The 72,089-nt window shown below is 40.9% G+C and overlaps 1 protein-coding gene across 1 annotated transcript; it reads left to right on the top strand.

The window, feature by feature from the left end:
• The first annotated feature begins 42,656 nt into the window (after window positions 1–42,656).
• Window positions 42,657–54,436, top strand: LOC149957280 (uncharacterized). The gene is made up of 4 exons (XM_090166947.1): window positions 42,657–42,782; window positions 43,069–43,379; window positions 44,170–44,346; window positions 54,181–54,436. Exons 1-4 carry the CDS (start codon window positions 42,657–42,659, stop codon window positions 54,434–54,436), a joined length of 870 nt encoding a protein of 289 aa, XP_090023073.1.
• The last annotated feature ends 17,653 nt before the right edge of the window (window positions 54,437–72,089 follow it).

The following is a 72,089-nucleotide window of genomic DNA, read 5'->3' as shown; positions in this document are numbered from 1 at the left end:
CTTACTGACTAACCAAAAGCTCGAAATAGATAGTCCAACCCCCTCAGTAACGAAGCGGAAGGCAGTCTCGGTTTCTCTCTGTTCCGCGGGTCGTTTTTTTTCGCAGGCCTGCCTTCGCCTTCCTTACTGACTAACCAAAAGCTCTTAATAGATAGTTCAACACCCTCAGTAACGAAGCGGAAGGCAGTCTCGGTTTCTCTCTGTTCCGCGGGTCGTTTTTTTTCGCCAGCCTGCCTTCGCCTTCCTTACTGACTAACCAAAAGCTCGAAATAGATAGTCTAACCCCGTCAGTAAAGAAGCGGAAGGCAGACTCGGTTTCTCTCTTTTCCCCGTGTCGTTTTTTTCGCCGGCCTGCCTTCGCCTTCCTTACTGACTAACCAAAAGCTCGAAATAAATAGTCTAACCCCCTCAGTAACGAAGCGGAAGACAGTCTCGGTTTCTCTCTGTTCCGCGGGTCGTTTTTTTTCGCCGGCCTGCCTTCGCCTTCCTTACTGACTAACCAAAAGCTCGAAATTGATAGTCTAACCGCCTCAGTAACGAAGCGGAAGGCAGTCTCGGTTTCTCTCTGTTCCACGGGTCGGTTTTTTTCGCCGGCCTGCCTTCGCCTTCCTTACTGACTAACCAAAAGCTCGAAATAGATAGTCCAACCCCCTCAGTAACGAAGCGGAAGGCAGTCTCGGTTTCTCTCAGTTCCGCGGGTCGTTTTTTTTCGCCGGCCTGCCTTCGCCTTCCTTACTGACTAACCAAAAGCTCGAAATAGATAGTCTTACCCCCTCAGTAACGAAGCGGAAGGCAGTCTCGGTTTCTCTCTGTTCCGCGGGTCGTTTTTTTTCGCCGGCCCACCTTCGCCTTCCTTACTGACTAACCAAAAGCTCGAAATAGATAGTCCAACCCCCTCAGTAACGAAGCGGAAGGCAGTCTCGGTTTCTCTCTGTTCCGCGGGTCGTTTTTTTGCGCCGGCCTGCCTTCGCCTTCCTTACTGACTAACCAAAAGCTCGAAATAGATAGTCCAACCCCCTCAGTAACGAAGCGGAAGGCTGTCTCGGTTTCTCTCTGTTCCGCGGGTCGTTTTTTTTCGCTGGCCTGCCTTCGCCTTCCTTACTGACTAACCAAAAGCTCGAAATAGATAGTCCAACCCCCTCAGTAACGAAGCGGAAGGCAGTCTCGGTTTCTCTCTGTTCCGCGGGTCGTTTTTTTTCGCCGGCCTGCCTTCGCCTTCCTTACTGACTAACCAAAAGCTCTTAATAGATAGTCCAACACCCTCAGTAACGAAGCGGAAGGCAGTCTCGGTTTCTCTCTGTTCCGCGGGTCGTTTTTTTTCGCCAGCCTGCCTTCGCCTTCCTTACTGACTAACCAAAAGCTCGAAATAGATAGTGTAACCCCGTCAGTAAAGAAGCGGAAGGCAGTCTCGGCTTCTCTCTGTTCCGCGGGTCTTTTTTTTCGCCGGCCTGCCTTCGCCTTCCTTACTGACTAACCAAAAGCTCGAAATAGATAGTCTAACCCCCTCAGTAACGAAGCGGAAGGCAGTCTCGGTTTCTCTCTGTTCCGCGGGTCGTTTTTTTTCGCCGGCTTGCCTTCGCCTTCCTTACTGACTAATTAAAAGCTCGAAATTGATAGTCTAACCCCCTCAGTAACGAAGCGGAAGGCAGTCTCGGTTTCTCTCTGTTCCGCGAGTCGGTTTTTTTCGCCGGCCTGCCTTCGCCTTCCTAACTGACTAACCAAAAGCTCGAAATAGATAGTCTAACCCCCTCAGTAACGAAGCGGAAGGCAGTCTCGGTTTCTCTCTGTTCCGCGGGTCGTTTTTTTTCGCCGGCTTGCCTTCGCCTTCCTTACTGACTAATTAAAAGCTCGAAATTGATAGTCTAACCCCCTCAGTAACGAAGCGGAAGGCAGTCTCGGCTTCTCTCTGTTCCGCGGGTCGTTTTTTTTCGCCGGCCTGCCTTCGCTTTCCTTACTGACTAACCAAAAGCTCGAAATAGATAGTCTAACCCCCTCAGTATCGAAGCGGAAGGCAGTCTCGGTTTCTCTCGGTTCCGCGAGTCGTTTTTTTTCGCCGGCCTGCCTTCGCCTTCCTTACTGACTAACCAAAAGCTCAAAATAGATAGTCCAACCCCCTCAGTAACGAAGCGGAAGGCAGTCTCGGTTTCTCTCTGTTCCGCGGGTCGTTTTTTTTCGCCGGCCTGCCTTCGCCTTCCTTACTGACTAACCAAAAGCTCGAAATAGATAGTCTAACCCCCTCAGTAACGAAGCGGAAGGCAGTCTCGGTTTCTCTCTGTTCCGCGGGTCGTTTTTTTTTCGCCGGCCTGCCTTCGCCTTCTTACTGACTAACCAAAAGCTCGAAATTGATAGTCTAACCGCCTCAGTAACGAAGCGGAAGGCAGTCTCGGTTTCTCTCTGTTCCACGGGTCGGTTTTTTTCGCCGGCCTGCCTTCGCCTTCCTTACTGACTAACCAAAAGCTCGAAATAGATAGTCCAACCCCCTCAGTAACGAAGCGGAAGGCAGTCTCGGTTTCTCTCTGTTCCGCGGGTCGTTTTTTTTCGCCGGCTTGCCTTCGCCTTCCTTACTGACTAATTAAAAGCTCGAAATTGATAGTCTAACCCCCTCAGTAACGAAGCGGAAGGCAGTCTCGGTTTCTCTCTGTTCCGCGAGTCGGTTTTTTTCGCCGGCCTGCCTTCGCCTTCCTTACTGACTAACCAAAAGCTCGAAATAGATAGTCTAACCCCCTCAGTAACGAAGCGGAAGGCAGTCTCGGTTTCTCTCTGTTCCGCGGGTCGTTTTTTTTCGCCGGCTTGCCTTCGCCTTCCTTACTGACTAATTAAAAGCTCGAAATTGATAGTCTAACCCCCTCAGTAACGAAGCGGAAGGCAGTCTCGGCTTCTCTCTGTTCCGCGGGTCGTTTTTTTTCGCCGGCCTGCCTTCGCTTTCCTTACTGACTAACCAAAAGCTCGAAATAGATAGTCTAACCCCCTCAGTATCGAAGCGGAAGGCAGTCTCGGTTTCTCTCGGTTCCGCGAGTCGTTTTTTTTCGCCGGCCTGCCTTCGCCTTCCTTACTGACTAACCAAAAGCTCAAAATAGATAGTCCAACCCCCTCAGTAACGAAGCGGAAGGCAGTCTCGGTTTCTCTCTGTTCCGCGGGTCGTTTTTTTTCGCCGGCCTGCCTTCGCCTTCCTTACTGACTAACCAAAAGCTCGAAATAGATAGTCTAACCCCCTCAGTAACGAAGCGGAAGGCAGTCTCGGTTTCTCTCTGTTCCGCGGGTCGTTTTTTTTTCGCCGGCCTGCCTTCGCCTTCTTACTGACTAACCAAAAGCTCGAAATTGATAGTCTAACCGCCTCAGTAACGAAGCGGAAGGCAGTCTCGGTTTCTCTCTGTTCCACGGGTCGGTTTTTTTCGCCGGCCTGCCTTCGCCTTCCTTACTGACTAACCAAAAGCTCGAAATAGATAGTCCAACCCCCTCAGTAACGAAGCGGAAGGCAGTCTCGGTTTCTCTCTGTTCCACGGGTCGTTTTTTTTCGCCGGCCCACCTTCGCCTTCCTTACTGACTATTCAAAAGCTCGAAATAGATAGTCCAACCCCCTCAGTAACGAAGCGGAAGGCAGTCTCGGTTTCTCTCTGTTCCGCGGGTCGTTTTTTTGCGCCGGCCTGCCTTCGCCTTCCTTACTGACTAACCAAAAGCTCGAAATAGATAGTCCAACACCCTCAGTAACGAAGCGGAAGGCAGTCTCGGTTTCTCTCTGTTCCGCGGGTCGTTTTTTTTCGCCGGCCTGCCTTCGCCTTCCTTACTGACTAACCAAAAGCTCGAAATAGATAGTCTAACCCCTTCAGTAAAGAAGCGGAAGGCAGTCTCGGTTTCTCTCTGTTCCGCGGGTCGTTTTTTTTCGCCGGCCTGCCTTCGCCTTCCTTACTGGCTAATCAAAAGCTCGAAATAGATAGTCCAACCCCCTCAGTAACGAAGCGGAAGGCAGTCTCGGTTTCTCTCTGTTCCGCGGGTCGTTTTTTTTCGCCAGCCTGCCTTCGCCTTCCTTACTGACTAACCAAAAGCTCGAAATAGATAGTCTAACCCCCTCAGTAACGAAGCGGAAGGCAGTCTCGGTTTCTCTCTGTTCCGCGGGACGTTTTTTTTCGCCGGCCTGCCTTCGCCTTCCTTACTGACTAACCAAAAGCTCGAAATAGATAGTCTAACCCCTTCAGTAAAGAAGCGGAAGGCAGTCTCGGTTTCTCTCTGTTCCGCGGGTCGTTTTTTTTCGCCGGCCTGCCTTCGCCTTCCTTACTGGCTAATCAAAAGCTCGAAATAGATAGTCCAACCCCCTCAGTAACGAAGCGGAAGGCAGTCTCGGTTTCTCTCTGTTCCGCGGGTCGTTTTTTTTCGCCAGCCTGCCTTCGCCTTCCTTACTGACTAACCAAAAGCTCGAAATAGATAGTCTAACCCCCTCAGTAACGAAGCGGAAGGCAGTCTCGGTTTCTCTCTGTTCCGCGGGTCGTTTTTTTTCGCCGGCCTGCCTTCGCCTTCCTTACTGACTAACCAAAAGCTCGAAATAGATAGTCCAACACCCTCAGTAACGAAGCGGAAGGAAGTCTCGGTTTCTCTCTGTTCCGCGGGTCGTTTTTTTTCGCCGGCCTGCCTTCGCCTTCCTTACTGACTAACCAAAAGCTCGAAATAGATAGTCCAACACCCTCAGTAACGAAGCGGAAGGCAGTCTCGGTTTCTCTCTGTTCCGCGGGTCGTTTTTTTTCGCCGGCCTGCCTTCGCCTTCCTTACTGACTAACCAAAAGCTCGAAATAGATAGTCCAACCCCCTCAGTAACGAAGCGGAAGGCAGTCTCGGTTTCTCTCTGTTCCGCGGGTCGTTTTTTTTCGCCGGCCTGCCTTCGCTTTCCTTACTGACTAACCAAAAGCTCGAAATAGATAGTCCAACCCCCTCAGTAACGAAGCGGAAGGCAGTCTCGGTTTCTCTCTGTTCCGCGGGTCGTTTTTTTTCGCCGGCCTGCCTTCGCCTTCCTTACTGACTAACCAAAAGCTCGAAATACATAGTCTAACCCCCTCAGTAACGAAGCGGAAGGCAGTCTCGGTTTCTCTCTGTTCCGCGGGTCGTTTTTTTCGCCGGCCCACCTTCGCCTTCCTTACTGACTAACCAAAAGCTCGAAATACATAGTCTAACCCCCTCAGTAACGAAGCGGAAGGCAGTCTCGGTTTCTCTCTGTTCCGCGGGTCGTTTTTTTCGCCGGCCTGCCTTCGCCTTCCTTACTGACTAACCAAAAGCTCGAAATAGATAGTCTAACCCCCTCAGTAACGTAGCGGAAGGCAGTCTCGGTTTCTCTCTGTTCCGCGGGTCGTTTTTTTCGCCGGCCCGCCTTCGCCTTCTTTACTGACTAACCAAAAGCTCGAAATAGATAGTCTAACCACCTCAGTAACGAAGCGGAAAGCAGTCTCGATTTCTCTCTGTTTCGCCGGTAGTTTTTTTCGCCGGCCTGCCTTCGCCTTCCTTACTGACTAACCAAAAGTTCGAAATAGATAGTCCAACCCCCTCAGTAACTAAGCGGAAGGCAGTCTCGGTTTCTCTCTGTTCCGCGGGTCGTTTTTTTTCGCCGGCCTGCCTTCGCCTTCCTTACTGACTAACCAAAAGCTCGAAATAGATAGTCTAACCACCTCAGTAACGAAGCGGAAGGCAGTCTCGGTTTCTCTCTGTTTCGCGGGTCGTTTTTTTTCGCCGGCCTGCCTACGCCTTCCTTACTGACTAACCAAAAGCTCGAAATAGATAGTCTAACCCCCTCAGTAACGAAGCGAAAGGCAGTCTCGGTTTCTCTCGGTTCCGCGGGTCGTTTTTTTTTCGCCGGCCTGCCTTCGCCTTCCTTACTGACTAACCAAAAGCTCAAAATAGATAGTCCAACCCCCTCAGTAACCAAGCGGGATGCAGCCTCGGTTTCTCTCTGTTCCGCGGATCATTTTTTTTCGCCAGCCTGCCTTCGCCTTCCTTACTGACTAACCAAAAGCTCGAAATAGATAGTCTAACCCCCTCAGTAACGAAGCGGAAGGCAGTCTCAGTTTCTCTCTGTTCCGTGGGTCGTTTTTTTTTTGCCGGCCCACCTTCGCCTTCCTAACTGACTAACCAAAAGCTTGAAATAGATAGTCTAACCCCCTCAGTAACGAAGCGGAAGGCAGTCTCGGTTTCTCTCTGTTCCGCGGGTCGTTTTTTTCGCCGACCTGCCTTCGCCTTCCTTACTGACTAACCAAAAGCTCGAAATAGATAGTCTTACCCCCTCAGTAACGAAGCGGAAGGCAGTCTCGGCTTCTCTCTGTTCCGCGGGTCGTTTTTTTTCGCCGGCCTGCCTTCGCCTTCCTTACTGACTAACCAAAAGCTCGAAATAGATAGTCTAACCCCCTCAGTAACGAAGCGGAAGGCAGTCTCGGTTTCTCTCTGTTCCGCGGGTCGTTTTTTTTCGCCGGCCCACCTTCGCCTTCCTTACTGACTAACCAAAAGCTCGAAATAGATAGTCTAACCCCCTCAGTAACGAAGCGGAAGGCAGTCTCGGTTTCTCTCGGTTCCGCGAGTCGTTTTTTTTCGCCGGCCTGCCTTCGCCTTCCTTACTGACTAACCAAAAGCTCAAAATAGATAGTCCAACCCCCTCAGTAACGAAGCGGAAGGCAGTCTCGGTTTCTCTCTGTTCCGCGGGTCGTTTTTTTTCGCCGGCCTGCCTTCGCCTTCCTTACTGACTAACCAAAAGCTCGAAATAGATAGTCTAACCCCCTCAGTAACGAAGCGGAAGGCAGTCTCGGTTTCTCTCTGTTCCGCGGGTCGTTTTTTTTCGCCGGCCCACCTTCGCCTTCCTTACTGACTAACCAAAAACTCGAAATAGATAGTCCAACCCCCTCAGTAACGAAGCGGAAGGCATACTCGGTTTCTCTCTGTTCCGCGGGTCGTTTTTTTCACCGGCCTGCCTTCGCCTTCCTTACTGACTAACCAAAAGCTCGAAATAGATAGTCCAACCCCCTCAGTAACGAAGCGGAAGGCAGTCTCGGTTTCTCTCTGTTCCACGGGTCGTTTTTTTTTCGCCGGCCCACCTTCGCCTTCCTTACTGACTATTCAAAAGCTCGAAATAGATAGTCCAACCCCCTCAGTAACGAAGCGGAAGGCAGTCTCGGTTTCTCTCTGTTCCGCGGGTCGTTTTTTTGCGCCGGCCTGCCTTCGCCTTCCTTACTGACTAACCAAAAGCTCGAAATGATAGTCCAACACCTTCAGTAACGAAGCGGAAGGCAGTCTCGGTTTCTCTCTGTTCCGCGGGTCGTTTTTTTTCGCCGGCCTGCCTTCGCCTTCCTTACTGACTAACCAAAAGCTCGAAATAGATAGTCTAACCCCTTTAGTAAAGAAGCGGAAGGCAGTTTCGGTTTCTCTCTGTTCCGCGGGTCGTTTTTTTTCGCCGGCCTGCCTTCGCCTTCCTTACTGGCTAATCAAAAGCTCGAAATAGATAGTCCAACCCCCTCAGTAACGAAGCGGAAGGCAGTCTCGGTTTCTCTCTGTTCCGCGGGTCGTTTTTTTTCGCCGGCCTGCCTTCGCCTTCCTTACTGGCTAATCAAAAGCTCGAAATAGATAGTCTAACCCCCTCAGTAACGAAGCGGAAGGCATTCTCGGTTTCTTTCGGTTCCGCGGGTCGTTTTTTTTCACCGGCCTGCCTTCGCCTTCCTTACTGACTAACCAAAAGCTCGAAATAGATAGTCCAACCCCCTCAGTAACGAAGCGGAAGGCAGTCTCGGTTTCTCTCTGTTCCGCGGGTCGTTTTTTTTCGCCGGCCTGCCTTCGCCTTCCTTACTGTTTAACCAAAAGCTCGAAATAGATAGTCTTACCCCCTCAGTAACGAAGCGGAAGGCAGTCTCGGTTTCTCTCTGTTCCGCGGGTCGTTTTTTTTCGCCGGCCCACCTTCGCCTTCCTTACTGACTAACCAAAAGCTCGAAATAGATAGTCCAACCCCCTCAGTAACGAAGCGGAAGGAAGTCTCGGTTTCTCTCTGTTCCGCGGGTCGTTTTTTTTCGCCGGCCTGCCTTCGCCTTCCTTACTGACTAACCAAAAGCTCGAAATAGATAGTCCAACACCCTCAGTAACGAAGCGGAAGGAAGTCTCGGTTTCTCTCTGTTCCGCGGGTCATTTTTTTTCGCCGGCCTGCCTTCGCCTTCCTTACTGACTAACCAAAAGCTCGAAATAGATAGTCCAACACCCTCAGTAACGAAGCGGAAGGCAGTCTCGGTTTCTCTCTGTTCCGCGGGTCGTTTTTTTTTCGCCGGCCTGCCTTCGCCTTCCTTACTGACTAACCAAAAGCTCGAAATAGATAGTCTAACCCCCTCAGTAAAGAAGCGGAAGGCAGTCTCGGTTTCTCTCTGTTCCGCGGGTCGTTTTTTTTCGCCGGCCTGCCTTCGCCTTCCTTACTGACTAACCAAAAGCTCGAAATAGATAGTCCAACCCCCTCAGTAACGAAGCGGAAGGCAGTCTCGGTTTCTCTCTGTTCCGCGGGTCGTTTTTTTTCGCCGGCCTGCCTTCGCTTTCCTTACTGACTAACCAAAAGCTCGAAATAGATAGTCTAACCCCCTCAGTAACGAAGCGGAAGGCAGTCTCGGTTTCTCTCGTTTCCGCGGGTCGTTTTTTTTCGCCGGCCTGCCTTCGCCTTTCTTACTGACTAACCAAAAGCTCAAAATAGATAGTCCAACCCCCTCAGTAACGAAGCGGAAGGCAGTCTCGGTTTCCCTCTGTTCCGCGGGTCGTTTTTTTTCGCCGGCCTGCCTTCGCCTTCCTTACTGACTAACCAAAAGCTCGAAATACATAGTCTAACCCCCTCAGTAACGAAGCGGAAGGCAGTCTCGGTTTCACTCTGTTCCGCGGGTCGTTTTTTTTCGCCGGCCCACCTTCGCCTTCCTTACTGACTAACCAAAAGCTCGAAATACATAGTCTAACCCCCTCAGTAACGTAGCGGAAGGCAGTCTCGGTTTCTCTCTGTTCCGCGGGTCGTTTTTTTCGCCGGCCCGCCTTCGCCTTCTTTACTGACTAACCAAAAGCTCGAAATAGATAGTCTAACCACCTCAGTAACGAAGCGGAAAGCAGTCTCGGTTTCTCTCTGTTTCGCCGGTCGTTTTTTTCGCCGGCCTGCCTTCGCCTTCCTTACTGACTAACCAAAAGTTCGAAATAGATAGTCCAACCCCCTCAGTAACGAAGCGGAAGGCAGTCTCGGTTTCTCTCTGTTTCGCGGGTCGTTTTTTTTCGCCGGCCTGCCTACGCCTTCCTTACTGACTAACCAAAAGCTCGAAATAGATAGTCTAACCCCCTCAGTAACGAAGCGGAAGGCAGTCTCGGTTTCTCTCGGTTCCGCGGGTCGTTTTTTTTCGCCGGCCTGCCTTCGCCTTCCTTACTGACTAACCAAAAGCTCAAAATAGATAGTCCAACCCCCTCAGTAACGAAGCGGAATGCAGCCTCGGTTTCTCTCTGTTCCGCGGATCGTTTTTTTTCGCCGGCCTGCCTTCGCCTTCCTTACTGACTAACCAAAAGCTCGAAATAGATAGTCTAACCCCCTCAGTAACGAAGCGGAAGGCAGTCTCGGTTTCTCTCTGTTCCGTGGGTCGTTTTTTTTTGCCGGCCCACCTTCGCCTTCCTAACTGACTAACCAAAAGCTTGAAATAGATAGTCCAACCCCCTCAGTAACGAAGCGGAAGGCAGTCTCGGTTTCTCTCTGTTTCGCGGGTCGTTTTTTTCGCCGGCCTGCCTTCGCCTTCCTTACTGACTAACCAAAAGCTCGAAATAGATAGTCTAACCCCCTCAGTAACGAAGCGGAAGGCAGTCTCGGTTTCTCTCTGTTCCGCGGGTCGTTTTTTTCGCCAACCTGCCTTCGCCTTCCTTACTGACTAACCAAAAGCTCGAAATAGATAGTCTTACCCCCTCAGTAACGAAGCGGAAGGCAGTCTCGGCTTCTCTCTGTTCCGCGGGTCGTTTTTTTTCGCCGGCCTGCCTTCGCTTTCCTTACTGACTAACCAAAAGCTCGAAATAGATAGTCTAACCCCCTCAGTATCGAAGCGGAAGGCAGTCTCGGTTTCTCTCGGTTCCGCGGGTCGTTTTTTTTCGCCGGCCTGCCTTCGCCTTCCTTACTGACTAACCAAAAGCTCAAAATAGATAGTCCAACCCCCTCAATAACGAAGCGGAAGGCAGTCTCGGTTTCTCTCTGTTCCGCGGGTCGTTTTTTTTCGCCGGCCTGCCTTCGCCTTCCTTACTGACTAACCAAAAGCTCGAAATAGATAGTCTAACCCCCTCAGTAACGAAGCGGAAGGCAGTCTCGGTTTCTCTCTGTTCCGTGGGTCGTTTTTTTTGCTGGACCACCTTCGCCTTCCTAACTGACTAACCAAAAGCTTGAAATAGATAGTCCAACCCCCTCAGTAACGAAGCGGAAGGCAGTCTCGGTTTCTCTCTGTTTCGCGGGTCGTTTTTTTCGCCGGCCTGCCTTCGCCTTCCTTACTGACTAACCAAAAGCTCGAAATAGATAGTCTAACCCCCTCAGTAACGAAGCGGAAGGCAGTCTCGGTTTCTCTCTGTTCCGCGGGTCGTTTTTTTCGCCGACCTGCCTTCGCCTTCCTTACTGACTAACCAAAAGCTCGAAATAGATAGTCTTACCCCCTCAGTAACGAAGCGGAAGGCAGTCTCGGCTTCTCTCTGTTCCGCGGGTCGTTTTTTTTCGCCGGCCTGCCTTCGCTTTCCTTACTGACTAACCAAAAGCTCGAAATAGATAGTCTAACCCCCTCAGTATCGAAGCGGAAGGCAGTCTCGGTTTCTCTCGGTTCCGCGGGTCGTTTTTTTTTCGCCGGCCTGCCTTCGCCTTCCTTACTGACTAACCAAAAGCTCAAAATAGATAGTCCAACCCCCTCAGTAACGAAGCGGAAGGCAGTCTCGGTTTCTCTCTGTTCCGCGGGTCGTTTTTTTTCGCCGGCCTGCCTTCGCCTTCCTTACTGACTAACCAAAAGCTCGAAATAGATAGTCTAACCCCCTCAGTAACGAAGCGGAAGGCAGTCTCGGTTTCTCTCTGTTCCGCGGGTCGTTTTTTTTCGCCGGCCCACCTTCGCCTTCCTTACTGACTAACCAAAAGCTCGAAATAGATAGTCCAACCCCCTCAGTAACGAAGCGGAAGGCATACTCGGTTTCTCTCTGTCCCGCGGGTCGTTTTTTTCGCCGGCCTGCCTTCACCTTCCTTACTGACTAACCAAAAGCTCGAAATAGATAGTCTAACTCCCTCAGTAACGTAGCGGAAGGCAGTCTCGGTTTCTCTCTGTTCCGCGGGTCGTTTTTTTTTTCACCGGCCTGCCTTCGCCTTCCTTACTGACTAACCAAAAGCTCGAAATAGATAGTCTAACCACCTCAGTAACGAAGCGGAAGTCAGTCTCGGTTTCTCTCTGTTTCGCGGGTCGTTTTTTTTTTCGCCGGCCTGCCTTCGCTTTCCTTACTGACTAACCAAAAGCTCGAAATAGATAGTCTAACCCCCTCAGTAACGAAGCGGAAGGCAGTCTCGGTTTCTCTCTGTTCCGCGGGTCGTTTTTTTTCGCCGGCCTGCCTTCGCCTTCCTTACTGACTAACCAAAAGCTCGAAATAGATAGTCTAACCCCCTCAGTAACGAAGCGGAAGGCAGTCTCGGTTTCTCTCTGTTCCGCGGGTCGTTTTTTTCGCCGGCCTGCCTTCGCCTTCCTTACTGACTAACCAAAAGCTCGAAATAGATAGTCTAACCCCCTCAGTAACGAATCGGAAGGCAGTCTCGGTTTCTCTCTGTTCCGTGGGTCGTTTTTTTTTGCCGGCCCACCTTCGCCTTCCTTACTGACTAACCAAAAGCTCGAAATAGATAGTCCAACACCCTCAGTAACGAAGCGGAAGGCAGTCTCGGTTTTTCTCTGTTCCGCGGTTCGTTTTTTTTCGCCGGCCTGCCTTCGCCTTCCTTACTGACTAACCAAAAGCTCGAAATAGATAGTCTAACAACCTCAGTAACGAAGCGGAAGGCAGTCTCGGTTTCTCTCTGTTCCGCGGGTCGTTTTTTTTCGCCGGCCTGCCTTCGCCTTCCTTACTGACTAACCAAAAGCTCGAAATAGATAGTCTAACCCCCTCAGTAACGAAGCGGAAGGCAGTCTCGGTTTCTCTCTGTTCCGTGGGTCGTTTTTTTTTGCCGGCCCACCTTCGCCTTCCTTACTGACTAACCAAAAGCTCGAAATAGATAGTCCAACACCCTCAGTAACGAAGCGGAAGGCAGTCTCGGTTTTTCTCTGTTCCGCGGGTTGTTTTTTTTCGCCGGCCTGCCTTCGCCTACCTTACTGACTAACCAAAAGCTCGAAATAGATAGTCTAACAACCTCAGTAACGAAGCGGAAGGCAGTTTCGGTTTCTCTCTGTTTCGCCGGTCGTTTTTTTTCGCCGGCCTGCCTTCGCCTTCCTTACTGACTAACCAAAAGCTCGAAATAGATAGTCTAACCACCTCAGTAACGAAGCGGAAGGCAGTCTCGGTTTCTCTCTGTTCCGTGGGTCGTTTTTTTTTGCCGGCCATCCTTCGCCTTCCTTACTGACTAACCAAAAGCTCGAAATAGATAGTCCAACACCCTCAGTAACGAAGCGGAAGGCAGTCTCGGTTTTTCTCTGTTTCGCGGGTCGTTTTTTTCGCCGGCCTGCCTTCGCCTTCCTTTCTGACTAACCAAAAGCTCGAAATAGATAGTCTAACCCCCTCAGTAACGAAGCGGAAGGCAGTCTCGGTTTCTCTCTGTTCCGCGGGTCGTTTTTTCGCCGGCCTGCCTTCGCCTTCCTTACTGACTAACCAAAAGCTCGAAATAGATAGTCTTACACCCTCAGTAACGAAGCGGATGGCAGTCTCGGCTTCTCTCTGTTCCGCGGGTCGTTTTTTTTCGCCGGCCTGCCTTCGCCTTCCTTACTGACTAACCAAAAGCTCGAAATAGATAGTCTCACCACCTCAGTAACGAAGCGGAAGGCAGTCTCGGTTTCTCTCTGTTCCGCGGGTCGTTTTTTTTCGCCGGCCTGCCTTCGCCTTCCTTACTGACTAACCAAAAGCTCGAAATAGATAGTCTTACAACCTCAGTAACGAAGCGGAAGGCAGTCTCGGTTTCTCTCTGTTTCGCCGGTCGTTTTTTTTCGCCGGCCTGCCTTCGCCTTCCTTACTGACTAACCAAAAGCTCGAAATAGATAGTCCAACCCCCTCAGTAACTAAGCGGAAGGCAGTCTCGGTTTCTCTCTGTTCCGCGGGTCGTTTTTTTTCGCCGGCCTGCCTTCGCCTTCCTTAATGCCTAACCAAAAGCTCGAAATAGATAGTCTAACCACCTCAGTAACGAAGCGGAAGGCAGTCTCGGTTTCTCTCTGTTTCGCGGTTCGTTTTTTTTCGCCGGCCTGCCTTCGCCTTCCTTACTGACTAACCAAAAGCTCGAAATAGATAGTCTAACCCCCTCGGTAACGAAGCGGAAGGCAGTCTCGGTTTCTCTCTGTTCCGCGGGTCGTTTTTTTCGCCGGCCTGCCTTCGCCTTCCTTACTGACTAACCAAAAGCTCGAAATAGATAGTCCAACCCCCTCAGTAACGAAGCGGAAGGCAGTCTCGGTTTCTCTCTGTTCCGCGGGTCGTTTTTTTTCGCCAGCCTGCCTTCGCCTTCCTTACTGACTAACCAAAAGCTCGTAATAGATAGTCCAACACCCTCAGTAACGAAGCGGAAGGCAGTCTCGGTTTCTCTCTGTTCCGCGGGTCGTTTTTTTTCGCCAGCCTGCCTTCGCCTTCCTTACTGACTAACCAAAAGCTCGAAATTGATAGTCTAACCCCCTCAGTAACGAAGCGGAAGGCAGTCTCGGTTTCTCTCTGTTCCACGGGTCGGTTTTTTTCGCCGGCCTGCCTTCGCCTTCCTTACTGACTAACCAAAAGCTCGAAATAGATAGTCCAACCCCCTCAGTAACGAAGCGGAAGGCAGTCTCGGTTTCTCTCTGTTCCGCGGGTCGTTTTTTTTCGCCGGCCTGCCTTCGCTTTCCTTACTGACTAACCAAAAGCTCGAAATAGATAGTCTTACCCCCTCAGTAACGAAGCGTAAGGCAGTCTCGGTTTCTCTCTGTTCCGCGGGTCGTTTTTTTTCGCCAGCCTGCCTTCGCCTTCCTTACTGACTAACCAAAAGCTCGTAATAGATAGTCCAACACCCTCAGTAACGAAGCGGAAGGCAGTCTCGGTTTCTCTCTGTTCCGCGGGTCGTTTTTTTTCGCCGGCCTGCCTTCGCCTTCCTTACTGACTAACCAAAAGCTCGAAATTGATAGTCTAACCCCCTCAGTAACGAAGCGGAAGGCAGTCTCGGTTTCTCTCTGTTCCGCGGGTCGTTTTTTTCGCCGGCCTGCCTTCGCCTTCCTTACTGACTAACCAAAAGCTCGAAATTGATAGTCTAACCCCCTCAGTAACGAAGCGGAAGGCAGTCTCGGTTTCTCTTTGTTCCGCGGGTCGTTTTTTTCGCCGGCCTGCCTTCGCCTTCCTTTCTGACTAACCAAAAGCTCGAAATAGATAGTCTTACCCCCTCAGTAACGAAGCGGAAGGCAGTCTCAGTTTCTCTCTGTTCCGCGGGTCGTTTTTTTTCGCCGGCCCACCTTCGCCTTCCTTACTGACTAACCAAAAGCTCGAAATAGATAGTCCAACCCCCTTAGTAACAAAGCGGAAGGCAGTCTCGGTTTCTCTCTGTTCCGCGGGTCGTTTTTTTTCGTCGGCCTGCCTTCGCCTTCCTTACTGACTAACCAAAAGCTCGAAATAGATAGTCCAACACCCTCAGTAACGAAGCGGAAGGCAGTCTCGGTTTCTCTCTGTTCCGCGGGTTGTTTTTTTTTCGCCGGCCTGCCTTCGCCTTCCTTACTGGCTAACCAAAAGCTTGAAATAAATAGTCCAACCCCCTCAGTAACGAAGCGGAAGGCAGTCTCGGTTTCTCTCTGTTCCGCGGTACGTTTTTTTTCGCCAGCCTGCCTTCGCCTTCCTTACTGACTAACCAAAAGCTCGAAATAGATAGTCTAACCCCCTCAGTAACGAAGCGGAAGGCAGTCTCGGTTTCTCTCTGTTCCACGGGTCGTTTTTTTTCGCCGGCCTGCCTTCGCCTTCCTTACTGACTAACCAAAAGCTCGAAATAGATAGTCCAACCCCCTCAGTAACGAAGCGGAAGGCAGTCTCGGTTTCTCTCTGTTCCGCGGGTCGTTTTTTTTCGCCAGCCTGCCTTCGCCTTCCTTACTGACTAACCAAAAGCTCGTAATAGATAGTCCAACACCCTCAGTAACGAAGCGGAAGGCAGTCTCGGTTTCTCTCTGTTCCGCGGGTCGTTTTTTTTCGCCAGCCTGCCTTCGCCTTCCTTACTGACTAACCAAAAGCTCGAAATTGATAGTCTAACCCCCTCAGTAACGAAGCGGAAGGCAGTCTCGGTTTCTCTCTGTTCCACGGGTCGGTTTTTTTCGCCGGCCTGCCTTCGCCTTCCTTACTGACTAACCAAAAGCTCGAAATAGATAGTCCAACCCCCTCAGTAACGAAGCGGAAGGCAGTCTCGGTTTCTCTCTGTTCCGCGGGTCGTTTTTTTTCGCCGGCCTGCCTTCGCTTTCCTTACTGACTAACCAAAAGCTCGAAATAGATAGTCTTACCCCCTCAGTAACGAAGTGTAAGGCAGTCTCGGTTTCTCTCTGTTCCGCGGGTCGTTTTTTTTCGCCAGCCTGCCTTCGCCTTCCTTACTGACTAACCAAAAGCTCGTAATAGATAGTCCAACACCCTCAGTAACGAAGCGGAAGGCAGTCTCGGTTTCTCTCTGTTCCGCGGGTCGTTTTTTTTCGCCGGCCTGCCTTCGCCTTCCTTACTGACTAACCAAAAGCTCGAAATTGATAGTCTAACCCCCTCAGTAACGAAGCGGAAGGCAGTCTCGGTTTCTCTCTGTTCCGCGGGTCGTTTTTTTCGCCGGCCTGCCTTCGCCTTCCTTACTGACTAACCAAAAGCTCGAAATAGATAGTCTAACCCCCTCAGTAACGAAGCGGAAGGCAGTCTCGGTTTCTCTCTGTTCCGCGGGTCGTTTTTTTTCGCCGGCCTGCCTTCGCCTTCCTTACTGACTAACCAAAAGCTCGAAATTGATAGTCTAACCCCCTCAGTAACGAAGCGGAAGGCAGTCTCGGTTTCTCTCTGTTCCACGGGTCGGTTTTTTTCGCCGGCCTGCCTTCGCCTTCCTTACTGACTAACCAAAAGCTTGAAATAGATAGTCCAACCCCCTCAGTAACGAAGCAAAAGGCAGTCTCGGTTTCTCTCTGTTCCGCGGGTCGTTTTTTTTCGCCGGCCTGCCTTCGCCTTCCTTACTGACTAACCAAAAGCTCGAAATAGATAGTCTTACCCCCTCAGTAACGAAGCGGAAGGCAGTCTCGGTTTCTCTCTGTTCCGCGGGTCGTTTTTTTTCGCCGGCCCACCTTCGCCTTCCTTACTGACTAACCAAAAGCTCGAAATAGATAGTCCAACCCCCTCAGTAACGAAGCGGAAGGCAGTCTCGGTTTCTCTCGGTTCCGCGGGTCGTTTTTTTTCGCCGGCCTGCCTTCGCCTTCCTTACTGACTAACCAAAACTCGAAATAGATAGTCCAACCCCCTCAGTAACGAAGCGGAAGGCAGTCTCGGTTTCTCTCTGTTCCGCGGGTCGTTTTTTTTCGCCGGCCTGCCTTCGCCTTCCTTACTGACTAACCAAAAGCTCGAAATAGATAGTCCAACCCCCTCAGTAACGAAGCGGAAGGCAGTCTCGGTTTCTCTCTGTTCCGCGGGTCGATTTTTTTCGCCGGCCTGCCTTCGCCTTCCTTACTGACTAACCAAAAGCTCGAAATAGATAGTCCAACCCCCTCAGTAACGAAGCGGAAGGCAGTCTCGGTTTCTCTCTGTTCCGCGGAACAATTTTTTTCGCCGGCCTGCCTTCGCCTTCCTTACTGACTAACCAAAAGCTCGAAATAGATAGTCCAACCCCCTCAGTAACGAAGCGGAAAGCAGTCTCGGTTTCTCTCTGTTCCGCGGTACGTTTTTTTTCGCCAGCCTGCCTTCGCCTTCCTTACTGACTAACCAAAAGCTCGAAATAGATAGTCCAACCCCCTCAGTAACGAAGCGGAAGGCAGTCTCGGTTTCTCTCTGTTCCGTGGGTCGTTTTTTTTTCGCCGGCCTGCCTTCGCCTTCCTTACTGACTAACCAAAAGCTCGAAATAGATAGTCTAACCACCTCAGTAACGAAGCGGAAGGCAGTCTCGGTTTCTCTCTGTTTCGCGGTTCGTTTTTTTTCGCCGGCCTGCCTTCGCCTTCCTTACTGACTAACCAAAAGCTCGAAATAGATAGTCTAACCACCTCAGTAACGAAGCGGAAGGCAGTCTCGGTTTCTCTCTGTTTCGCGGGTCGTTTTTTTTCGCCGGCCTGCCTTCGCCTTCCTTACTGACTAACCAAAAGCTCGAAATAGATAGTCCAACCCCCTCAGTAACGAAGCGGAAGGCAGTCTCGGTTTCTCTCTGTTCCGCGGGTCGTTTTTTTTCGCCGGCCTGCCTTCGCCTTCCTTACTGACTAACCAAAAGCTCGAAATAGATAGTCTAACCCCCTCAGTAACGAAGCGGAAGGCAGTCTCGGTTTCTCTTTGTTCCGCGGGTCGTTTTTTTTCGCCGGCCTGCCTTCGCCTTCCTTACTGACTAACCAAAAGCTCGAAATAGATAGTCCAACCCCCTCAGTAACGAAGCGGAAGGCAGTCTCGGTTTCTCTCTGTTCCGCGGGTCGTTTTTTTTCGCCGGCCTGCCTTCGCCTTCCTTACTGACTAACCAAAAGCTCGAAATAGATAGTCTAACCCCCTCAGTAACGAAGCGGAAGGCAGTCTCGGTTTCTCTTTGTTCCGCGGGTCGTTTTTTTTCGCCGGCCTGCCTTCGCCTTCCTTACTGACTAACCAAAAGCTCGAAATAGATAGTCCAACCCCCTCAGTAACGAAGCGGAAGGCAGTCTCGGTTTCTCTCTGTTCCACGGGTCGATTTTTTTCGCCGGCCTGCCTTCGCCTTCCTTACTGACTAACCAAAAGCTCGAAATAGATAGTCCAACCCCCTCAGTAACGAAGCGGAAGGCAGTCTCGGTTTCTCTCTGTTCCGCGGAACAATTTTTTTCGCCGGCCTGCCTTCGCCTTCCTTACTGACTAACCAAAAGCTCGAAATAGATAGTCCAACCCCCTCAGTAACGAAGCGGAAAGCAGTCTCGGTTTCTCTCTGTTCCGCGGTACGTTTTTTTTCGCCAGCCTGCCTTCGCCTTCCTTACTGACTAACCAAAAGCTCGAAATAGATAGTCCAACCCCCTCAGTAACGAAGCGGAAGGCAGTCTCGGTTTCTCTCTGTTCCGTGGGTCGTTTTTTTTTCGCCGGCCTGCCTTCGCCTTCCTTACTGACTAACCAAAAGCTCGAAATAGATAGTCTAACCACCTCAGTAACGAAGCGGAAGGCAGTCTCGGTTTCTCTCTGTTTCGCGGTTCGTTTTTTTTCGCCGGCCTGCCTTCGCCTTCCTTACTGACTAACCAAAAGCTCGAAATAGATAGTCTAACCACCTCAGTAACGAAGCGGAAGGCAGTCTCGGTTTCTCTCTGTTTCGCGGGTCGTTTTTTTTCGCCGGCCTGCCTTCGCCTTCCTTACTGACTAACCAAAAGCTCGAAATAGATAGTCCAACCCCCTCAGTAACGAAGCGGAAGGCAGTCTCGGTTTCTCTCTGTTCCGCGGGTCGTTTTTTTTCGCCGGCCTGCCTTCGCCTTCCTTACTGACTAACCAAAAGCTCGAAATAGATAGTCTAACCCCCTCAGTAACGAAGCGGAAGGCAGTCTCGGTTTCTCTTTGTTCCGCGGGTCGTTTTTTTTCGCCGGCCTGCCTTCGCCTTCCTTACTGACTAACCAAAAGCTCGAAATAGATAGTCCAACCCCCTCAGTAACGAAGCGGAAGGCAGTCTCGGTTTCTCTCTGTTCCGCGGGTCGTTTTTTTTCGCCGGCCTGCCTTCGCCTTCCTTACTGACTAACCAAAAGCTCGAAATAGATAGTCTAACCCCCTCAGTAACGAAGCGGAAGGCAGTCTCGGTTTCTCTTTGTTCCGCGGGTCGTTTTTTTTCGCCGGCCTGCCTTCGCCTTCCTTACTGACTAACCAAAAGCTCGAAATAGATAGTCCAACCCCCTCAGTAACGAAGCGGAAGGCAGTCTCGGTTTCTCTCTGTTCCGCGGGTCATTTTTTTTCGCCGGCCTGCCTTCGCCTTCCTTACTGACTAACCAAAAGCTCGAAATAGATAGTCCAACCTTCTCAGTAACGAAGCGGAAGGCAGTCTCGGTTTCTCTCTGTTCCGCGGTTCGTTTTTTTTCGCCGGCCTGCCTTCGCCTTCCTTATTGACTAACCAAAAGCTCGAAATAGATAGTCTAACCACCTCAGTAACGAAACGGAAGGCAGTCTCGGTTTCTCTCTGTTTCGCGGTTCGTTTTTTTTCGCCGGCCTGCCTTCGCCTTCCTTACTGACTAACCAAAAGCTCGAAATAGATAGTCTAACCACCTCAGTAACGAAGCGGAAGGCAGTCTCGGTTTCTCTCTGTTTCGCGGGTCGTTTTTTTTCGCCGGCCTGCCTTCGCCTTCCTTACTGACTAACCAAAAGCTCGAAATAGATAGTCCAACCCCCTCAGTAACGAAGCGGAAGGCAGTCTCGGTTTCTCTCGGTTCCGCGGGTCGTTTTTTTTCGCCGGCCTGCCTTCGCCTTCCTTACTGACTAACCAAAAGCTCGAAATAGATAGTCCAACCTCCTCAGTAACGAAGCGGAAGGCAGTCTCGGTTTCTCTCTGTTCCGCGGTTCGTTTTTTTTCGCCGGCCTGCCTTCGCCTTCCTTACTGACTAACCAAAAGCTCGAAATAGATAGTCTAACCACCTCAGTAACGAAGCGGAAGGCAGTCTCGGTTTCTCTCTGTTTCGCGGTTCGTTTTTTTTCGCCGGCCTGCCTTCGCCTTCCTTACTGACTAACCAAAAGCTCGAAATAGATAGTCTAACCACCTCAGTAACGAAGCGGAAGGCAGTCTCGGTTTCTCTCTGTTTCGCGGGTCGTTTTTTTTCGCCGGCCTGCCTTCGCCTTCCTTACTGACTAACCAAAAGCTCGAAATAGATAGTCCAACCCCCTCAGTAACGAAGCGGAAGGCAGTCTCGGTTTCTCTCTGTTTCGCGGGTCGTTTTTTTTCGCCGGCTACCTTCGCCTTCCTTACTGACTAACCAAAAGCTCGAAATAGATAGTCTAACCCCCTCAGTAACGAAGCGGAAGGCAGTCTCGGTTTCTCTCTGTTCCGCGGGTCGTTTTTTTTCGCCGGCCTGCCTTCGCCTTCCTTACTGACTAACCAAAAGCTCGAAATAGATAGTCTAACCACCTCAGTAACGAAGCGGAAGGCAGTCTCGGTTTCTCTCTTTTCCGCGGTACGTTTTTTTTCGCCGGCCTGCCTTCGTCTTCCTTACTGACTAACCAAAAGCTCGAAATAGATAGTCCAACCCCCTCAGTAACGCAGCGGTAGGTTGTCTCGGTTTCTCTCTGTTCCGCGGTACGTTTTTTTTCGCCGGCCTGCCTTCGCCTTCCTTACTGACTAACCAAAAGCTCGAAATAGATAGTCCAACCCCCTCAGTAACGAAGCGGAAGGCAGTCTCGGTTTCTCTCTGTTCCGCGGGTCGTTTTTTTTCTGCGGCCTGCCTTCGCCTTCCTTACTGACTAACCAAAAGCTCGAAATAGATAGTCCAACCCCCTCAGTAACGAAGCGGAAGGCAGTCTCGGTTTCTCTCTGTTCCGCGGTACGTTTTTTTTCGCCGGCCTGCCTTAGCCTTCCTTACTGACTAACCAAAAGCTCGAAATAGATAGTCCAACCCCCTCAGTAACGAAGCGGAAGGCAGTCTCGGTTTCTCTCCGTTCCGCGGTACGTTTTTTTTCGCCGGCCTGCCTTCGCCTTCCTTACTGACTAACCAAAAGCTCGAAATAGATAGTCCAACCCCCTCAGTAACGAAGCGGAAGGCAGTCTCGGTTTCTCTCTGTTCCGCGGGTCGTTTTTTTTCGCCGGCCTGCCTTCGCCTTCCTTACTGACTAACCAAAAGCTTGAAATAGATAGTCCATCCCCCTCAGTAACGAAGCGGAAGGCAGTCTCGGTTTCTCTCTGTTCCGCGGTACGTTTTTTTTCGCCGGCCTGCCTTCGCCTTCCTTACTGACTAACCAAAAGCTTTAAATAGATAGTCTAACCACCTCAGTAACGAAGCGGAAGGCAGTCTCGGTTTCTCTCTGTTTCGCGGTTCGTTTTTTTTCGCCGGCCTGCCTTCGCCTTCCTTACTGACTAACCAAAAGCTCGAAATAGATAGTCTAACCACCTCAGTAACGAAGCGGAAGGCAGTCTCGGTTTCTCTCTGTTTCGCGGGTCGTTTTTTTTCGCCGGCCTGCCTTCGCCTTCCTTACTGACTAACCAAAAGCTCGAAATAGATAGTCCAACCCCCTCAGTAACGAAGCGGAAGGCAGTCTCGGTTTCTCTCTGTTCCGCGGGTCGTTTTTTTTCGCCGGCCTGCCTTCGCCTTCCTTACTGACTAACCAAAAGCTCGAAATAGATAGTCTAACCCCCTCAGTAACGAAGCGGAAGGCAGTCTCGCTTTCTCTTTGTTCCGCGGGTCGTTTTTTTTCGCCGGCCTGCCTTCGCCTTCCTTACTGACTAACCAAAAGCTCGAAATAGATAGTCCAACCCCCTCAGTAACGAAGCGGAAGGCAGTCTCGGTTTCTCTCTGTTCCGCGGGTCGTTTTTTTTCGCCGGCCTGCCTTCGCCTTCCTTACTGACTAACCAAAAGCTCGAAATAGATAATCCAACCCCCTCAGTAACGAAGCGGAAGGCAGTCTCGGTTTCTCTCTGTTCCGCGGTTCGTTTTTTTTCGCCGGCCTGCCTTCGCCTTCCTTACTGACTAACCAAAAGCTCGAAATAGATAGTCTAACCACCTCAGTAACGAAGCGGAAGGCAGTCTCGGTTTCTCTCTGTTTCGCGGTTCGATTTTTTTCGCCGGCCTGCCTTCGCCTTCCTTACTGACTAACCAAAAGCTCGAAATAGATAGTCTAACCACCTCAGTAACGAAGCGGAAGGCAGTCTCGGTTTCTCTCTGTTTCGCGGGTCGTTTTTTTTCGCCGGCCTGCCTTCGCCTTCCTTACTGACTAACCAAAAGCTCGAAATAGATAGTCCAACCCCCTCAGTAAAGAAGCGGAAGGCAGTCTCGGTTTCTCTCTGTTCCGCGGGTCGTTTTTTTTCGCCGGCCTGCCTTCGCCTTCCTTACTGACTAACCAAAAGCTCGAAATAGATAGTCTAACCACCTCAGTAACGAAGCGGAAGGCAGTCTCGGTTTCTCTCTGTTTCGCGGGTCGTTTTTTTTCGCCGGCCTGCCTTCGCCTTCCTTACTGACTAACCAAAAGCTCGTAATAGATAGTCTAACCCCCTCAGTAACGAAGCGGAAGGCAGTCTCGGTTTCTCTCTGTTTCGCGGGTCGTTTTTTTTCGCCGGCCTGCCTTCGCCTTCCTTACTGACTAACCAAAAGCTCGAAATAGATAGTCTAACCCCCTCAGTAACGAAGCGGAAGGCAGTCTCGGTTTCTCTCTGTTCCGCGGGTCGTTTTTTTTCGCCGGCCTGCCTTCGCCTTCCTTACTGACTAACCAAAAGCTCGAAATAGATAGTCTAACCACCTCAGTAACGAAGCGGAAGGCAGTCTCGGTTTCTCTCTTTTCCGCGGTACGTTTTTTTCGCCGGCCTGCCTTCGCCTTCCTTACTGACTAACCAAAAGCTCGAAATAGATAGTCCAACCCCCTCAGTAACGCAGCGGTAGGCAGTCTCGGTTTCTCTCTGTTCCGCGGTACGTTTTTTTTCGCCGGCCTGCCTTCGCCTTCCTTACTGACTAACCAAAAGCTCGAAATAGATAGTCCAACCCCCTCAGTAACGAAGCGGAAGGCAGTCTCGGTTTCTCTCTGTTTCGCGGGTCGTTTTTTTTCGCCGGCCTGCCTTCGCCTTCCTTACTGACTAACCAAAAGCTCGAAATAGATAGTCCAACCCCCTCAGTAAAGAAGCGGAAGGCAGTCTCGGTTTCTCTCTGTTCCGCGGGTCGTTTTTTTTCGCCGGCCTGCCTTCGCCTTCCTTACTGACTAACCAAAAGCTCGAAATAGATAGTCTAACCACCTCAGTAACGAAGCGGAAGGCAGTCTCGGTTTCTCTCTGTTTCGCGGGTCGTTTTTTTTCGCCGGCCTGCCTTCGCCTTCCTTACTGACTAACCAAAAGCTCGTAATAGATAGTCTAACCCCCTCAGTAACGAAGCGGAAGGCAGTCTCGGTTTCTCTCTGTTTCGCGGGTCGTTTTTTTTCGCCGGCCTGCCTTCGCCTTCCTTACTGACTAACCAAAAGCTCGAAATAGATAGTCTAACCCCCTCAGTAACGAAGCGGAAGGCAGTCTCGGTTTCTCTCTGTTCCGCGGGTCGTTTTTTTTCGCCGGCCTGCCTTCGCCTTCCTTACTGACTAACCAAAAGCTCGAAATAGATAGTCTAACCACCTCAGTAACGAAGCGGAAGGCAGTCTCGGTTTCTCTCTTTTCCGCGGTACGTTTTTTTCGCCGGCCTGCCTTCGCCTTCCTTACTGACTAACCAAAAGCTCGAAATAGATAGTCCAACCCCCTCAGTAACGCAGCGGTAGGCAGTCTCGGTTTCTCTCTGTTCCGCGGTACGTTTTTTTTCGCCGGCCTGCCTTCGCCTTCCTTACTGACTAACCAAAAGCTCGAAATAGATAGTCCAACCCCCTCAGTAACGAAGCGGAAGGCAGTCTCGGTTTCTCTCTGTTCCGCGGGTCGTTTTTTTTCTGCGGCCTGCCTTCGCCTTCCTTACTGACTAACCAAAAGCTCGAAATAGATAGTCCAACCCCCTCAGTAACGAAGCGGAAGGCAGTCTCGGTTTCTCTCTGTTCCGCGGTACGTTTTTTTTCGCCGGCCTGCCTTCGCCTTCCTTACTGACTAACCAAAAGCTCGAAATAGATAGTCCAACCCCCTCAGTAACGAAGCGGAAGGCAATCTCGGTTTCTCTCTGTTCCGCGGTACGTTTTTTTTTCGCCGGCCTGCCTTCGCCTTCCTTACTGACTAACCAAAAGCTCGAAATAGATAGTCCAACCCCCTCAGTAACGAAGCGGAAGGCAGTCTCGGTTTCTCTCTGTTCCGCGGGTCGTTTTTTTTTCGCCGGCCTGCCTTCGCCTTCCTTACTGACTAACCAAAAGCTCGAAATAGATAGTCCAACCCCCTCAGTAACAAAGCGGAAGGCAGTCTCGGTTTCTCTCTGTTCCGCGGAACGTTTTTTTTCGCCGGCCTGCCTTCGCCTTCCTTACTGACTAACCAAAAGCTCGAAATAGATAGTCCAACCCCTCAGTAACGAAGCGGAAGGCAGTCTCGGTTTCTCTCTGTTCCGCGGGTCGTTTTTTTTCGCCGGCCTGCCTTCGCCTTCCTTACTGACTAACCAAAAGCTCGAAATAGATAGTCCAACCCCCTCAGTAACGAAGCGGAAGGCAGTCTCAGTTTCTCTCTGTTCCGTGTTTCGTTTTTTTTCGCCGGCCTGCCTTCGCCTTCCTTACTGACTAACCAAAAGCTCGAAATAGATAGTCTAACCCCATCAGTAACGAAGCGGAAGGCAGTCTCGGTTTCTCTCTGTTCCGCGGAACGTTTTTTTTCGCCGGCCTGCCTTCGCCTTCCTTACTGACTAACCAAAAGCTCGAAATAGATAGTCCAACCCCTCAGTAACGAAGCGGAAGGCAGTCTCGGTTTCTCTCTGTTCCGCGGTACGTTTTTTTTCGCCGGCCTGCCTTCGCCTTCCTTACTGACTAACCAAAAGCTCGAAATAGATAGTCTAACCCCCTCAGTAACGAAGCGGAAGGCAGTCTCGGTTTCTCTCTGTTCCGCGGAACGTTTTTTTTCGCCGGCCTGCCTTCGCCTTCCTTACTGACTAACCAAAAGCTCGAAATAGATAGTCCAACCCCTCAGTAACGAAGCGGAAGGCAGTCTCGGTTTCTCTCTGTTCCGCGGTACGTTTTTTTTCGCCGGCCTGCCTTCGCCTTCCTTACTGACTAACCAAAAGCTCGAAATAGATAGTCCAACCCCCTCAGTAACGAAGCGGAAGGCAGTCTCAGTTTCTCTCTGTTCCGTGGGTCGTTTTTTTTCGCCGGCCTGCCTTCGCCTTCCTTACTGACTAACCAAAAGCTCGAAATAGATAGTCTAACCCCATCAGTAACGAAGCGGAAGGCAGTCTCGGTTTCTCTCTGTTCCGCGGGTCGTTTTTTTTCGCCGGCCTGCCTTCGCCTTCCTTACTGACTAACCAAAAGCTCGAAATAGATATTCTAACCCCCTCAGTAACGAAGCGGAAGGCAGTCTCGGTTTCTCTCTGTTCCGCGGGTCGTTTTTTTTTTCGCCGGCCTGCCTTCGCCTTCCTTACTGACTAACCAAAAGCTCGAAATAGATAGTCCAACCCCCTCAGTAACGAAGCGGAAGGCAGTCTCGGTTTCTCTCTGTTCCGCGGTACGTTTTTTTTCGCCGGCCTGCCTTCGCCTTCCTTATTGACTAACCAAAAGCTCGAAATAGATAGTCCAACCCCCTCAGTAACGAAGCGGAAGGCAGTCTCGGTTTCTCTCTGTTCCGCGGGTCGTTTTTTTTCGCCGGCCTGCCTTCGCCTTCCTTACTGACTAACCAAAAGCTCGAAATAGATAGTCTAACCCCCTCAGTAACGAAGCGGAAGGCAGTCTCGGTTTCTCTCTGTTCCGCGGTACGTTTTTTTTCGCCGGCCTGCCTTCGCCTTCCTTACTGACTAACCAAAAGCTCGAAATAGATAGTCTAACCCCCTCAGTAACGAAGCGGAAGGCAGTCTCAGTTTCTCTCTGTTCCGTGGGTCGTTTTTTTTCGCCGGCCTGCCTTCGCCTTCCTTACTGACTAACCAAAAGCTCGAAATAGATAGTCCAACCCCCTCAGTAACGAAGCGGAAGGCAGTCTCGGTTTCTCTCTGTTCCGCGGGTCGTTTTTTTTTCGCCGGCCTGCCTTCGCCTTCCTTACTGACTAACCAAAAGCTCGAAATAGATAGTCCAACCCCCTCAGTAACGAAGCGGAAGGCAGTCTCAGTTTCTCTCTGTTCCGTGGGTCGTTTTTTTTCGCCGGCCTGCCTTCGCCTTCCTTACTGACTAACCAAAAGCTCGAAATAGATAGTCTAACCCCATCAGTAACGAAGCGGAAGGCAGTCTCGGTTTCTCTCTGTTCCGTGGGTCGTTTTTTTTCGCCGGCCTGCCTTCGCCTTCCTTACTGACTAACCAAAAGCTCGAAATAGATAGTCTAACCCCATCAGTAACGAAGCGGAAGGCAGTCTCGGTTTCTCTCTGTTCCGCGGGTCGTTTTTTTTCGCCGGCCTGCCTTCGCCTTCCTTACTGACTAACCAAAAGCTCGAAATAGATAGTCTAACCCCCTCAGTAACGAAGCGGAAGGCAGTCTCGGTTTCTCTCTGTTCCGCGGGTCGTTTTTTTTTTCGCCGGCCTGCCTTCGCCTTCCTTACTGACTAACCAAAAGCTCGAAATAGATAGTCCAACCCCCTCAGTAACGAAGCGGAAGGCAGTCTCGGTTTCTCTCTGTTCCGCGGTACGTTTTTTTTCGCCGGCCTGCCTTCGCCTTCCTTATTGACTAACCAAAAGCTCGAAATAGATAGTCCAACCCCCTCAGTAACGAAGCGGAAGGCAGTCTCGGTTTCTCTCTGTTCCGCGGGTCGTTTTTTTTCGCCGGCCTGCCTTCGCCTTCCTTACTGACTAACCAAAAGCTCGAAATAGATAGTCTAACCCCCTCAGTAACGAAGCGGAAGGCAGTCTCGGTTTCTCTCTGTTCCGCGGTACGTTTTTTTTCGCCGGCCTGCCTTCGCCTTCCTTACTGACTAACCAAAAGCTCGAAATAGATAGTCTAACCCCCTCAGTAACGAAGCGGAAGGCAGTCTCAGTTTCTCTCTGTTCCGTGGGTCGTTTTTTTTCGCCGGCCTGCCTTCGCCTTCCTTACTGACTAACCAAAAGCTCGAAATAGATAGTCTAACCCCCTCAGTAACGAAGCGGAAGGCAGTCTCGGTTTCTCTCTGTTCCGCGGGTCGTTTTTTTTTTCGCCGGCCTGCCTTCGCCTTCCTTACTGACTAACCAAAAGCTCGTAATAGATAGTCTAACCCCCTCAGTAACGAAGCGGAAGGCAGTCTCGGTTTCTCTCTGTTTCGCGGGTCGTTTTTTTTCGCCGGCCTGCCTTCGCCTTCCTTACTGACTAACCAAAAGCTCGAAATAGATAGTCTAACCCCCTCAGTAACGAAGCGGAAGGCAGTCTCGGTTTCTCTCTGTTCCGCGGGTCGTTTTTTTTCGCCGGCCTGCCTTCGCCTTCCTTACTGACTAACCAAAAGCTCGAAATAGATAGTCTAACCACCTCAGTAACGAAGCGGAAGGCAGTCTCGGTTTCTCTCTTTTCCGCGGTACGTTTTTTTCGCCGGCCTGCCTTCGCCTTCCTTACTGACTAACCAAAAGCTCGAAATAGATAGTCCAACCCCCTCAGTAACGCAGCGGTAGGCAGTCTCGGTTTCTCTCTGTTCCGCGGTACGTTTTTTTTCGCCGGCCTGCCTTCGCCTTCCTTACTGACTAACCAAAAGCTCGAAATAGATAGTCCAACCCCCTCAGTAACGAAGCGGAAGGCAGTCTCGGTTTCTCTCTGTTTCGCGGGTCGTTTTTTTTCGCCGGCCTGCCTTCGCCTTCCTTACTGACTAACCAAAAGCTCGAAATAGATAGTCCAACCCCCTCAGTAAAGAAGCGGAAGGCAGTCTCGGTTTCTCTCTGTTCCGCGGGTCGTTTTTTTTCGCCGGCCTGCCTTCGCCTTCCTTACTGACTAACCAAAAGCTCGAAATAGATAGTCTAACCACCTCAGTAACGAAGCGGAAGGCAGTCTCGGTTTCTCTCTGTTTCGCGGGTCGTTTTTTTTCGCCGGCCTGCCTTCGCCTTCCTTACTGACTAACCAAAAGCTCGTAATAGATAGTCTAACCCCCTCAGTAACGAAGCGGAAGGCAGTCTCGGTTTCTCTCTGTTCCGCGGAACGTTTTTTTTCGCCGGCCTGCCTTCGCCTTCCTTACTGACTAACCAAAAGCTCGAAATAGATAGTCCAACCCCTCAGTAACGAAGCGGAAGGCAGTCTCGGTTTCTCTCTGTTCCGCGGTACGTTTTTTTTCGCCGGCCTGCCTTCGCCTTCCTTACTGACTAACCAAAAGCTCGAAATAGATAGTCCAACCCCCTCAGTAACGAAGCGGAAGGCAGTCTCAGTTTCTCTCTGTTCCGTGGGTCGTTTTTTTTCGCCGGCCTGCCTTCGCCTTCCTTACTGACTAACCAAAAGCTCGAAATAGATAGTCTAACCCCATCAGTAACGAAGCGGAAGGCAGTCTCGGTTTCTCTCTGTTCCGCGGGTCGTTTTTTTTCGCCGGCCTGCCTTCGCCTTCCTTACTGACTAACCAAAAGCTCGAAATAGATAGTCTAACCCCCTCAGTAACGAAGCGGAAGGCAGTCTCGGTTTCTCTCTGTTCCGCGGGTCGTTTTTTTTTTCGCCGGCCTGCCTTCGCCTTCCTTACTGACTAACCAAAAGCTCGAAATAGATAGTCCAACCCCCTCAGTAACGAAGCGGAAGGCAGTCTCGGTTTCTCTCTGTTCCGCGGTACGTTTTTTTTCGCCGGCCTGCCTTCGCCTTCCTTATTGACTAACCAAAAGCTCGAAATAGATAGTCCAACCCCCTCAGTAACGAAGCGGAAGGCAGTCTCGGTTTCTCTCTGTTCCGCGGGTCGTTTTTTTTCGCCGGCCTGCCTTCGCCTTCCTTACTGACTAACCAAAAGCTCGAAATAGATAGTCTAACCCCCTCAGTAACGAAGCGGAAGGCAGTCTCGGTTTCTCTCTGTTCCGCGGTACGTTTTTTTTCGCCGGCCTGCCTTCGCCTTCCTTACTGACTAACCAAAAGCTCGAAATAGATAGTCTAACCCCCTCAGTAACGAAGCGGAAGGCAGTCTCAGTTTCTCTCTGTTCCGTGGGTCGTTTTTTTTCGCCGGCCTGCCTTCGCCTTCCTTACTGACTAACCAAAAGCTCGAAATAGATAGTCCAACCCCCTCAGTAACGAAGCGGAAGGCAGTCTCGGTTTCTCTCTGTTCCGCGGGTCGTTTTTTTTTCGCCGGCCTGCCTTCGCCTTCCTTACTGACTAACCAAAAGCTCGAAATAGATAGTCCAACCCCCTCAGTAACGAAGCGGAAGGCAGTCTCAGTTTCTCTCTGTTCCGTGGGTCGTTTTTTTTCGCCGGCCTGCCTTCGCCTTCCTTACTGACTAACCAAAAGCTCGAAATAGATAGTCTAACCCCATCAGTAACGAAGCGGAAGGCAGTCTCGGTTTCTCTCTGTTCCGTGGGTCGTTTTTTTTCGCCGGCCTGCCTTCGCCTTCCTTACTGACTAACCAAAAGCTCGAAATAGATAGTCTAACCCCATCAGTAACGAAGCGGAAGGCAGTCTCGGTTTCTCTCTGTTCCGCGGGTCGTTTTTTTTCGCCGGCCTGCCTTCGCCTTCCTTACTGACTAACCAAAAGCTCGAAATAGATAGTCTAACCCCCTCAGTAACGAAGCGGAAGGCAGTCTCGGTTTCTCTCTGTTCCGCGGGTCGTTTTTTTTTTCGCCGGCCTGCCTTCGCCTTCCTTACTGACTAACCAAAAACTCGAAATAGATAGTCCAACCCCCTCAGTAACGAAGCGGAAGGCAGTCTCGGTTTCTCTCTGTTCCGCGGTACGTTTTTTTTCGCCGGCCTGCCTTCGCCTTCCTTATTGACTAACCAAAAGCTCGAAATAGATAGTCCAACCCCCTCAGTAACGAAGCGGAAGGCAGTCTCGGTTTCTCTCTGTTCCGCGGGTCGTTTTTTTTCGCCGGCCTGCCTTCGCCTTCCTTACTGACTAACCAAAAGCTCGAAATAGATAGTCTAACCCCCTCAGTAACGAAGCGGAAGGCAGTCTCGGTTTCTCTCTGTTCCGCGGTACGTTTTTTTTCGCCGGCCTGCCTTCGCCTTCCTTACTGACTAACCAAAAGCTCGAAATAGATAGTCTAACCCCCTCAGTAACGAAGCGGAAGGCAGTCTCAGTTTCTCTCTGTTCCGTGGGTCGTTTTTTTTCGCCGGCCTGCCTTCGCCTTCCTTACTGACTAACCAAAAGCTCGAAATAGATAGTCCAACCCCCTCAGTAACGAAGCGGAAGGCAGTCTCGGTTTCTCTCTGTTCCGCGGGTCGTTTTTTTTTTCGCCGGCCTGCCTTCGCCTTCCTTACTGACTAACCAAAAGCTCGAAATAGATAGTCCAACCCCCTCAGTAACGAAGCGGAAGGCAGTCTCGGTTTCTCTCTGTTCCGCGGTACGTTTTTTTTCGCCGGCCTGCCTTCGCCTTCCTTATTGACTAACCAAAAGCTCGAAATAGATAGTCCAACCCCCTCAGTAACGAAGCGGAAGGCAGTCTCGGTTTCTCTCTGTTCCGCGGGTCGTTTTTTTTCGCCGGCCTGCCTTCGCCTTCCTTACTGACTAACCAAAAGCTCGAAATAGATAGTCTAACCACCTCAGTAACGAAGCGGAAGGCAGTCTCAGTTTCTCTCTGTTCCGTGGGTCGTTTTTTTTCGCCGGCCTGCCTTCGCCTTCCTTACTGACTAACCAAAAGCTCGAAATAGATAGTCCAACCCCCTCAGTAACGAAGCGGAAGGCAGTCTCGGTTTCTCTCTGTTCCGCGGGTCGTTTTTTTTTCGCCGGCCCGCCTTCGCCTTCCTTACTGACTAACCAAAAGTTCGAACGACGACGACGACGACGACGAAGTGGTTTTTATAATATAGAAGATTTTTCAACCCTTAATTTTGAGTAGTAAATTGATAAAATATTAAATTGAAAATAATTGCGTGTTAAGTAGAGGCATTGAATTTTTAGTGTCGCCTGTAATGTTTGTTGTAACTGAAAACTAAACCTATGCTATAAATACCTAGAAAAAACATTATACCCTTCAGTATTGATGTTTTCTAATCCACCATTTTGGTTAGCTTGGAAAATACATTAAGAAACACATGGTACACTAAATGCTTCCGAATTTCATTTTTACCTTTTGTAATACCAAGCTCCCAAAAGTATCAACACTTGCAGAAGATTCATTTTATATCATCTATAATGTGTGGTAGGTTCGATTTAATGTTCTTAGGGGGCCGCCTCGGCTGTGACCAGTTCATTTTTCACTGAATCTTAGGCGGAATTCACAATCTAAAGAAAAAATAATAATTTATATGTATAGTCAGGAGTTGTTCTTTGAAATATTTTCTATTATTAACCCTAAAACAATATTATTTTTAACTACGTATACAATCACAAAACTAAATATGTGTTAAAATAATACTCAACGGCTCATGTTTCTCACTTCGTAAAACTCACCTTTTTATATCTGCTTATGGAAGAGATGATTTTATATAATGATTTTTGAGGCACCAGTTTAAAATAATTAACAATAAGGTCAACGTTAAAATAATTAGTGACATTATTGGAATGACCCCATTGCAGCCTTCAAACTTGTCACTCCTGATATGATCAGACGCTCGTTTCAAAACATGGTTCATCGTGCCCAAACATGTATCATCTCACTTGTAAAATTCTTATGCTTATTCGAAAAAAATGTTCAATTAAATCTTTCAGACATTTCTTTCATTTACATAGAAAAATGCAAAGGCTATTGGCCCCTATGTACAGCTTGCTTATATCTTCGTGAAAAAAGTGTTTTTTTCCAATGAAAAAAATTTCCTTGAAAATTTTCGACAGCACTCTACAACTTTCTCATTGAAACGTTTTTTCTAACACGTATCGATGAAAAAATATTTTTTACAAAAACCTAAAATTATTTCCGATTTTTCTGAAATTTAGGATTTCAAGCGATTCCACACTAGAAATAATACCCTGAAAATTTCGCGACTCTATTTCTTGTAGTTTCTGAAAAAAAAATGCCCAGTCAGAGTAATTCAAAACACCCTGGGTAATGACTGCTTACGATTTCCAATAGTAATATGTATTTAACCACATCGCACTCTTGTTCGGTTGACTGTAAACTGAACTTCACCTGACCTAAAACCGAAAGGTCGGGTTAAGTTAGACCCGATCTGGTAGCAAACCTAATTGTTTCATAAGTCAAATTATTCAAAAGATTCTTTGGAATGCAAATTAGTGTACAAGTCAAAATGTCACAAAGGGAACGGCTGAGCCTTCTGAAATTTGGCTTTCTACGGTAAAAATAGCCTAAGTCAAATTAAAAAATCATTGCGTTGAAAGCATGGCTTAGTGTAGATTCAAATGGTTCTAGTCCATTGATTAATAAATAAATTTCTTTGTCGTGTTTGATCGTGAAGTTGGCAAAATTATTGATTAAAGCAATATAAATTCCAATTTCTAACTTCAAAATAGTTTTCGTTATTGTTTGAATAAATAATAGATATTATTAAAATGGTGTTTGGTTTATGTTTGGCTAGAAAACTACCTTTTGAATTATATTCAATTTTCTAGATAAAAGTTTTCACGTGTAAAATGCCTTTACCAGCAGGAAAATTCTCACGTTAAATATTAAGTATTTTCTTCCGGTAAAGATTAGTAATTCACTTTGCATTTCAAAATTTGGGCAATTAAATTTATCAAACTTCATTATGTATTCAGCGCGTGATCTCAGAGTAGTGCAGTGTTTTGAATAATTGTAGATTGTAAATTATTTATACATATTTCTTACAGTTTTATACACAGAAGTGTTACTATTTCATATAGCCATAACAGCGGTTACCTTCATAAACTAAACACATTGAAAGATACAACTATTCAAATATAAAACATATGGTAAAAGTTTTGAACAAGAATAATTTTAGTTTCAAAATGCTTTAACACTACAAGGTCTAATGGATATTTTTCGTTTATAATTCCTACAGGTAAATATAATAATTAGCATAGATTAGTACATTTTTTCATACAATTGAAAAAATGATTTAATGTACAGTATGAAATTAGTATATTATTATTAATAGATTACTTAAAAAGTAGTAAAATTCTAGGTACCAGTAATGTTTGCCACGGATTTCCATTTTATTGGAAAGGTGTGTCGACCACTTCAGTGCCTATTCGAAGCAAGAGCGCATAATGATAACTTAGCAATATAACTTAATTTACAACAAATACCCGCTTCATGTAAAAAAACACTATTGAAAAATAGTTATTTCCAGAATCAATGCCTTAGAGTAGCTTAAACTAAATCCCTGAATGACGTAATTTACTCCGCGCTATATTTCTTCCGAGAGGTCAAATGAGCGAAAGCCTACGAATGTGCATGTCCCAAGCAATAACAATAGTAGAAAAGGTAAATTAACTTTGGTCTTTAAGACCTTTTTAAATAATTGTTTTCTAGATAAATAATTGACAAATAAAATATCATGGTTAGCACTTTCACCTCGCAGCAATTGAAACCGTGTTTTATCCCAGCTTGTCGCACTGGCTGAAAATTGTAAGCTACTTAGATGCGTATTGTTTTAATTATCTCCCACTGATAAAATTGCTTCTTTGGTTTCCCCTTGCATACACGTTTGTTGAGGTTACTGATAATGTGTAGGGAGTGGTTTATTCCCATGGCATGAAGATCTTGCCACCAGCCCCCTACGCCGTATAACCTAGCCCCCGGAATTAATGGCATCAAAATTCGCTAAATAAGGTGGTGTCTTTTTGATAGTTATTAATATAAATCACGTGAGTCAGGTTATAGCGGAACATAAAGCGTTTCTAAACACGGTTTCAGCACATTACTTTTATTTGAGGGTTCGAACAATTTGAAACAAGAATTCTAACAAAGAGAGATTAGAGTTGAAATATATTATTGCATCGCTTCATCTAACGGACATTGTTAATTTTAAGTGGATAATCTCGATATGTAGCCTTCAACATGTCGGTTTCCGTGTGGTGGCTCCAAGAGATCCGCGGAATATCTTTGAATCAAATATAGCTTGCTGATAACCTCTTGAAAGCGTAATCTTAGTATTTAGTCTCTAATTTTATTCATGTAGTCTATTTTGACGAACCATTCAGCAATTTTACGCTCATGGTAAATTAGTCCAATTCTGCGGTACAAACAAGGTGGAAATAGTACACACAAATAATCGTATTTTGTGTAAACATGGAGTATTTAGGAGCTGCAAATGATGAGCGACGAACAGTTTTATTTGGTACCAAATTCCGTTAAAAATGTAAAAAAAAACGTAGTGAACTGTCATTCTGAGCGTGGTAATTTGATATTAAAGATACTCAAAGTTTTTTTTTATGATCTAGTATCGATTTTAAATATCTTGATTTGCACATATTAAATATGAATGAATACAACGATCCACCAGGCTTCAACTACACTACAACACTGCAGACAACGTTCTATAAATGGAGGTGAGTTATTTTATTTTGAACATGAAATAGACCTAAAAATGAGCGGCTCGCGGTTATCGTATGGCAATGACACCAAGTGTGGAAGACAATAAATAGCATTTGCAGCTATATTCTGATTTCCTGTTTTCCCTTTTTAAAGCTGTTGTTTGAAAGTTGGATTCTCGGTGCATGAATATTTGAATTTAAAGCTATTTGTCCGGGCTTATATAATTCATGTTTTCGTCGTACTTGGAAATAGGTACCATTAAATCTAAGAATGTATTTAAAATGTTTAAGGTTTCAAAATTTAAGAACCTTGTTTATTGGATACATTGAAGTAAGTAAATTTTTTGTAGTAATACAGAATTGTTCTATTAAAACTGAGCAGTTTTTTTCTACTGAGAACTGGCCACTTCATAAATAAACATAATTCTCAGCTAGCCTAATACCCAATGCCCCATCTTAGGCTTTTAATACATTTAAATCAGAACCAGCTTACAATGCGTAGGAGGTTGGTGGCCAGCCCTTCATGCAAGCGAGCCAACATCTCCTTACACTCACTAGTACCGTTAAACCCAACAAGATTTTATGGAAAGAGGAAATCGAAGAACTCTCTAGAAAAACCTTTTAACTATTATGGTCATAACTTGCGTAGTCAAATCAGATTGAGTTCAGAGTTATTACCACGTGTCACAAGCTGCAATCGAACTCGGCTGCGCTTGTGGCGAGGCGAAAGTGCTAACCAACCCACCTTTCCAAGTTGTCAAAGGTTTTCGTGTCTACCAAAACGAAACTTAAAACGATTTATATTTTATACCTAACAGCCCGGCCATAGTGTTTAACGATTACACGTTAAGGCAAAAATATTTTAAAGCAAATAATTTAGAATCAGATTATGAATTTCTCCTCAACTTTCATTAAATGAAATTTAACAAGTATATTCATTATCAAAAGCTTTGTTTAAATCGACGATTGTTTTTATTGTTTTATATTTCATTTCTACAATACTTGTAAGTATTTAAAATTTGTTCGGTTTCAAACTGGAATAAAGGTGTATTATTTGAAAGTTAGGTTTTTTGTTATGAACCTTGACGCTACTACCACTGCGAAAAGAAATTTCATTAGTCGTTGGCACACTAGTAGAAAAAAAATGAAAATTCTCCGCTTTAAACATTGACTTAAATGTAATTTTATTTGTTCAAAATACGTCACACTATACCTTAAAGGTTACCCACATCCATATCCAAAGGAATAACACTTTCTGTTTCACCATCCTAACCGTGGGATAGCCCTCGTCTTGAGAGATTTTGCAATTGGGCGTTGCTGCCCCATACGACGCCTATTGATATATGAACTTTGCAAGCTAGACTCACTAGAATAACGACATCTATAATACTACCAATTCACAATTAAATAACCGTAACTTTTATCAAGTTCCTAAAGTAGTAATTAAATATGATGCCTTATAAACTTGAATATTTAAAACACTCATCTACGTTCAATACATACGAAATTTATTGGTCACGAACAAATGTACTGAAAAGTTCTATGTTTTTTTTATGTCTGCTTCTAGCACATTTGTCTCTTAAGAAATAAATGAGGATAATAATTCTTATGATGAACCATTCTTTAAAATGTTATTATTATTAGTTCACTGAAATAACTCATCTTGCTAATGAACTAATTTTGCTAGATTTGTATGGTGTCTGAATAAAACTAGTTAATTGGTATAAGATTGAGATTATATAATTTTAAGAGCTCACAAAAATTAACAACATGGTAGTTTTATTACCTGTTATTCGATCTAAATCTTAAAATTGAAATTTTCAAGTTTCTTAAGTTCAATATTTCGTCATTAGTGTACATGAATCCAAATTTTCAGAACTTTTCTTTTCCAAAAAGCAATTTATTTATACCATAAGTGTATATTATTGTAACATAAGTGTGGCGCTTCCTATTCTTCACAAGACAGACTGCATTACGGGATTCGTTGCCGTTTTGCGACCGCTTGCTAACGCGTCACACGTAGCCTTTCACAGCGCCTCGTTAGGGGGAGATTTTATCCTTGTGATGTTGTCACTCCGTAACTATCTCTCAGTTAAATATTCCCCAAAGTGACAAATTAATTCTAACAGAGAATGACTTTCATGAGACGATCCCCAGTTTTTTCTCCGGGAACTAGAATGCCACAGCGATGTTCTTCAATGACGTTGGAAAATGGAACTTTTATGGAACCAATGAGCTATCAAGCTGATCAGTTTTTAAGGGAAACAAGCTTATTCTTTAAGGGGAGTTTTAAACAACGGGAAAAATTATCTGAACTATAGGATAAAATAAATAAAATTAGGAAAAACATAAGATTTTAACAAAGTCGAACAACACTTGGAGTGGTAATTTCAAGGTATATTTTTTCCTTTTTTAGGAGCAGGAAATGTTAGAATACGCGATGATTCAGCTTCGTTTGACGAATGAGTACTTGGCAAAGGCATTTAACACGACGTAAGTAAATCCTTATACTGCAATTAAGATTAAGTTGGCTACAATTAACTGCGTGTGTGTTCCAATTTAAGCGATGAACGTATTTTTTGGAGCTGACACGAACTATTAAGAAGCCTATTATAAAATTTAAAAAATCTATAAATTTGTCTTCTTTAACACAAAATAACATATTTCCCGTTATAGATGAAACATCAAAATTGCTTGCGTTAGTTGTTGCAACGCAGAAAAATAATTAGAATTTGTTAGTTTTTCCAAGAGACATAGAAGAAAAAGAGTCTGCCTCGAGAGCCTCCCCTAGCTTCTACAAACTTCTCCGACCTCCCTCTTACCCCCTATACTAGCGAGCCAAACATATTGTTCAAATTCAAATCGTGTTTTTTTAAAGTAGTACCCGCGACACTAGCGACCCTAGTAGGAATAACGGCGAATTCAGGAATAACGCATTTTTAACGTGCTACGCCCGTCAAATGTAATCAAGCGCAAGGGGGAAAGAACATGACAGATAAGTTGGAAATTTTCATGGCACACGAAGGCCGCGTCGAGGCAAACTCTTTTTCTTCTATGTCTATTGGTTTCGCCACTGTCTTTACTCGCTTAACCAATAATATTTATTTAAAGAAAATATACTACTATACATATTCCTATTTTGCAGTATCAAAGGAGTACCCATACCGTATGAGTTCATGAAAACTTTGAGGACCAATTCTAGCAACGAATATGTATGGAAATACCTTAATCGGTGGAAAATATTTAATGCTAAGTGTATAAAGATATCGTTAAGAAGTATACAGGGTGTTTGAATTTGTTGATCAGGCAATTTTTCTCAAAAACAATTTACTCCAGAAATTTAAAATTTTATATGTATATTTCTCACTAAAGATACTCTTATTTTAAATTAAAAAAAAGGAAAACAATTCATAGTTCAATAAAATATTTTTTTCTCAGGTTGGTAAAAACAAAAGGTTTCAAAAATAGAGTTGTCGAACATTCTCAAAACATTTAAATAAAATCCTTTTTTAAAGGCATATTTTTCATTGGGTTTTGAGGTCATGAAAACAAAAATAAGTAGAACCACAATTAAAAATTTATGGAGAGAGTATGTCTATTGTGTTGGGGTTTAACAAAACATTTATTTTATAAATTCGATGGTTTTTGGGATTATTTTGAAACACAAATTATAATATTAATATATGGTTCGTTTATCTGCTGCAATGCGGAAATAGTTCACAAACATTTTCCGGGCTAATAGACCTATGATAATAAAGAATAATTAAAACATATTGCTTGAGAATTAAAATTTAATTGTATTTTAGGGTGTCGATGCCTATTTGATGCCTCTTGACTTGTCGAGTTTTAAGGACGTCAAGAGATACTGGCCAACGAATGTTTTCGGAGAAAGCGACACCTATTTCTTTTCACCGACACCAATTAAAACGACCAAGACCACAACGGACGTAATTGCTATGGAGCCTGCAGTATGAACTTAACTAACACAAACCTAAATTGCAATCTGAGGCATATACTCCAAAATCGAATACAACTTCAAAATTGAAATAAATAAACTTTTTTAAAATTAATCGAATACAACTTTCAAATTAAGAAAAATACACTTTTATAAAATTAATCGAATACACTTTTATAAAATTAATCGAATACAACTTCCAAATTAAGAAAAATAAACTAGTATAAAATTGATACAGTTTCATTTTGCATACTATACAATATTTTTATGTTACTATTGTAGGTCTTGTCACTGCTGGTAGTTTCGACAACCGCAGTTTGCCTATTGTGGACATATTCGGCAGACTTAAGAGGAAAATATATTTTATCCCTCAGACTGGCTCGGAAAATTTTCGTACGATTTGTTGGCAACGCGTGGAAATTTTTAGCCTACGCTTTCGCAGAATGTATGAAAAAACAAACTACACCTCTAAAATTCTTTACAATACATGGAGATTGTTCCCAAAACTGTGCAAAGATTTGTTGAATTGACCATTTTTATCGTATCATTTTACTAATTAATGTTAAGGAACGTATTATTATACTTAATTCTGACAATATTTAATAGACAGCTTTTCACAAGATTTGTTGAATAAATCACGAAACGTTAGTTTTCCACATAACGGAGCATTTTAAATGTTAGGTTTTTCGGAAATAATTTTAAAGGGGATTTGTCAACAAAACCAAAATTTACAAGGTTTGTTAACAGAATGATGGAAAATATATTAATGATTAGGTCCCTGAAATTTTATAGTTATTGGGAAAGTATTTAAAAAGTGACGCTACTTTTCCCGCAACCTACATCAAACGGCTCCAAAAATTTCAGAAATCGCGGTTGAACCTACGTGCAGCGCCAACAGAATGAAGCGGCAAAAATTTGAGAAAGGGCGGTGTGTAAGGCATTTTAAAAACACGATAAACTACAATCTATGAATATAATTCGGTTGAAAAGCCAAGGAGAATGTCGTAGCAGGCGAGAGTTCCGACCGAAAAACGATAAAACCGGGGGAAATAATATTTCGTCCGCGAGATGGCGCTGCAAGTGGTTCTGAGATTCTCGAGTCGGGGGGGGGGGGGATAAAATACAAAATTTGGTTGCTAATAATAAATCAAATACTGGCAATATTAACATGAAATTTTTTGTATAACCATTTTCGGACTTCCTCTATCCATTTAAATGGTTTTCAACCAATTTTAGGGTGGTGACAATTCCCCTTTAAGTGAAATTTCTGTTATATATATTTGATATACTTTTACCGACATTGGTCGAATATTTCATCGACATTTATCAAAAACTGCCCAATATGTTAAACTAGAAACATAATAAATACATTTTGGAATAATTTATTTGAATTTTCATAGATAAGTATTTCCGGAAACTGTACACAGCTAGTTTAAACAATTTATTTCCAATATACCATGAATATTTTTAATCAATATACCATGAATATTTTTAATCAATATTACAAAAAAATTATAATATATATTTATTTATATATACAGGGTGTTTCGGTTAAGTATGTCATACATTTCCGGGCGTGTTTTTTGGCTCCTAATGAGTCAAAAATGTCGATGAAATTGGGTTTTTAATACGGTTTGCTTCATTGTTTTAGGCCTCCAAATAGCCAGTAATGTGAATTTCGGTATCTGCCTTGATCCAAATTTATTATTTATTTGTCTTTGAACATAATAAAAATGCCAGAAGTGCATTAATGAACCACCAGAAGTGTGCTTAACCCTGGAATGATTTTATTAATGCTAAATTCATTATTTCAAAGAATCGAGTTTAATCGACGAAGTTTAACATTTAGAAGTTTTATTTCAACCAAGGAATGCCTCTGCGTATTGTTCCATACCAGAGTGACTGAGAAAAATCATATCACCTCGGGCAGGAATCGAACCTACGACCTTTTGGTTACCCAGTTTAACATGGTCAGAAATTTTGAAAATAAGCAAATTAACTAATTAATATTAACTATTCACGGATTGGTACTGAAACAGTTTGATTTGCGTAAAATCTGACCATTTAGCTTAGGCGTAAGAAATAACTACTCTAACAATACCACACCGAACGTGTTTGCCTAAGCTGTAGGCATAATCGAACTTGGTCTCCTCTGAACTCATTAGGTCAGGAGAAAATTTTCAATTTTGTTAATTGAGTTTTTGGAAATTCAGAGAGGCACTTATATCTATTAAACTTTTAAAGGAACCAAATAAAGCGCTGTTTCGACAATTCATCACTTGGTATCCAAATTTAAAGTATGGCGCCTTTTTAGTTTCCCATCGAATATTCGAAGTGACACTATTGCTATGGACGGAATGTCGTTAAGTGTTGTTTGTTTGTTTCTTTGGCGTCGGCGTCGGCGTGGAAAGCGACTACACGGTAGATGGAGCTGCGAAAATTAATTTTCATAGTTTACATTTTTTTGCGACATCAGGATTCAAACCCAGATTTCTGGTCGTGTAATCTCCAAAACCGACGCCTCTACCGCCCCCTCCCGCCAACCCCCTTATCGGGAGAATGACAAAAAAAAACAAGTTCGTCTCATTCGTTAGAACTCTTTGACGCGCACGCAGAGCCGTTAATTTTCACCCACTCCGAACAACCCCTTAAAGGGAGAGTGAACGAAAAAAAACAATTTGGTCTCATTCGATAGAACTCTTTGACGCGCACGCAGTGCCGTTAATTTCCGCAACCTCCGACCAACCCCCTTAAATGCAGAGTGACCGAAAAAAAAGTTGGTCTCATTCGATAGAACAATAAAAGTAAAAGATTGGAATCGTCAACGCTCGCGTCAAGGTGAAAGAGTGAGAACAAAAAATCCAAAGCGGTCAAACTTAGGGCCTGTTGCAAAAGTCTGTGAAATTCAATGGGCGAGAACTTTGGCTAGGGCTTTTTCAACAGGCCTTTAAGCTGTAAAGTATGCGACCATGGGGACAGAAATCTCCGTCTGGCCATATTATTAGTACATAAATACATTCTTGCAATAATATGATTTATGCAGTGTTAAATAATCCATATTAAATATCTGCTCTCAGAAAATACCAATTTAATCACCGAGATAATATAAACCGGGGAGTCTGGGCAAGGGCGTATCCAGGATTTTATTTCAGGGGGGTTTTGAAGGAAAATTTCAAGGGAGGGTGCTGACGGAAGTTTCACTGATTTTTAGTAGACACCCCCCCCGGTCATCAGCATTTCGGGGGGGGGGGTTGAACCCCCAAAACCCCCCTTAAATACGCCCTTGAGTCTGGGTCCGGCTCTTGTAACCCATAAGGGCGGTGGCGCACTGGGAGATGTAAGCTCTGATCAAATGGTCCTATCTCCAACTTCGACTTCGGTCAGATTGGGCTGGATACTGAGTTTCGGCTCAGGCTAACGGAGAGGGTCCGTGCATACTGGCTGCCTCGGCGGATTGGGTAGATTGCTGTGGGGCAGCGGGCCTCCGTATGAGCGCATGGCGGTCCTGTTTCCCGGCCTTTTGGAGTCACACTGGGATCTCCGGTGCCAGCTGTGCCGGGTTACTTGCTGTGTGCTCGTCGTTCCCCTTTAGGAGCTCTCTCCAAAGCGTTTGACTCTTTACCTCCGTAGGTAAGGTTTCGACTGGAGTTGCTGCATTATCCACTCTTACTCGCACTGCTGTGTGCGAAGTGGGAATTGGTCCACCCGTTGCTGCTCCTTCTGCTGGGTTGAGTGGCTTGCATCAAAGGTGCGACCATCAGTAGTAGGGTACTGATACCCATGCTGGATTTGTCACCTGTCCGGGCTATTACGGCCTGGGCCGACTTGTTCTTATTCCGAGTACGCGGATATGCACCTAGTGTTCGGGCGGGCTCAGGGAAATAGTGTTGTAGCCAAAGGATTGTACCGAGTAAAGTTCCCTCAACGACCTTTATATAAATAAATATGAAGTTTATTCCAAATTCTTATCCTACACAGAAGTGTATAAAACAATCGTTCATTAAAGTCATCAGAATATTATACGAAAAAATAACACAATTAAAAATTTAGAAATATTTTTTAATATGTTTCACTTTATTTTAATGTTGTTATAGCTTTGTTTGCGGCCCCTAAGAAAACACACCTGAACATTTTATTGACAACATGGACTTGGTTCATATTTTTGTTTTTGAATTTCTTATCTTCTTCGATGAAATCTGAATTCACGATATTTGAGTTTGACAAAATAGAAACTCTTGACGAATTAGTAAAGAGGAAAGATATGCACGCTATTCTAGTAGACAACTCGCAGGAAATGCGTTACATCAAATTAATAGTACGTCTTCATTTTTGTCTAAGTCCAAAAATATTTATTTTTTTGCGAGGTCCCAGGGGTGAATTAATTTTCCAAAAAAGATTTTGATACATAATATTGTCAATAAACTCCTTTTCCCGTTTTGTTATTTTGTTTAGTACATGTCGTAGGAACCAAATTGGTTACGTAATTCTGCCTTGTCAAACAGTTTTATTAGTATAAATAATCTAGATATAGGAGCAATAAATGTTTTACCGTTTATAAATATATTTAACCCACGCTTCGTAAATATCAACTTATATTTTAGGGCAATAATGATACCGGAATAGAAGATTTGTTTGCAAGAACCATGGCCAACGACGCGTACATCGAAGCGTATGATTTTCTGTCACCTGACCTATACACTGACCGAATTCAAGGGAAAAAGGGAGTTCTGATCACAATTTTCAAACTGATAATGCTGTCATTGGGAAACACCATTAAGACACGTATGAATGAAGGATTGGAGAATGGTGTTATTTACCAAAGCGAAAAGACCCTAAAGTCGAACGCATTCGTACTTTGTTTCACGCCTCCGTTCTCCCAAGATCTCAAGCTGAGGGAGACCTTCAATAAAATGTATATATCCATAATTGTAATAATTATTGAAAGGAAGTACGCGAGTTTTGGTTCAGGTTAAAACTTTTAGATTTAACTCTGCCGTGAAATATCGTTAACACTTGAGGCGGCACAGAAATAAATGCTTTTAGCTAAACCAAAATTTCCACGTGTATTTTCTTTCAATTAATATAACAATTAATAAAAAAGGTGATTGAACATATTTTAACAACTTTAACGTCCATATGTATTTATAATTAACATTTTTCACCATCGCAGAAGTTATCGCTTTTAATTTATGTCACCAAACTGGATATCTTGTGAAAAGGAATATTTGAAACTTAACTACGTTTTTATTAACAATTAAATCGTTCTTGGTTGAACATGCAATTTAAAGAAAACGGTAAAGGACGGTTCTAGTAATAATTGCAAAAATAGAATTCGCTTCAAACATTACAGTTAAAAATCCAACTACTGATTATTTTTTTAAGGAAAATAATTTTAAGAGATAAAAAATAAATGCAATGCTTTTATTAATAAACTCGGAGCAAAACAATTCACTACAATTACTTTTGACATCTTCATAACCAATGTTTAAATTGATAATAATATACTGAGCTCTGTAAGTGACCTCAGTCAAATTGGAGTTCAATGCAGTAACAAAGGCGCGTTGAATTAATATAATTTTGGTGTGGAAAACATTTTTTTCAAATAATCTTTTAAAAAACTAGGAAACTTTTCATTTGGAACTCAAAGTGCCAATGTTTTTAATCTCAATAATTCCTTTTTAAATTGAATATTTATTTTTTAGAATGACACACGACTTAGAAACGAGAGTTTTGCATTTTATGGATTACGAGTTTTTGTTTCACTTGAGAGATTTTTTCTGGCAAGTTCCCGTTGAAGAAGTGAAAGCGATCAGCCTGGTTGACTTGGACGCCATCTTTTGGTTTCTGCTTTACGGAAACTCAATTGGCCTCGCCGTTCTGTTTGTAGAGACATTTTTGTCTTTCATTTAATGTAATCTTACGAATTTAAAAACAGATATTTTGGATCAATTTACTAATAAATAATTATTGCACTCTTCCGCTTTAAGATGTTTTTTTAATTGAATCTTTAAAATAATCATCGTTTGAATTTCCATTTTGGAAATGCTGATCCTGGAATACGTTATCAAGTAACGGGACGGGCATGATTCTAGAGGAATGTTTTCCATAGTGTTGTAAAAGGACTTTATAAGGTGGGATGGTAGAGGGGTTAGCACTTTCGTCTAGCAGAATGAGTACTCGGGTTCCATCCCCGCACGTGTTGCTGGCTGAAATCTACTTAATGAAGTTGATGGTCACCTATGGTCGAGACCCTTATTGCAACCTACAAAACAATATGACAAACATATTTAATTAAGGATATATGTCTAGTGAAATGGGTATATGGCGAAGGATCTCTAAATTATGGTAAACAAATCATTGGTTTATTAACACAATAATGAAAATTACAAAACGCAACATTAAAGTAATACTATTGCGATGGTAAAGGGAATATAACCTCAAGTATTTGGTGTGGTACACGAACGTTTGCAGCTCTGGCCGCTCTTGCCTTTGCCCTTAAAAACATTTTGTGCCACTGTACAGGGAAATTGGAAATTTGTAGGGGTCTTCCATAAAGATTGCTTTCCGGGTTATATTACCTTTAATCCTGGTACTAGATTAATTGTTACAAATGATTCAGCACACTGCTATATATATATAAATAATATTTAATTTAGGGAAATTAGAAAATGAACATAAAATGAAATATAACATAAATCAAAAACAAACTTATTAACTATAGGATAGTAGTGCAATACTTCGGCCTAGGATTTTTCATAGCGTTCTAATTGAGTTCGACAGTACCTTAGTAACGACTTAACAATATCACGAAGATATTGCGCAACCTAAAGGGGAATAACCGTTATTCGTTTGTAGTGAGAAATGTTATTTAACTTTAAGTTCCATTTACGAAGTTTGTTAAAAACCGGCATCACAAACTTGATGACTGATTGTAACTAATGAACTATCGGGACCCTATTATGGTGGTCGTTAAATGGACGCTTCAGAATCCGGGGACAAACTGATTTCTTCTCACTCTTTTGCTGCTGTCTGTTTCTTCTAAAAAATAAATTGGTAAAAACCATTTAAAGTTTACATTAACATCGTAAAAGAACCACTTGTACATTCATACAAAAGATACACCACGAATGTAGGCCTAATAAATACGTTTAATATAAAGGTTGGTATTTCTCGAAAAGTTAATTTTATTTAAAACTTATATCGCAGGAATATGGAAATTTTTATAATTCGTTATTTTCACCGGAGGACACGAATTTCTGAAAACTAATCAATTTTTGAAATAATTTATACAATTTACAATATCTCATTTTTCCTTAACTCTAGGTGCTAGATCAAATTTGCCTATGAGAAAATACTAAAGCGTCATCGAAAACGTACGCATATCGTTAGTTCGATGAAAAAACAGACGCATTTTTCATTGATGTTATGACTTGAAAAATTGACAAGTTAAGCAAGCCAAAATACACTTTCAATTCCTTTCGACTAAATACTTTCACTAACAAGGAGACGACCCGAGGTGTTACACACCGATTTTGTTCAAACTCGGGGGATTGGTAGACCTTCATGTACCTTGAAAAATCCTAAAGGGATTTTATTCAATGGGCAACGGTTTTGCCATGGCAACGAAAAATGTTTTTGACAACATGAAATGGAAATTTTCCCCTTGAAAATAACATCGGATTTTTACCGATTCCTAGGGTCCCCCCTGTGAAAAATTTAAAAAATTTAAAAAAAAATAAAATACCAAAATTATAAAAAAATTAAAAATTGGCGAAAAAATCAAAATTGAACACATTTTGATCAATTTGAACCAAATGGGTGAAAATGAACCGATATGGCTAAAGTTGGGAAAACATGTGAGAAAAAATAAATAAAATAGAAACATTGAAAAAAATATTTCCAAATTAATTAAAATAATTATTTTTCAAAATTGAAAAAAATATATAAAATTGAAAAAATATTGATCAAAAACAGTAGTTTCGATCAAAATTCATAGGAATTGACGGAAATTTTTAAGTTGTGTAAAATTGGATTAATGTAAAGATAAATTGCGATTTTTTGAAAAACCAAGTATTTATTTTGGTCAATTTGATCAAACTTGACCAAAATTGGAAAATTATAGATCTAAATTAGCCCAATTTTAAAGTTTTGTAAAAATTATATAAAAATAAACTAAATTCGACCAACTATCTCAAAATTGTTTGAAATATTTTTTTCCAAAATTGAAAAATGTTAATAACACTGAAAAGAATTATCAAAATCAATAGTTTCGATCCAAAACGATCAAAATTGATAGGAATTGATGGAAATTTATTTATATAGATACATTTTTTTTTAATTATTTTCCAAATTTGGAAAATAATAGATCAAAATTAGCAATATTTTTAAATTTTGTAAAAAAAGTATAAAAAATTTAAAAAAATCAGTAGTTTTGATCAAAAACCGCATTAATTTCCGATCTATATCCGTAGTTGTTTTGATTCTAAAAGTTCTAAAATATTATTTACTTTATAAATAATAAATGAAAAAATAAATGAAATTCATTAAACATTATTTATATCAAATAAAATTGGGTAAAAACCTTTTTAAAATTAAATATTTGGATGCGCCTTATTTAAGACAGAGTAAAGTCTTAAAGTAAAATTTCAACTCTAAGTTTTGATAATATTTGAATATAACATAAATTAGGTGTATGTAAGTCTTAACCAAGTCATATTTTAAACGACCAGCTTCAACACTCAAAGAAGACTTAATTAACTTTTAAATACGACTGTTGTTTTCAGCTTAAATTTCGATTATATCAAGTGTAAAAGAAGACATGTAAAAGACTATAAAATGAGTATTTTAGAAGAACATAAATCATAAAAGTTAAGATCAAAATGATTCTTGAATTTGGTTTAAAAATAAATCATTAGTAACCTAGATGAAATAAAAAATATGCAGAGTAAAATATCCATATTTTTAACTTAAAGTAGTGTCAAAATAAGATTGGCATATTAGCGTTTTTATATATTAATTTTACAATTAATGGAAAAGTTTGGTTCCAAGTTTTCTAGCGCTAAAACTATAATTTACAATCTTAAGAAGAAAATAATAATTAGTTATAAATTAAATTAAATTCATAAACGCTGAAATTTTGGTGCCGCTATTACCGATTTCAAAAAAATTATCGATCAGTCCCCGAAGACACCACGCACGAAACTATAGAGCGTCTGAGAGATAAAAGCAGGCTTACCGTTGTCCATGCTGGATTTTCAACGTGATTCTCTCTTTGTGGTTACATGACTCACAGACTCCTCAATCATTGGCGGGAGTTTGTTTTAGACTGGCGAATACAAATACTAGATTATAAATCGTCTGCTGTCTTTCTTAAGCCTAGGTCTAACAGTCTCTCTAATTTTTTGCAATTATATTTCATAAATCTTAATTCCTTCGTGTAAATCCCTATGAAGTGGAACCGGAATATACAGAGGAAGAACTCAGGGAAATAGAAAATCAACGAAGAAATGAGATAGTTGGTAATGCCCAAACTCAAATCCTGGAGTGGAAATAGAGAGATTTGGGGCTATTTAATAAGTTTTATACGCTACCAATATTTTTATGATATTATGATGATGATTTATAAGATATTCTGATTCTGAATATCTATTAAATCACTAATATTTAGTGATAGAAATGTTGTGATAGTAGCGAGTTATTGGGTTATTTACTATCACAACATTATTATCACAAACTATTAGTGATTTAATAGATATTCGGAATCAGAATATCATAAAAATATTGGTAGCGTATAACATTTATTAAATAGCCCTAAATCTCTCTATTTCCACTCCAGTTTCGTAGCTTGTATTTTTCATTTACATCATCTTCAGGAAAGTTTTTTCGTATGTCAAGAATTGTGCAAAGTGGGACAGCCTTGCGAATACCACTCTCCAGCTTCTGAAAAATGAGATGCGTATACGTTTAATAAGCTGTATAACGATATGTTCTAAAATATAAAATATAATTAGTTAAAGTTACATGTAAATTTGAATATAAAATGACCTACCTGTTTGTAAAATTTTCCGGTAATTGTCTTTGACGAGCGTGCAAATAGCTCCTATAAGTGGCGCCCATAGCACGCATGTCATTAGTTACACACTGAGCTGGTTCAGCTCCATCAGATTCATTTTAGTACTCAATAACCTTCCCAATTTGTTTGCAACAGATGAACCCTCTCCTTACATCCTTCCAACTGAAATATCTCTTAGGCCAACCCATTCAGGGACACATTTCCCACAAGTGCAGTTTTTTGATTTCCTCTAAATTGATTTGAATTTGGGCATTACCAACTATCTCATTTCTTCGTTGATTTTCTATTTCCCTGAGTTCTTCTTCTGTATATTCCGGTTCCACTTCATAAGGATTTACACGAAGCATTTAAGATTTATGAAATATAATTGCAAAAAATTAGAGAGACTGTTAGACCTAGGCTTAAGAAACACAGCAGACGATTTATAATCTAGTATTTTTATTGGCCAGTCTAAAACAAACTCCCGCCAACGATTGAGGAGTCTGTGAGTCATGTGTCCACGAAGAGAGAATCACGTTGAAAATACAGCATGTACACTCTGTTTGAAAAGTCTTCGACAGCTGAAATTTTGCCCTCTTTTTAATTCTGCTAGAAAACTATAATAGATAGTTCGATGAAACCAATTGCAACTCTTATTTATTTTCCAATATCTTTCGTTATTTATCGGTTTCGTCCGCCAAAAATTAATAGTTTGGCGGGAACCGTCAAAACTCATTTTTGACAACTGTTTAAATATTGGTTCTACGGCACTGACTCGCGCGTTTTTGAATTCACAATGGTCGATTCATATTTAGAAAGTGGAAAAATTATCCCTCTACAACCAACGGTTGAGAAGTTATAGCGTTTCCAAACTTTCCTCGAAACTAGGAAACACCTAAAATGCATCAAGCGATTATAAATAACGCAACTTCGACGACAATTTGGAAACGCGATAGCTTCTCAACCGTTGGTTGTAGAGAGATAATTTTTCCACTTTCTAAATATGAATCGACCATTGTGAATTCAAAAACGCGCGAGTCAGTGCCGTAGAACCAATATTTAAACAGTTGTCAAAAATGAGTTTTGACGGTTCCCGCCAAACTATTAATTTTTGGCGGACGAAACCGATAAATAACGAAAGTTGCAATTGGTTTCATCGAACTATCTATTATAGTTTTCTAGCAGAATTAAAAAGAGGGCAAAAATTTCAGCTGTCGAAGACTTTTCAAACAGAGTGTACAACGTTAAGCTGCTTTTATCTCTATTCGGATTGTGCAAGAGAGAGTAGGCTCTATAGTTTCGTGCGTGGTGTTTTAGGGGACTGATCGATAATTTTTTTTGGAATCGGTAATGGCGGCACCCAAATTTCAGCGTTAATGAATTTAATTTAATTTATAACTAATTATAATGTTCGTTAAAAAATTTTCTTCACTTGTATTTGTTAGAGACTAAAAGACGCGCGCTTTTTTAAATGTATATGTATGCCGGAATCGTGACATAGATACCGCCACGGTCTCGGTCAAAGGAACCTCTATGTTTATATAGATAGGCGGGGCTCGATGAGTCAAAACTGAAAGTAAAACTTTGTCTCTCCTCTCTGTTAGAAAGTGTATCTCGTTTCAGTCTTTGTTGTAAATAAAAGCATTCTGTTAAATCGTAACTCGCTCTTTCAAACTTTTATTTAACTCATGTAGTTTTCTAACAGTATTTTCTTCCTAAAGCCCCATTTTCATGCTCGCTGGTAGCGGGTAAAAATCGACAAAATCCGCTTCTGCTACAGACTTTTTCACTTTCCGCGTCGATCTGTTTCAAACAGATATTTTAGATTTATTTTCACGCTTGCGAGTGGCGGATGCGAATTTTGACGATTTTTATCCGCTACCAGCGAGCATGAAAATGGGCCTTAAGAGTGTAAATTATAGTTTTAGCGCTAGAAAACTTGGAACCAAACTTTTCCTTTAATAAGGCTAAAATAGCTCTTAACAACGACTGTTTTTTACAGCTACATTCCCGGTTAGATCAAGTATATAATAAGACTTGTATACAGTGGCGTAACTATACCATCTGAGGCCCGTGGCAAATTCTTTGGATGGGGCCCTCCTAGTAAAAATCGTCACGGGTACAATATTTTGTTAAAAAAGTCAGGCTATTTTTGAACTCGCGGCCGCTTGGGCCGGGGCCCTCTCGGGTCAGGGGCACGTGGCATTTTGCCAGCCCTGCCGCCCTATAGTTACGCCACTGCTTGTATATGACTCTCAAATAAGTATTTTCGGAGAACATGAATCTCAAAAATGAAGATCAAAATGATAATGAAATTCAGTTTATAAATACAGCCTTAGTTATGTATTTTTCAGCTACATACCCGTTAAGATAAAGTGTTGAATAAACTGAAACTTTAAATTTTTTATTTTAGGTTAACATTAATCGTAAAAGTTAAGATCTAAAAGAGTCTTGAATTAGGTTTTAAAATACGGTCTCAATAACACAAATTATATGAAGAAAAAACGGTAAAATACCCTTATTTAAACCTTAAAATATATTTTAAATAAGATTGGAGGTATAGTGTTTATAAGAAAAATTATGACGCTGAATTAATGAATTTAACTATTTAAAATGATTCTCTGAGCATTTTGAGCTAAATTTCTGGGTTACACAACTGATCTTCATTTTGTGCCTTTAGATTTCCGTTTGCTCCAGTCACGTAGACAAGGAGGGATGTCAACTTTTACATAGTGCAATACCCCCTGGATGGCTGTCATATAATAATAATAATAATACGTAAGTAAACCGTTGTGTGGGTAAAATCAAACTATTTATGATTTATAACGCAAAAAATTGTAAACCTGAAACGGTTTTCTAATAACCTATAATAGGTTTTATAATGAACTTAGCAATTTCTAATAGACTTTATTTAATCCGTTTCATTTAAATTGTGTAATTATTTTTGACGTTATTTTTGATCACACCACGATAAAACTTATCAAATTAAAGATGTTTTAGTGGCCAAGTAGGTTCTAAATCGTGTAACTTACTTTCTTCTTAGAAATCCAATTAATTTCAAAAACATATTTTGTTTATTCATAAAAACGGCACCCCATACACAATTTGGTATAAAATCCAATTCTATTTTTATTTTATACTTAGGAATTAGAAAACTCCAAAATAGAATTGTTTCATTTAGTTTTCTCGGCAAATAAGAAGAACAACGGCTGGATGAATGTCATTTTGTTTGCACTCAGTCCATTCTAATATTTATTCAAAAAGAGTGCTACATTTCAAAGAGAGGATAGTGTTTTCGGCTGTCAGCACACACATTTATAGTTATAAAACTACAATCTAAAAAAAGATTTAAATTAAATGCAAGTTCAAATTTAACCCAGAATTGCTTTTAATTTTGGAGTTTAAATTGAGACTAAAATGTTCACTATTTTTTGCATTTTAAATTGCGACTAAAATTATTATTGCAGCAAATAACTTGTGAAGAAAAACCCTAGCAGTAAACGCTTAAATTTAATCTTAAACAAGGCTAAATTTAGACGAGGAATATCAGACTTAAATTAACATTTATAAGTAGTCTTAAATAAGACTTTCGCAGATCTTAAATAAATCTAAAATAAGGATGTATTTTTGACTATGGCAGTTTCAAAAAAGTCTAAGATAAGTTTTATTTTGTCGAACTTATTTGAAACTTAAACCAAAATTTAGCAACTTTAAATGAGTCTCAAGGATGAATTTGGGACTGCGGCAGCTTAGAAGGGGTCTGTTTTTATATTAATAAATACAGCTTCGATTTTGGTAGGGAACGCTAATAAAAAAAAAGGTGTTCAAAAGTTAGATCATTAAAAAATAATTAAATGGCCATGATGATTAATTTGATTGTATATTGGATAATCGTGTATTTAAAGCATGTTACAATAATGGTTTAATTATCCCCCATCGACTGGCACACAGGCTTGCCCTCGAATGATCATGTTAACAAACGTACGTTCGTTAATTTCTTGGGTTACTACAAGGCAAGCATTTTTAATTCGATAAGGAAGTTCCCCCTCTTGCGTAAGCCCTTTTTTTAATACATCTTCGAGCGGCGTTGGATCTAGGGAAATTGGTGGCCAATTAATGGCACCGTGAATGCCGATCCTACGTTGAGGGTACTTGGGGTTAGTGAAGCTGGTCACGTCTCTGTGATAATCAGGACAATCTTATCGGAACCAATGTCATCGCCGTTGAGCTAAGGGAAAGTAGTGGATTTCTTCTGCAAGTTCGTTCTGCAAGAAAAGCAAGTAGTTCTGAACCAATGAGGCGATTTCCAAACATTAAAGCGTCCAAACTGGACTAAGTGTTGATGAGGAAATCACGAGTAAGGGTTTCCGTCCTGCCATAGGTAATTATTTTGATGATTGAAAGGTCAATCCCTTGAAAATGAACATTCAACTGTGAAAAGAACGTTGCTGATAAATTGGGGATCGTTGACAACGGCTTTGAATAACCAGCAGCGAAAGTTGAATCTTCCTTCAAGAGCTCTATCTTCAAAGCCTTGGGGCAGCGATAGTGGTTGCTATTCTTTCGTATATTTTCCAAATACATGTATGAGATGAACTACAACCCAAATCATTACTTTCTGCGGAACAGCTATTGCGAGGCTTTGCAGCCATATATGCAAGAAGTGTTTTCTCAAAGTCAAAATCACGTTGTCCTCAAACATGAAACCTAGGTTGCAAATCACCATAATTGATCGCTCGCCTTTTGGTCCTAACCGGTGATCTCCTATTTGGATGTCTTACTTCCTAAAAATAGCAATCAAACAGGGTTGAGGAAAAACATGCTTTCCATAAAACCAAACCAACTGAAAATTTTGGATATAAACAAACGTGTAAACTATATGGGTTAAGACACCATACCCTGCTGAGTTCTTAGTAAAAGTTTGCAAGCGCATAGTTGAAAGTGTAATTGAGCTTGCCCAAATTTGTTTTCACGGCAACGATATTCGTACGTTTTTGATGACGCTTAACAACTTCCTTACTCGCAAATTTGATCTAGCACCTAGTTGTGCAAAAATGCTTTAAGAACTGTGAATATATTTTCAGAAATAAAAGTTTTTACATAAAACAGTGCCTCCCGACCTGAACCATAAAAATTTCAATATTCTAGCGATTAAAGATTTTGAAAAAGAAATTTCGATCTTAGAAACACCCTGTATACAGAAGCGGTTTGGATTCAATATCCTTCATAGAACCTGTCAATTAACTAAAGAAAACTGATACGAGATGCCTGTCCCAAACGTTGCCTAATCCCACAGCCAATACGTCAACCCTATGCATTTTGAACTGTTGTTAATTAAATATAGTGGGAATATTGGAGATTATAGTTGTTAGTATTTATACTCAAACTGAAACCTAAATATACAGGGTTATTTTTTTTCTAGAAAAAGTGACATTCAGAATTTCTGTATTCATTAGTGTCTCTATGAATTCTAATTATAGTGCCGACAATCTACCACTGACACCCCTCCTAAATCAACGTCCCTAAATCCTTTCAAGTGTAGTTTCAATTTGATTCCTGCTATAATTTTGGTAAATTGATCGGCGAGATTAGAGTTCGTGTTAATATAACTCAGTTTGAACTTTTTCTTGTCAATTAAATCTCAAACGTGAAACCATCGTAGATTAATATCTTTTGATCGGTCGGATGTTTTCGGATTCTTGGCCAACTTCATCGCTCCTTGGTTGTCAATGTTTATAATTGCTGGTGAAGATAGAAATTCTGACTGTCCGATCACTTCAAGAAGACTTTGCAGTCAACAACATTCTTTAGCCGCTTCGCTTAGAGCCACGAATTCCGCTTCTACCGTGCTCAACGCCGTGTACCTCTGCTTTCTACTTGTCCAGCTAACTACCGCTCCGCCTAATTTGACTGCGTAACCACCTAAACTATTTTCTGTCTGTTTCATCCGCGGTCCAGTCTGGGCTGTAAATATTTCCACTTTGCATCCGGTTCTTCTCAAATGCAATGCTCAGTTCCTTGTCCTGTTCAAATATCGAAGCATGTGCTTCATCCCAGTCTAGTGCTCTTTGGATGGCTTCTGACTGAATTGACTCTTATAAGTTGGGGTAAATGCTAAATTCGGTCTCGTGTGAAATGCTAATTAAAGTAAGCTTCCAATAAGATGTTTGTAGAGCTTTGCACTTTCTTCGTGTCGTTCATCACCGTCTTCACAGTTAGTGTACTTTGTACCGAGACAAAGTGGTGTTGCGGCGCTCTTCGAGTTGAGCATGTCGACCTCTTTCAACATATCATTCGTATAGAGAGTTTGGTCTAACGAATATCCATCTTTAATGTTATTGACTTTCATCGATATTATATTACGAATTTCACCAAGATCCTTAACTTCTTAATGGTTGGCTAAAGCTATCTCCATTCATTCGATTTCATCATCTCTCCCGAATAAAACATCGTCGTCAAATTACGTGGTAAGGATTATGTCTCTTCCTGGTTGGTAGACACACGGATGTGCGTGATAACGTTTGAATCCCTCAGCTTGTAAGACTTTATCTTATTGTCTGTTCCACTGACGACTAGATTGGTGCAACCCGTAAATTCTTTAACGTAGTTTTAGAACTTAATCTGTCTTACCAATTTCCAACCCATTGGTAGGTTTAGAAACTTTTCACGCAGTTCTTTTATAATTCCTCGAAATTGTTCGGAAATTCCAAGTACACTTCCTCTTCTAAATTATCTTTCAAATATGACACTGTTATATCCAAGTGATGGTCCTTCCATTTTCTTTCGGCCGTAATACCGAAAAAAACACGACTAGTTTACATCTGCACTACTGGCGCGTAGGTTTGGTCATAGTCTAGTCCGGTCTCTGAGTATTTCCGAACGCTAAAAGTCTTGCTCTGTATCGCACCGATTTTCCAGCTTCGTTGTATTTAGTTTTATACACCCATTTCCCTTTAATAGTTTTACGGTGTTGTGGTCGTTAGACGAATTCAAACGTCTCATTTCTAAAAAGATTTCCGGCCTCGTCAGTCACCGCTTCTTTCCATTTTGCGGAATCCTTTGCAGTCATTGCTTCTTTGGTGGTAAGAGGGTCCTGCTTCTTGGAGTCTTTGGCAGTAACGGAATAACATTTGGGGTCATTACCGTCCATCACATAGTTCAACATCCATCTCGGTCTCCGAATTTGTCTTCCGGATCGAGTTCTGCTTACGTCCTGAACATCCTGGTGAACTACGCGGTTAACATCCTGCAATTGTTATCTTCAAACCGGTTCATCAACATTGTCTGTGACACTCCCCTCCTCGTTTTCAACGCGACAAATTTCGCCACCTGTTTCGTGATCATGGTCGTCAGGAACGTTGTCTGGCAATAGAGCGTGGATCGGGTCAGCATTGAAAACGCACCACATTTAATCCGCCAAGGAAACGTTCCGTTCTCGGGATTCTTCGCGTTGAATCTTCATTGGGAAAATGTGCTTTTCAAAAGTAACATCCCGGCTTCTATAAACCTAATCCTTATCGATAAGCCTTTGGACCCACGTCATAACCGATGAAAATAGAATGTATTCCCTTTGGTTAAAACTTACTGTCTCTACGCTTATTAATGGCTCAAGGTTGACAATCCCATACGCGCAATTGAGTCTGGTTGATTGGGTTCTTTTTCCAAAGCTCCAGTGGAGTTTCATCCACGTTCACGACTGTTGGACGACGATTTCGGACGCAAGCCGTGGTTTTGATAGCGTCGGCCCAAAACGAAGTCGGCACTCCTGATTCCAAGAGCATACAACGGGCAGTGTCCAGCGAAGTTTGATTCGCCCGTTCTGCTGGACCAATGTCTTAACGGCAGCCAGATGTAAATGTCCGAGATGGTTGTGCCACAAGGCTTCTGGTGTCGAAAATCCTATATGCACTGGCGAATTAGCGTTTTTCGGGAAGTAAGTTTTCTTACGCACGAGCTGACCTAATTCGAACACTCAATCTATACGCTTCTGATGGTAGTAGTGAACCTGCTTTTCTTGCGCGATTCTTAGGTTAGCTTGAGCAGATCTAAACTCAACTAGCTGGATTGCGTCTACCTCAGTTAATCATCGTCTACGTTTAGCGCGGCTTCTGTACACTCTGTTTAGAACGTCTTCGACAGGTGAAATGTTTGCCCTCTTTTTAATTCTGCTAGAAAACTATAATAGATAGATCTATGAAACCAATTGCAACTATTATTTATTTTCCAATATCTTTCGTTATTTATCGGTTTCGTCTGCCAAAAATTAATAGTTTAGGCGGGTACCGTCAAAACTCATTTTTGACAACTTTTTAAATATTGGTTCTACGGCACTGACTCGCGCGTTTTTGAACTCACAATGGTTGATTCATATATAGAAAGTGGAAAAATTATCAATCTACAACCAACGGTTGAGAAGTTATCGCGTTAACAAACTTTCGTCGAAACTAGGAAACACCTAAAATGCATCCAGCGATTATTAATAACGCAGCTTCGACAGCGATTAAAGTATGACACTTCCTATTCACTCAATGCAAATTTTTAATGATAGTCTGTTTCGCCAATGACAACGTAAACCATTACGCACCGACGGACTAACAACTCTCCGCGAACTACTCCTAGAATTTGGAGGATGCCAGGAAAATCACCGCTGGTCCACCGGCAGCATTTCAACGGACCAGTCAAGGCCTATTGAAAATATAAATGCTTTCCAAAGTGTAAATAACGCTTACTTTTGGGGAAAAAAATGATGAATTATTAAATCAAAATTGATCAGCTTGCTGGTTAAAAGGAAATAAATCAACTTGATGCTAAAGTTTTTTTAAGATACTCTTGTCCATATTTTTAATTAAATATCAACCTATTTCTAACTATTCTATATTAGATCTAAGTAACTGATTAAACGTTTAAAATTAAACATATTAATAAGGTTCATGACTTTTGTAATTTTATTTTACAGAAGAAATTGCTTTCCGAAATTGCCAGGATTATCCAGATTGAACTCGATGTCAATTCCTGTTTAATGTTTTCGATAGCTAAAGTTTGTTTTTTAGAGTGATGTTAATAAAAAAGCGAATTTGGCTGTTTTCAGTAAACATCTGAAGACATTTATTTCGTGAGATATTTATTGATTCGATAATGCATGTAAACTAATCTATTGATTTTGGCTCACCTTGAGACTGTAGATAAACTGTATTTAGTTTTCGAAAAATGGCTACTACCCTCTTTGTCAATTGTTTTCGTATGTTTAACGAGTTTAATTAATGGCGAATATTTACTGAAACATGTTTATCGTGCAAGTGCAACAATGGTATAATTTATTTATGGTCTGATAATAAGTCGTTAACGTAATTTATTCAAGATTTTTTTATATAAAAAATCAATGGTTCCCTACTTTGACCATTCTAAAAACCACTTTCGTCACCGGTTTCGTGTAAGGCTCTAAATAAATAAACACTGTTAAAAAGGAAAAGAGTAAAATTTTTGTTGGAAACAATACCCTGTTCTTAATCGATATACAGGATGTCTCAGGTCAATAGACCAGGACATTTTTCTCAAAAACGGTTTAATAAGGGCTTTGGAAATTGTCAGGATATCTTTATTGACAAAATAACTTTCTATTTTGTAAATTTTAGAAAAAATAGGAACAGATTTCGTATTTTCTATAAATTTTATTTTCACCGATATGCGTTAGACAAAACGTTTCAATGTAAATGTTTTACTTAAAACCTACAAATAAAATTTTTTCCATCGAGAAATGTAAATTTTTACAAAGATATTGAATCTTGAACATAACAAGATGTAAGAACCTAAACAAACTTTTACGGAGCCCCGTAAAAGCTATTTAAGGTAGTACCAACTTGTTTTGTTCATGCCATAATATCTGGACCTTTTTTGATGAAATAAATTTTATTTGTAGGTTCAAGAGTATGCTCTATACAACTTTCTCATTGAAACATTTATTCTGAAGATTCAGTAAAAAATGATTTTTTGTTGAATTTACAAATTAAACTTAGGTCTATAAATGAACCTTGAATATTTCAGAACTCTTAATGAAATGAGATTTGTACACCGTTAGGCTTAAATAAAATGTTCTTGAATTTGCACGTTACAATGCGTACAGCATAATGGATTGTAACGATTTTCTCATTGTATATTAACTCTCTTTTATAGCCAGTACTGGTTTTGTGTAAATATATAAAAAAAAAACATGTCATTATGCTCTTTGGGTTTGGTAGGTAAACAAATCTTATCGAAAATAAATAATTGAAACCAGGTTATATGAAGCGTTTCCGTTAGATATTTTATATTTTATTTATTACTGGATTTAGTTGAAGAAGATTTTAACGCCCGGTAAGTTTACGGAAAGCTATGACAATATTTTCGCGAGATGTTAAGAATATTTAAACTTTTAACAATAAATATTTCACAGACATCGGTACAAAATGTCATAATATACAATTTAACGTGTAGTGTGTTAAAATAATTAATAGTTTTGATAACTTAGCTTTTATTTTGGTTACTTCGATTTTCCGCAAGGGTGTGAGCGTTAAATATAAGTTGGTTTTTTTAAATAGCGTGTGCCATGGTCAGCCTAGCGTTGTTAGTCCGATTCCAAAACTACATCAGGTGATTAAAATAACGAGCGCTTGAGTCACATAGCAGGAGGTATGCTTTTTGCAAACGTTTGCATTTCATCAAGAAGAAATCTTTAAGAACCTGGGATAAATCAAAAATAAAATTAAAATCGGGTTGCGAGTTTTTGTCCTGAATGTAGAAAAAGTTATGGGTTTGATGAACACTGGTGGACGGTAAATTTAATTTATTTTAATGTTTTCGTTAATAAAGAACATTAAAGGGAATATAACCTGCAAAGCAATCTTTATGGAAGAGCCCTTAAATTTTTCAAATTACAGTGGCGCCCAACATTTTTAAAGCCAAAGGTAAGAGCGGCCAGAGCTACAAACGTTGGTGTTCCACACCAAATACCCGAGGTTATATTCCCTTTAAATAATGTAACAACTTTGTAACTGAAAGGGGAAAATGCAATCGGTTATCATCGAAATAAAATATTAAAATGCAACCAAAAAAAAGCTAATATTAGCTAATTAAAGAAATGTTTAACAAAAATCGCGTATCAGCTGACCAGAGCGGAGAACGCCATGCTAGGTTTGCACGTGTATCAGGCTACAAAAACTTGAAGTTGAGGTCAACATACAACAAAAAACTGGTATAACAGAAGTAAAGTGCTACCAAAGAAATACTGGCCGAGCAGTTCAGGTCTCTAACTCCCTTATTGAAACGTTAATTCTAAAATCCCCCTTTTTCAGGTACTACTGGGGTTTATATAATTTAAGAAAAAGAACCATTGGACTGTTTCCTTGAACTTAACTATTATTTTTAGAACTTGACGCTCACTCTTCCCCTGGTGCTATCTATCTATGTCTTGATATCATAAATAATTAAACTATTAATAATGTAGGAGCAAAAATGTCAGGCGTGACCCATTGGTTAAACCACTTATCCTAGGGTAAGTAAAGCATTAGTGATGAGAAAATCAACTGCAAATTTAAATTAGTAACCACATATATCGTAGTTAGTGTAACCGTCAAAAGGTTACGTGACGATACAAGTAGCTTTTTTAAGATAGTGCCACTTCGCTGTTAATAATTTACTTGCTCGTTCCAATACTTTCTTTCGAAGAGTCACATTTAGTGTAGATTTTGTGTTAAATTAATAAAAAGAACAATTTTAAATGGAGCTATGTTTTGAAAGGTGCTAGGAAATTGAAAGTATTTTTTTATATCTTTACTTAAGTATATGGTTTTTTCCACAAATATTTTGTTAGTTAATATTTAGAGCCTTTGCTTAATTCACGAACACGTATAAGATGCCTGATAACAGCGATTTTAAAAGTTTCAACTACACTTCAACGCCAAGATTCTCGTTCTATAAATGGAAGTAGGTGTTTAATTTTATGGAATTTATTTTGAATAACCTAGTAAAATCGTAGAAATTAACGGTAATTGACCCCGACGCCGCCGAAGTACGCGCCGGCGCACCCCCGACGCCGATTTTAAATTTTAGTCGGCGTGTCGCCGCCGATTATTTTCCAGCGTGACGCCGATTAAATCTGTCTAAAATGCTGCCACGTGGTTTTGCGGTTTTCAACGAAAATCTTGTCCATACTCTAACCCGTCTGTGTGTTTCGTGCGCTCGCTTCACAGTTGGACGTTATATAGCGCTATGCTCGCAGTCGCTGCCTCACTAGGGTGTCAGGTAGGTTGATTTCTACTTTTTGTTAAAAATTTTTTTTAAAGAAACACCGACTCACGCCGCCACCGCCAATTTTTTTTAAGTCAACGACAAAAAAAATCGGCGCACGCCGTTCGCGCCGCCGCCGCCGATTAAAATTGGCAGGATCGCCGCCGACGACAAAATTTCGTGGCGTCATGGTCTAAACGTTAAGATGTGGGGGGGGAAATGTAACATAGTTTTAAAATTACACTTACTCACACAAAATCGAATCATCTTTTATTTTTCTAAAAGATTCCAAAATCTAAGAACGTTATACATTGGATATTTAGAAGTAAGATAAATTTTAAACGAGAAACATGTGCTTAGTTAAAGCTGTTACCCGCACAAAACCCAGTGTCTAGATAAGCACGTAACCTAGAACCAAAAATTCTTAGTCACAATGAATTCAGTGTTCCTAAAATGTGAAAATAAGAACTTTGAATTTGTGCTTCGTGGCTTTTAAACCTTTGAAATAATATATATATATATATATATATATATATATATATATATATATATATATATATATATATATATATATTGCACGAAGAGCTTTCTCTTTTTATTTGGCTTGAAATTCTTACGAAAAACTTGGCCTCAAATGTGACATTAGCCTTATCAAATCAAAATGTTTGTTTATTTATTTCCAACCACTTTAGGAGCAAGAATTATTAGAGTATGCCACCATTCAACTTCTCGTAGTGAAACAATTTTTAGCAAAGATATTTAACACGAGGTAAGAAACTGTCAAATACGAAATTTCAATTTGAAATTTAATAAAGTTAAAAGTAATTAATAACAATAAAATAATATAATTATCAAAGTTCTATAATAGGTTCCGTAGCTTGTGCGCTTAAGTATAAAGTATTAAATAATAAAAAATTTCAGTATAATCACAGTTCCCATACCATTTGAATACATGAAAACCTTGGAAAATAAAGGTCCTGAATACAGCAACGATTACGTAAGTCGTTTAAGATATTAAAGAAACATACATTAAGACCATATCTTAACCTACCAAGGAGACTACCCGAGGTGGTTATCTCCGATTTGGTTCAAACTCGGGTGGTAAGTAGACATTCATGTAACTTGAAAATCCTTAAAAGGGTGGACGAGAATGGGCTTTCGTTTTGCCATGACAACCAAATAGTTTTTAACAGCTTAAAAACTGATTTTCTCTATAAAAACTAACATGGGAAAATCGAAGATTTTAAGGGTCCCACCTAACAATATTTTTCAAAAAATTAAAAACGGTTCATCAAGTAGATACATTATTCAGATCATGGCTAAATCTGGTACATTTGGACCAATATAAGTCAACTTTGGTAAATATGAGAGAATATGCATATATTTAATCAGTTTTTAAGTTGTTAAAAAAATTTTTGGTTGCTTTGGCAAAACTAAAGCCGATTCTTGTCAGTAGAGAATAACTAAATATGAACCCTTTTTTCCAAGATGGCCGCCAAGATGGCCACCAAAACAACCCCCCCACACCCCAAAAATATTTTCAAAAATTAAAAAATTTTTGTCCTTGGAAAAATCGAAAATATTTTTGTTTTCAAATTTCACCTTGAAGATAATCTTTGACCTCGACGCCTGACACCTGTCAACAACCACTAAGCCTCGGTCTATCAAATCAACAAGTTTGGTCACGATCGGACAAGGTCGAACCGAGATATCGGCGGTAATGTGTAACCCCACCAAATACTTCCACTTATTTACTTCTGATATCGTTTTTTCGTTTTTTTCGTTTTTTAGCGGTTTAAAATGCTAATTAGTTATTTGCGAGATGGGGAAACGAATTCGCGACCTTCGCTTTATACCCTTGGCGGTTTTGGCCCCACCCAAAATACTTTAAATAATTAAACTAATATAAATAAGTTATTCGCAAATATTTTATTATTTTAAAAACAATGCTAGTTTAAGTAGTCAAAAAAACACAATTAGTTATTGTAATATTTAATAACTATGATATTTCAATATATTTTTTAAACACTTAACAACATATGAAACACTAACAATAAAACTAAAAGCTAACAAAATTAATAATAAAGAATTAAAGAAGGTTGTATAAATAATTTGTGTATAATTAAAAATAATTATAATTACATCAATTCGTAGAAGGTATTTTTCCTCTTCGGTACAAAACGAGATGTCGGGTTGGAAATTCAGGCTAGAATTTATAAATATAAATAAATTAACCTATTAAAAACGAATATATCTAAAAAATATTTACCACAAGAATTCTTTTTGTTGCTCTATCATCGCACGAATAAAACACTGGTTTTGGTCTTAATCGCTTCGGAAGTATACAGTTCGAGAATGTCTGAATTAAAACAGATCGAATGTTGTTCAATGCCAACATGTTGAATTTGATCTAACATACGAAGTTCAGACTTTAAATTCTTGTGATTCCATCGCGAAATTTGACGAGTATTACAAAGAATAAACATTCTTACTACTCGAAGAGAAACAATTTTAAAGATCGCGGCAAAGAAAGTACAGGCTTTAGATGAAATTCACCAGACATCTTGATTCTAGATTTCTTTTGGTAAAATCCTTTACATTGAGATTTTATAGTTTAAGCCTGACATATATTTTTAAAATTTAAAAATATTGCCTTTGGGAATAATTATTAATTTTTTTAATACAACTAAGGTTAACTAATTATCCCTATCCTTCTTAAACAAGTTTTTATAAAAATTAATAAAAACAATTATATTCAATTTTTAAAAACAACCTAGTACAAAATGTACTTATACAATTTTCAGTTAATAAACTATTCAATTACCAAAAAAAAAAACATAAAACATTAAAGTTTAACCGATATTAGTATAAAAAAGTACATAGAGTACATGAAAAAACCAGAAAGAATAATAAATAATCAATGGGTCGTTTGTTATGAGCGGTAGGATCAAGGTTATATAGCGAAAGAGATGAAGAAACAAAAAAGATAGCGCAAGAGATGAAGAAACAAAAAAGATAATAATAATAGAAAAACATTAAATCTAGTACAAAATGTACTAATAAAAATTCTTGAAAATGCGTTGGATAAAAAAGATGAAAACAAAGGATTTTTTAATATAGAGAAAAAAGAACTTTACACCAATCCCAACATTAAATTAATAAAGCTAGTTAAAAAAGAAAAAGTAGATTATGAAATATTAAAAACAACCTCCACCGCCTGAATTAAATTAATAAAGCTAGTTGATTTGGAAAACATATTTAAACACTTAATCTTTCTAAAATAAAAACATTTAAAATAAAAAATATAAAACATTTTAAAAATTAAAACCTTTCACCAAAATAAACAAATTAAAAAATAAAAACACAAAAAAGTCTTTAAATAAAAAAATTAAAATTTTATAAGGTTTGAGTCCTATTTCAAAAAAATAAATAGTTTTAGTTTTTTTAAAAAATAAATAAATTTTTGTAATTACCTTGAGTCGCAGTTGGAAAAGTTGCCGACGATCGATTAAATTTTGATTCGGTCGAGATAATTTGCAACTAAATAAAAATATTTATTTTAATTATTGTAATTATTTTTTAAAATTAGTATTCCTTACTCTAAAGTTGTAACTATTTTAACTTCTTGTCGATCCAAATCATTAATAAAAAATAGAACGATCATGCCTAATTCCAAACGGATGTTATACCGTGTTAGGCGAAAGTCAGTGGTAATAGATAAATGTTTTTTTCGGAAAAAGGAAACTTGTTGTAATTGAAAGAGTAATAAAAGGTCACGTTGAAGGCTCCTACGATTTTTATGTTGACGGAACCATGGGATCTTATTTAAATTTTTATATAGGCGCATATGTTTTCCAATTAGGCGTAAAATTTCGTAAGAAAACCAGCCTTCAAGAGAGGATTGAGTGTGGAACAATAAGCCGTCAAACTCAAAAGCCTCGTGGGGACAGACAAAATTAACAGAATGAACGTCAAATAGACAAGAATTGTTATTGATTCTTCTAGAAAAAACCGAAGCGAAAACAGCTGGCGATAATTTGAAAGAATTTTTTATAAAGGGACAGGCAAAAACAATTTTTTTAAAGGGTTCTATTAATGCTTTACACTCAAGAAAGACAGTTCTCATACAGTAATTTTCAACTCTAATTGAAATATCGTTAATTTTAAAAAGGTTATAATTCCTAACTTTACGTAAAGCTAAATATTTTAGTGAAAAAGGGTTAATAGCGAGAGGATGAGTAATCTTACCAGAAACAGTCAAAACTTCGCGAGAGCCCATGGTTTATAAAAGGTACACGGTGAAAGACAGTCTTTTTATAAGAAAAATTTCAGAATATTTAATTTTTACATCCTGATTTTAACCTGTTTTAAAATCAAGTCAAAAGACAATTTTTTATCAAATACACCCTGCAGAAATATAATTTTATCCATTCGTTTAAATTTTATACCTCGCAGAAATATATTTCTTCCCATAGAATTTTAAAACATCTAACCCTGTAATTACCAAAATTCTTACATCCATAATCGATTTTTAAAGCAAAATAATATTAAAACTCTTAGGGCGTTGTCTTTTTTGTCACGAAAATTAAATATAAAGCCCTTCAAAAAAATAATTAATAATTTTATATTTTTATACATGTCTACATATTTAAATTGTTATTCACAAACAATTTTAAATACCATTTACATACTGATAAATTATAACTAGGTTCTATCCTTGTAGTATTAATCACTTTAATATTCAAGGTTTTATATTTTGAAAAAAATTAATGAAAAATACATTTGGTATAAAAGGGCAAAATTTTCTATTGAATCATAACAGGCTAAAATGGCTTCCACAAGTAATAGTCAAATCTCCGAGAGTCAGGTAGTTTCAGTTTTCGATAGTCCTGAACAGGAGATGTTATTAGAGTCTGACGAATCGGATGGGGACTATATTCAAGAGGTTCGTCGCATGTCAAACATCGAACAAGTTGGAATCGAACAATCAGTGAAAGTCAAGAAAGGGGGAGTGTCTTACGAAACTAAAACTCCGAGAAAAAAAGCGAGCGACAAGGGATTATATCTAGATATCCAGATATATTCATATAAAAACATCAAACATCTTCCTCAAGATGAACTCTGGAAGGGTGATTATAAGAGGGTGAAATTCTTAGCTAACACCCTATCCATGGATGTTATTCGAATAATAAACTCAACAAACAGGCTGAAAAAATTAATTGAGCAGACGGAAGGAAAAATTGTTGTTCCACCCACGAAGGCAAGTTAAACTCATTAATTAATTATTCGTAATAGTAATTAGAATAATATTTTAGACCTGGAAACGAAATTAGAACATGGAAGACTCCGACGAATACGATTCGGACTCTCAATTAGACTTTTCATCGTTAAACAGTTTTAATTATAAAAAGTTTTATAAAATTAAAAAATTAAGCCCTAGAAATTCAAAAAAGTGGAAATGTAAACAACTGGACATTGACCTAGAACTAATATACTTAAACGAAATCCCCACACATTTATTTTTTACAGTATTTGAAAAGATTCTGTCCAAAATTATCAAATACGTAAGACAAGAAGCACCCGGTTTCGATTTCCTCAGATTTGCAATTCAATCGGAAAATTTAGAACATCCAATTAACATTAAATTTATTAAAATTGATCAGTTAACTGTTTCGCGAATATTTAACCATATAGCTCGCGTTGCTCAATCAAAAAAAGATTTCTTACTAGATGGAGAAATTAAATTTAGTATAATTCTTTTGAAATCCCCACAGAAAATGGGAAAAAAATTTTTATCTCTAAAAAATAGAGATATTATCGATCTTGATGCTTTTTTAAAAACTAAAACCAATTTTTACTATATCAATAATATCGATAATTTGTGCGTAGCAAGAGCCCTTACAGTCGGAATAAAACTCTGTGAAATTGCCGAGTACAAAAAGAATAAACTTCCATTAACAACCGTTCTTAAAGAATATCGAACCTTAACACGCTTTCGTAGTAAATTACAAACTAAAGCCGCTAAGAAATTACACGATGATGTAGGAATTGCTCGAGGCGCTGTAGAAATTGGTGATATAGCTAAATTTCAATCATATTTAGCCCCAAAGTATCAGATAATAATATTTAACGCAACGGAAAATTTTCAAATTTATTTCAAGGGTTTTCCTCCTGCCGAACACAAAATTCTACTTGTAAAAATTGGCACGCACGTTCATTTAGCTAAAAATCTTCATTCCATTTGGGGCGGTGTAGCTTCATGTTTAAATTGCGAAAAAATTTTTTATTCCACCACACATAGAAACAAGCACCACTGTTTTGACACTAGAAATATTAAATGTAAAAGATGTTTAGGTCGAGAATTTCACGAAATTTTAGAAATTCCGTTAATTCGTTGTAAACTTTGCAATAGATATTTAAAACAAGGGGAATGTTATAGTTTTCACCTAAAAAATGAAACTTGCAAGCTTTTCCACAGATGCGAAAAATGCTGTGTTCAATTTGAAACTTCAAAAACTCACAAATGTGAAACAGCTTGCGAATCTTGTAAAATCGATCATCCTCCAAACCAACATTATGTTAAACAGTCGACATTTAAAAAGAATCCAAGATCCTATGTATATTTCGATATTGAAACCATAATCGAGAATAATGTGCATAAACCCATGCTCTTAGTGGCCCAAAGTGAAATTTTAAATCAGCCTGTGGAAACCACGGTTTTTGAAGGACAATATTGTGTAAATAACTTTCTCAATTTTTTGTTTCAACATGAAACTATTTTACTTATGGATGGGAAACGAAAGCGAAAAACAATTAGGTCGAAATTTACCAACCTCATCGTAATGGCCCATAATCTAAGATCTTTCGACGGAATGTTTATTATTTCTAAATTAATTAATCATGTCATTCCCGAGGTTATTTACGATGGAGCCAAGATACTCACTATTTATATTAAAGGGGTAGACATTCGTTTTGTAGATTCTTTGAACTATGTTAGTGCTCCTTTAAGACATTTTCCTAAAATGTTTTCTTTGCCTCAATCTAAAGGATATTTTCCCTATATTTTTTGGACAAAAGACACTTTGAACTATTCAGGTAAAATTCCGGACGAAAAATACTTTGAACCCCATAAAATGAAAGAATTTGAATACCGAGAATTTAAAAATTGGTATTCACACAAACAGCTCGAACCGGTCTATTGTATTAAATCAGAATCCAGAGCGTATTGTCTTTTAGATTGTAATTTATTACGCTTAGCTATGCAGAAATTTCGCATCTTATATAAAGAACTAATTGAAATTGATATCAGTAATTATGGGGGTATTTCTCTTTCCGGGGCACTTAATAATGTATTTATTGACAAGTTTTTAGAACCATATACACTATGTACTATTCCGGCTATCGGTTTGGCAAGTAGACAGAATCAAAGCGAGATTGCATTAAAATATTTATCTTGGTACGAGAAGGAAAATAATTTAATTTTGCAAACTGTCAGAAGTTCAGGGGGAGAACAGTCTGTAGGACCGTATTTTGTAGATGGTTACTGTGAAAATCCACCCATAGTAATTGATGTAATGGGTGATTTCTGGCACGGTTGTCCAAAACATTTTTCTGGCTCGAGCTTTAATTCAATTGTCGGAAAAACATTCAAAGAAATTAGAGAAAGGGAATTAGACCGAAAAGAATTTATTGAACAAAATTTACCAAACCATACATATATTCAAATTTTTGAATGTGAGATATTAGAACTGTTGAGAAAAAATGTCGAGGCGAAAGCATTTTTTAATACAATTAAAATCATTCCTAAAATTAACCCTAGAGATTCGCTAGTGGGTGGCCGTGTAGAAACAATTAAACTGTATCATGAAGTAGAGCCCTTACTTGGAGAACAAATCCGATATTTTGACTTTTGTAGTCTGTACGCCTATTGTTTACAAAAAATGGAATACGGTTGTAAAAATGTTAAAGTTATCACACACAATTTTGATTATGCCCCAGACGCGTATTTTGGAATAATTAGTTGTCGAATACTCCCCCCCAGAGACCTCTACTTACCCGTTCTTCCATACCGATTTAATAAAAAACTTTATTATCCTTTATGCGGAAGTTGTGTAATAAATAATGACAGCAAATGTACCCACAGTATTGACGAACGCGCTATAACGGTAGTCTTACCCTCGGTGGAAATCTACTATTCAATAAAAGAATGTAACTACAAACTATTAGAAATTTTCGAAGTATATCACTATAGTATTACAACAAATTTTTTCAAACCATATATAGACATTTTTTTTAGAGCAAAAGTTAAAAATTCAGGATTTCCACCCAATATTAAAACATATCAAGAGCAAAAAGAGTATTTAGACGCGATATACGAAGCTGATGGAGTAAGGTTAGAGCCTGAGGAAATTGTTGATAACCCATCCTTAAGAACTTCCGCGAAATTGGCGCAAAATTCGTTATATGGCAGAATGGCGTTAAGAATGGACAAATCATCAACTAAAATTATTCATAGATACTCCCAATTCACCGAGATTATAGCAGACACATCGAATAAATTAACAGACTTTCATTTAATCAACAACGATGTTGCCATGGTAAGCTATAAAAAAAAAGTGAGCTTGCACCAACTTTTCGCAAAGGTAACGTTATAGTGGCTTCCTTTGTCACCAGTTACGGTCGTATTCATCTGCATAAGCTAATTAATAGGCTGGGGAAGCGTGTAATTTATTATGACACGGACGGAATAAAATTTACACATAAACCACACGAGTGGCTACCCCCCCTTGGTGGTAATTTAGGTGAACTTACGTGCGAGACTCCGAATTCATATATCACAAAATTCGTATCAACTGGACCAAAAAGCTACAGCTATAAACTTGAAAATAATCGGACAATTATAAAACTTAAAGGAATAACTCTTACCAGGGAAAACTCAGACATCATACATTTCGACGCCTTCAAACAAATGATTTTTGTGCCAAATACCGAGTTTAAGGTGAAAATTCCCTTTAACGTAATAAAAGATAAGTACAAAATGCTTTTACGTGTTGGCAACTTAAGTAAAACTTTCAAAAAGACTTTTTGTAAACGTGTGCTACAAGATAATATTTCCAGTGTTCCCTATGGATATTTAGAATGTGAAAATGGCGAATTGTAAAATAAAGTTGTCTTTTAATTATAAATCTAAAAAACATGTAACAAAAAAACTTGCAAAACAGGTGTCATTTAACCACATAGTTATAGTAAATGAAATCTCTTCCGAAAATCGAGTAAATACTTTATTTTTAAATAACCTAAGATTTAAACTTTTAACTTCCAAAATTGAATTTTTACTAAAAAACGGGAATTAATAGTTTTTTTTGGTGAAGGAGATATTATGATTTTATTTTTTATTCAAAATGTTATTTTTGTATGTTATTTTGAAACTTTATATAACTGGTGAAGGGATGGTTTTGATAAGAAACATTAAACTTTAATAAAATAATTTTTTAAATTTAAAATGTGTTTATTTTTTCATATATTCTATAAAACAGACAATGTACTAACAAAATACGTAGTATGTTGTTTTTGTTTAAACAGTAATGTCTTATATAAAATTTCTTTCACCGTTTCGAATGATGGTGTCAGGACCTACAATGTCGGGCAAGTCAGCATGGGCGAACTCACTAATTAGATGGAGGAATGAATTAATTGATAAACCTCCTATTAAAATTATTTATTGTTATTCGGTTTGGCAATCAGGTTACCACGATTTATCTCAGTTTTTAACCGATATAGAGTTTATTCAAGGACTTCCGCCAATGGACAGCGAGTTCTGGGAATCAAATAGAAATTCTTTACTTATTATTGACGATTTAGCAGACGAACTTTACAAAAATGATCAAATTGCGAAATTAGTTACCGTAGACAGTCATCATTATGAAATTTCAGTTGTATTAATCTCACAAACCCTATTTCCTCGAGGCAAACAATCTCGTTTAATCTCTCTTAATATGTCATATCTAAATCTGTTTAAATCTCCTCGAGATCTAAGTCAAATCCAATATCTGGCCAATCAAATATCTCCAAATAATACAAAAATAATTAAATTAGCCTACGATATGGCTACTGGAGAACCTTACAATTCACTATTTATAGACACATCTGTAACCACTCCAGATAGCTTACGATTAAGATCGTACACATTTAATCAAAACGGACCACAAATGGTAGTTTTTTCCAATAATAAATAATTTACTATATTATTATCAAGTTCATTAAAGAAAATGACACCAAAAAAGACAGTACGTAAAAAAACTACTCCTATTGCAAATCCCTCTGACAGGTTTAAAACACACTATCCATATTTAAATTTATTGTATAAATCTAAAGGAGGGGTACGTAAAAATTTATTAGCTAACAGTTCTCCAAAGCAATTAAAAGCCTTACAAAGCGTTTGCAAAAACTTGAAAGGTGGTGGAATTATATTATCTAAAGCCAAAAAAAAACAACTTTCTAAATATAAAAAAACAATACGCTTCTTAGCCAGTCCGAAAATTTCGCAAAAAAAGAAGCGTGCTCTAATAATTCAGAAAGGTACGGGATTCTTCATACCGGCTTTATTAGGCTCTATTGTTCCTTTAATTGCCAATTTATTCAATAAAAGATAAAATGAAAAAAATGATTTTAGTTCCCGCCTCGAGTGTCGGACAAATATCTCAAGAAAATAAACAGCTTGTTTCTCCCCAGGAAACGTATTATAACTTATTAGATAATGAGTTGCAAAATATATTAACTTCTAATTTAAACAGCCGCTCTAAATTGCGAGAATTTCTAAAAATACTGAGCGAGGCCCGGGAAATGAGAAAAGCGATACCGGTACCTAAAGTTGAAATTACAAACTTTCAAGCCCCCGGACCTGTTGCTCCATTAAATTCCCCGTTCACCTCGCAAATTTATTCACCCTTCAAAACGCCCGAGGGAGTTAACGCTGGCGACGCTGCCGAGGTTCGTTTAAATACTATGACACGCAAAATGAAAGAATATCTCAGCGAGAGAGAAAACGATCAGAGTAGAAAATTCCCGAGTCTCTTAAAAAATGTAGAATCTTGGAAGAGGAAAGCATCTACGCCGATTGTTAAGCAACAAAAGACAATTACCGATGATAGAATGCGTAAACGATTAAGTCGAGAAAATGAAATATTTGAAGAATACTTAGAAAATACCGATATTGGAAGTCAATTAAGCAAGGAAGATGATTGGGATCGAGAGCTGTCTTTGGAGGAGGGTGCTGTCGGTGGCGTTCCAATATCGCCGCAAAAAAAATTA

Source organism: Leiobunum rupestre, chromosome 2, assembly GCF_980474605.1.
Source record: "Leiobunum rupestre chromosome 2, qqLeiRupe1.1.hap1, whole genome shotgun sequence".
Taxonomy (NCBI): Eukaryota; Metazoa; Arthropoda; class Arachnida; order Opiliones; family Sclerosomatidae; genus Leiobunum; species Leiobunum rupestre.
Note: the sequence above shows the minus strand (reverse complement) of the source record. Positions and strands in the feature narration are given on the sequence as shown.

Coding starts and splice junctions, on each gene's coding strand:
- LOC149957280 (XM_090166947.1), top strand. CDS start 42,657: ATGAAATCTGAATTCACGATATTTGAGTTTGACAAAATAGAAACTCTT. Junction 42,783..43,068: donor TGCGTTACATCAAATTAATA/GTACGTCTTCAT, acceptor CTTATATTTTAG/GGCAATAATGATACCGGAAT. Junction 44,347..54,180: donor TCAATTGGCCTCGCCGTTCT/GTTTGTAGAGAC, acceptor AAACCATCGTAG/ATTAATATCTTTTGATCGGT.